The 72,089-nt window shown below is 36.6% G+C and overlaps 3 protein-coding genes across 5 annotated transcripts; 2 read left to right on the forward strand and 1 right to left on the reverse strand.

Moving 5' to 3' along the window:
- Positions 1 to 3,928: 3,928 nt before the first annotated feature.
- Positions 3,929 to 16,369, reverse strand: LOC115922612 (heparan sulfate glucosamine 3-O-sulfotransferase 3A1-like). 3 transcript variants are annotated; one of them, XM_030981775.1, is made up of 4 exons: positions 16,144 to 16,369; positions 6,623 to 6,682; positions 5,466 to 6,261; positions 3,929 to 4,655 (listed from the first exon to the last, which is right to left on the reverse strand). In XM_030981775.1, exons 3-4 carry the CDS (start codon positions 6,243 to 6,245, stop codon positions 4,416 to 4,418), a joined length of 1,020 nt encoding a protein of 339 aa, XP_030837635.1. In that variant the 5' UTR covers positions 6,246 to 6,261; positions 6,623 to 6,682; positions 16,144 to 16,369; the 3' UTR covers positions 3,929 to 4,415. The 3 variants fall into 3 exon arrangements, with proteins under 3 accessions (XP_030837635.1, XP_030837634.1, XP_030837633.1); XM_030981774.1 differs by having other exon boundaries at positions 6,596 to 6,682; XM_030981773.1 differs by having other exon boundaries at positions 5,466 to 6,682; positions 16,144 to 16,368.
- A 1,244-nt stretch (positions 16,370 to 17,613) lies between these two features.
- On the forward strand, positions 17,614 to 27,993 carry LOC115922614 (heparan sulfate glucosamine 3-O-sulfotransferase 5-like). The gene is made up of 3 exons (XM_030981779.1): positions 17,614 to 17,823; positions 25,374 to 26,601; positions 27,475 to 27,993. Exons 2-3 carry the CDS (start codon positions 25,717 to 25,719, stop codon positions 27,712 to 27,714), a joined length of 1,125 nt encoding a protein of 374 aa, XP_030837639.1. The 5' UTR covers positions 17,614 to 17,823; positions 25,374 to 25,716; the 3' UTR covers positions 27,715 to 27,993.
- Positions 27,994 to 38,399: 10,406 nt separating this feature from the next.
- LOC115922615 (heparan sulfate glucosamine 3-O-sulfotransferase 5-like) lies at positions 38,400 to 41,265 on the forward strand. Its single transcript, XM_030981780.1, has 2 exons — positions 38,400 to 39,627; positions 40,485 to 41,265. The coding sequence occupies exons 1-2, from the start codon at positions 38,743 to 38,745 to the stop codon at positions 40,722 to 40,724; spliced, it is 1,125 nt and encodes a 374-aa protein (XP_030837640.1). The 5' UTR covers positions 38,400 to 38,742; the 3' UTR covers positions 40,725 to 41,265.
- Positions 41,266 to 72,089: the final 30,824 nt, after the last annotated feature.

Raw genomic sequence — 72,089 nt, forward strand, 5'->3', positions numbered from 1 at the left:
AACGTCCTCCATATGGGCCCTGTTGCATGAAACTATACCATTGATGGCAACTTGCCGTCAATTATAACTACCATGGAAACCTCGATTTTGATTGGCTGTTGTATAAATCGATAGGACCTGCTCCATTAATCGACGTCCCTTAATCATTCTACATTCTAAAAAGACAACAAACGGTATAAAAGGGAAGAATATGGAGAAAAAAATAGACATTTGAAGAAAAATAATCGTACATGATCGTAATGTAATCGTAATGTGGCTTACCATATAATGATCATGTAGGATATTTTTTCAAGCGTCTATTTTTTTTTTTTATCTCATCGTTATTGGTTTTAATGTTTTCGACCTAGTAATTCAAGTGCTTTAATTTTCATTCTTTATTTCCCACCAATATGTTGCGTTAACTTTCATTCAATTAATTTCAAAGTAACTTTTCTCAAATTTTTGCCATGTTGAATAAAATAGTAATACAATGTTACTTAATCACGATAATGACATAAATAATTAGAAAGAGCATATTAACTCAAGTATAATAAAGAAGAAGGCGTGAATCAAAAATTAAAGATAAGCTTGTGTTTTGGTAGAAGATTCTTTATAATGACATTCTTTCGCAAGGTTACACTGTTCATTCCACTTCGAAGTGTCTTTTTGAAGAGGAATTTTGCCTATCGTTGGGGCATTTCCCCCAAATACTTATAAGTAGATTTATCGTTACAATACCAAAGAAAGAAAACAAAAGAACAAATAAATATAATACCCCGACGATAGACAATATTCCTCTTCAAAAAGACACTTAAAAACGGATTCGAAGTGGAATGAACAGTGCAATCGTGCGAAAGAATGTCTTTATAATAATGTTGTATTTATAAATATAAAAACCAGTTATAATACTACTACAAAAAAAATGATGTCTTTTTTGTCATATTTCTAATTCATAAAAAAGTTATATATTAAAGTAAAGCTTACACATTGTAGTTGTTGAATTTCTGTTTTTGTAATCGGTATACAATAGATGGTGAATTTGCGATGGGTTTCATTATTTTCAAATGTTATTGTTTATTTATGACAATTCCGCTTTCAATCGTGTATTTGGGGGTCTTTCACTTATCTTGGTCCTTGCAGTGATATACGTTTGCCTATCAACGTAGATGGCGTCAATCATGCTTTGCTAGATGCACGCTTTGGAGGTATCATTCCTCTTTTTAAAGTAGATATTCATTGATTTTAAATACAAACTTAATGTCATTATTGCAAAGTTAAAATTTTGATTCGACAAGGTTATCAAAATTCAATGCTTGGAAACATTCGAAGTAATGATTATTATAAATTACAAAACCCTTAAATACAGCAACGGCATAGCAGCTGGAGAGCTCTCCGAACGCTGCTGAGATGTGTGAGATCACAGTATGGACATGATTTGCACAAGCAGACGATGTCCGATGATATCTCACACATTTTCAGTGCCTGTGTTTTCATCTTCTCTTGAGTTCTTTCTCTTACTTTAATACCGTCAGGCTAAATGAATAATCTATTGCCTCACTCTTAACACCCTCTCTAGCAAAAATAATCTCGGTATTGCTTTCGTTTATCTAGACTAAACGAATAATATGTATTACATCCACTACAATTCGTTTTCAGATCTAGCTCACGCAAAAAAAAAATCGCAATTTATTGTTGTTGTTGTTCACGTGCCACCTCTTCACAACTACTACAAAGGATCCTGGATAAATCGATACCCCCTCCCTCCCCGGGCATACGACTGCTCTCGTCCGTGATTTTTCGACTAAGAAGGCATCTTCAAAGCCCCATTGCATCACTTATAGCTACTTGCGCCCTCTATATAACAAACAATGCCTAATCAATGACCATTGGTCCCCCATGATCCTCTTTATCTTATGTTTACTGAGAGATGATTTAATGAGACAACCACCTGTCCAGTCACTCCAGTGACCTTACAGGGTGGTCTAATCCCTCCTGTAAAATAGTACAGATAGGCTTTAAACGTAAAAACACAATTGCAAGATGTGATTTAAACATTGATAATGATGTAGATATATTATTCAATCAAACTCATACATTATGCACCAGGACTGCAAGATTGATGAATGCATAAAACATTTAATTTAAAAAACATACGCATAGTTAGTTGTCATCACAGCCACCCAATGTCTTATTTTAGTCCACAATTTAAAAGACCATAGCACAATAATTCACTCCAGGGCAATTTAATTGCCCTTTTCTGTATAACCCATAGAAATTATGTTCATATTACGTAATGCGTCACTATAATGTCCTCATTTTTTAACAAGTGACGGACAAGGCTACTGAAATTGCCTACAGCTGAGTTTTTTGAAAGTCTCTGCGATTGAGATTTATATAGTAGAGATTCGTATTAATGGCAGATTAGTTAAAGAATTTTGAAAACATCTTAAAAAACGTATGTATTTGATTCGGCCTAATTAAAATTAATCACTTTTCTCTTTCATGTGTGTATGTTCAATACTACTCCTGCTGTTGTTTTGTTTATAATGCAGATGTTATTTAAATACTAATATGGATATTTATATAGCGATAGTATCCGCCAGGCTCTGACGCTCATGGCGCTTTACACAAGTACCTGGGTTATTGGTTAAAAGTACACAGTTGTTCCATAACAGTAGTAATATAAAATACAATAATCATTTTCTGACAGTGAATCATTAATAGGCAAATATATATAACAATTGTTATTTAAAAAAAAAAAGTGATAAACTGTCATAAATACTAAATTTCATCAAACATTATACAATTATTTGTGGAAGAAGGATTGTGTACATCAACCATCAGGGAGTAGTTACTATGGAGAGAAAGGTGAATCCACAATTTTATCAGTGTAATGCAAATGAGACGTTGTCCCTTCATTTCTATCAAAGACAGACCCGTAACCGGGGGGGGGGGGGATCGCGGGGTTTGATCGAACCCCTTAAAATTTTCAAAGGTAAATAAAAAGGGGGAAGAAAAGAGAAAAAAGAGGAGGAAAAAAAAAAGAAAAAAGAGGGGAAGAAAAGAGAGAAAAGAGGAGAGAAAAGAGGAGAAGAGAGGAGAAGAGAAGAGAAGAGAGGAGAGGAGAAGAGAAGAGACGAGAAGTGCGAGATTACTCGTTCAAGTGAGAGCTGGTACCGGTAAGATAATTGTTCTCTGCGCCGCCAGTGCCTAAACCACGGGTGTACTTGTAGGCAGTGGCTAACCCGGGTTTTTAAAAAAAAAAAAAGGGGGGGGAATTTTATTTTAATTTTTTTAAAAAGTACCCTCAAAATTTTCGAAACCGAGACCAAGTTGTTTCAAAATTGAAATCCCCTCTAAGTGGGGGGGGGGGGGGGGGGGGGTTCGATCATTTTTGTTCGACTCCGAGACCAAGTACTTAGGGGGAGGGGGGTGGGAGTAAAAAAAAAAATCGGATTCTGTTCCAGTACATGCGCAGTTTTCAAACACTATTTTTTGCATGTATCTGATCTTCTGTGGAAGAGTGCAACCCAACGGGAACCCGATTGGTCTAGTGTTCATTCTATTTTTCAGATACCCCTGAAGAAAAAAATACGCAGTGCTCACATTAACCCCCCCCCCCCTCCCCTCCTCCTCCCCCTCCCCCACTACTTTCTACAATAGTTTAATGAAACGTTAATGCTTCCGCGCTTTGCGCGGGAGAGGGGAAACTGTCTTCGTCTTCGTCTTCTTTCTCTAATAATTTAATGAAACGTCAAATCTTCCGCGCTTTGCGCGGGAGGGGGAGAGGAACTAAATTTAGAGAAGGATTAAGAATCGAGAACGCTACAACGAGTCGTCTTCTTTCTTAATAATTTAATGAAACGTCAAAGCTTACGTGCTTCGCGCGGGAGGGGGAAAACTGATTTCAGACAAGGATTAAAAGTCGAGAACGGTACAACGAATCGTCTTCTTTCTCTAATAATTTAATGAAACGTCGAAGGGGGCTTCACCCCTAAAGTCCCGACGGAGCGTTGCTCCTGGACCCCTAGCCGTTTAAAAACGAACCCCCCAATTGAAAACTCTGGTTACGGGCCTGCAAGGAATTGCCAATTTGAGATTTACACAGATTTCGTATTAGATTTAATGATCATAACTGTCAAATAGTTATATATTTTGTTTTATATCATTGTTGATAAAGTGTGATAAAATATGATAATTTGACAATTTATCTGTTATTTTTCTAGAAATTAATTGTCAGAAAGTACTTTTTAGTGTTTTATGTCTGTGATGTTGCCGATTTTTAAAAATGTTATTATTAATATGAAATGCAGAATAATAAACTTAAAAATCAAATATATGAAAAAAATCAAATAGATCTTCGTTTAGCTTTCACCAACCCATCTCTACGATGTTCCTTCTTGCTTCTCAACTTGCTACCAAGGTTGGACTGCCCTCTAACTCCATGTGAAGCGCTTGCCCAACATATTTTCCAGTTGAATATTGTAGGGCCGGAAGTAACTTCTCAGTCTCCTGATGACGTCCTCGTCAACGTTTGGATGAGGTCTCCCTTTGTTATCTCCACGGCAGACGGTACCCGAACCGCGCCGTTTCGACATGCAGAAGAAGCCTTTCTGTTCGTCAAAGTAGATGATCTTTTCATTGAAGTAGTTAGGAATACCTAAGAAAGACTCGACCTGGAATCAATAAAAAATAATTATAATTAAACGGTTTTGTATAGCGCATAACAAATATGCAGAATTGCATGTCTCTATGCGCTTTACAGAACAGAATACATGCAGATGGAATGGAAAGGGTACGTGCACTGAGTTCATATTTTTTGAGATCTAAGATAGTGCTAAATAGATATGTTTTTCAAATTACTTCTTAAATTAAAAAGGGGAAGGGTGGAGGCAAGGGAGAAGAATGTTTCATTGATGGTGATCGTCTGTACAATAGAAAAGAAATAAAAGAGTTTATATTTTCTATCAATCATGATAATGATACCGATTATTTTCTTTTAAGAATGTTAGATAGGTTAAGGGCAGGTGCGTCGACTGATTGGGCAAAGGTCCTATCTTTAGATACACACCCCCTCCCCCTCCCCGTCCTTTGCGATCCAAAGATGGTGGACGTTTAACAATGCTCGGGTTGGGGCGGCCCCAAGGGGCACTTGGGAATGGCAAACTGCCACCTCCCCCAGAGACACACAGAAACACAATCGACGCCCCTGGTAAAAGAGGTTAATATGGAATGGACAAAATATTGTTAGTCTCATAATACTTTTAGAATATGACATGTAATGATGGCCTCTTTTTGTTTTCCTTTTCTATATTTGGTTGCTTCTTTAACTGAATGTGATTGTATGCCAAATAAACCTGGGGGAAACGGAGAGGCACTGTAGAAAACAGAAATAGAAAGGAGTGGACAGGGGTGGGGCAATGAGATAGAAACATAGAGATATGGAACTGAAAAACGGGGAGAAGGAGTATTTAAGAATGGCCTACCTGATGTAAGACTGGTAAAGGATTCTTAACAAATTCATCGCCGTCTATGGCGAGGAACTGATGTCGAGGAAAAAGCTCAATCCATTTCTTTAGATATAGCACGTATGCACTGTGCGAAAGGATAGAATTATCCGTGTTGACTTCACCATTCGGTTTAATGACGGATCCTTCAAAGGTTGCATTGAGGTAAACATCCGGTTCATTGCCTGGTTTAACTATCCGCGGTATAAAGAACCTCGGATGTGCGATTCTTTGTTGATGGAGGTAATCGGACACAGCTCGGACAATCGGATCCCGGATCATGACGATGAATTTGGTCTCGGGCATCAGCTCTTTGATCCTCGCCGGCGTGTCTTTCTCAAAGATGTACGACGGCGTTTTCTCCATTGTTACCTGGTGTTTGGAGGAGATTGGCATCTGGTCTCGGTACCACTCGAGGTTCTTCTCTTTATTCCTGTTCCAATAGTAAATCTCTTGGGGCACAGAATGGACGAGAGAAGGGTGGCTGGACAGGAAGGACGACAAGGCTCCAGTCCCGCACTTTGCCATCCCGATCCCGATGACGTGAGGAAGCCGCTTCTTACAGTCTAACTGGGCAAGGATGCTAGGATCTACCGCGGAGTCCTTCGTCGGACATTGCATCGTAGTCAGGTCTATATCAGGAAAGTTCGTCTCGACGCCTGCAGAATTAGAACCATTGCGCTCACTTTCAAGATGGCTGCCGTGCAGCGTGTCTTGCTCGATGATTTCCGCTGTGGCATGGGTTATTGAACACTCCATGAAAGGTGAGGCATAGCTGGAAATGCAATAACACATACCAATTACAAAACTTCCAAATATGATACCAGCTACAAAGGATCTTTGCGGCCTAATGTACGTTTTCATGGTTACTTTATCACTTCACCTAGTATAACGTTTGGATTAGAAGGAGTTGCTCTAAGCAGGAACCATGCACTTTACCGGTCACCGTATAATCCGGCTCATTTCAGACCTCCTTTCAAGATGGTAGATTCGAGGTTAACGGTGTGGGAATCATTCAGAAAACGTTTGGATAGTATTGACTTGATGCAACAAATTCATATTTCAAATATATTTGATTTTCCGGTTCTTGTACAATCCGGATTTCTCACATAAAGAAACCGTCGACTATCACAAACCGTCTCAGTTTTCAATAGTCATCCGCATGTACTGCACGAACATCCAACTTCCAGCGTTACCTAAAGAGAAAAAAAAAGAAAAAAAAGGGAGCTCTTAAATCATGCTCGAAAAAGGCTACTTACAAGCTTGCACATTTTTTTTTAACAAACTTAAAAAACAACAAACAAACAAACCGAAACTAAAACCAAAGCGGTAGTAGTAGATGTTATTGTTGTTGTAGTGATGATTATCATTATTAATATTGTTATAATTATTTAATATTATTGTTTTTTAATAATAATCATTATTGTTGTTCTAGTTTTTTTTTTTTTTTTGGTTGCTTTTGTTGCATTTTGTTTCAATTATTATTAGTAGTAGTATATGATTGGTATTGAATGGAATTAAATCGAGTTGAATTTATTTGATGCAATGTACAAATCAAATTACATTTCACTCATACAACATATCCAAAAAATTATAATGTTTGAAATTTGTACACAGTTTTATCATAATAAATCTGGACATTAAAACAGAATGCCACTGATAACACACTACCACTAATTATTTATTATGAAATGTGCAGAAGAAGGGCTATCACAGTAAGCGCTAGCCTTGCTTGATAGCGTGATAGCCCGAGATGGATGAAAGGGGGTGGATGACGGAGGAAAAAAATGATGCTGATGATAATGATGATGGTGGTCATGATGTTGATGAATATGATGTTACTGAAAATGAAGAAAAAAATATGCTGATGTACAGATAATGTCTGACACAAAAAACTAATATAAGTATACTGGAGTTACAAAATATAGAATTCTGGAAATAATATTTAATATCAATTCAGCACTGGGAAAAGATCAAACAACTGTACTTTGACAGAAATGTTTGCTTCGTATTCAATTTGAATAAAATTAAGGTTTTACATGATTTTATTGAGTCTAAAACTGCATTCCCTAAAATCTGGAGCATGATGTCTTATTGATTTATGCAGAATAAATCATTTTGGATTTTGTTCGTATTTGATTTGAATTTATTTAGGGTTTTACATGAATTGAGGTTTTATTATCCAAACGTTCAAATACAGTAATATATTAAACAATAATAACAATAATACCAATAATAAATGTATGTTTAACAAATATCTCGAGTGAATAATAGGGACCAGAAAAATAGCATAAAATGCTAATCATGTCTGGTACCTTTAACGTATAGTATCTTAACATTTAACAATTTGTGTATATATACCGTATATATTATTATTATTATTGTTATATGAATTATCGAATACTTGTACAACGTAAACTATACTTTTCTATGTATCTTACACAATACAAAGCCTAAACTTGTATAAATAGACATTCCGTATAAGATAATACAGTAAAGTATCATAACTGTCTACAAATATAGAGTACATGTTAATTGTCTAATAAAAGGCAAGAAGCTTGGTTTAATAAAAGGTGGCCATAGTTATTCTACCAGTTAAAGTACTACAAAAACAAGAAACGTATTAAGCTTTTTCCCGAGATAAAGGTAAATTATTCCAGAAGCATACGCATCTGTACGACACAGAAAATGAACCTTGGGTTATCCTTACTTTAGGCATACTTAGCTTTTAATTTTCTATTTGATTGAGTCTAAGAGTGTAGTCCATAAATCTGGAGTACTACTAAAACAAGAAACTGAAGCCTTTTCCCGTTGAGATAAAGGTAAATCATTCCAGAAGCATACGCATCTGTATGACACAGAAAATAAACATTGCGTCGTCCTTACTTTAGGCATACTTGGCTTTTTATTTTCTATTTGATTGAGTCTAGGAGTGTATTCCATAAATCTGGAGTTTCTGGACCATGGTGTTTTATTTATTTATGCATGATCAAAAATTTAGGATGCATCAGTTAAATGAATTCCGAGGAGGGTAAGATTGGACAGTGTTATGCAATAAAAAGAAATTCTTAGATGAATCAGGAAGCAAGGGAAAATAGTACTAAACATTAGGTCTATATTGTAACGACTGCAACTCAATGAAAATGGAATACATACAAGAAAATACCCTTCAGTGATATTACATGATAATGACAGTAATCAATTTCAATTAACCTTCAAAGTACATGTATAGCAGCAACTCGTCACGTTTATGCATGGTCCTGAAATTAGTTAACAATTGTCTTTTATTTTGTCGTAGACTGTTTCAACAAATCATCACATTTCATATAGCAGTATATACACAAAAGAAGTCTCTCTCTCTCTCTCTCTATATATATATAGAGAGAGAGAGAGGGGGGATCGATAGAGAGAGTGGTGAAGTGTGACGTCATCTTTTTACTTTCATGATGATACGAGATGAGCTCTGACCAAATATTCAACATGTCGTCATCAAGGAATACTATGTATAAAGTACCGAAGCTGTGACATCATAAAAATCTAATTTTTTTTTAGAATTTCTCCTTTTTTTCTTCTTCATTTTCCGAATGAGGATCAAAAATAATGTCCGAATGTCGAAAAAAACAAAAAAAAACAATTGAATATGTCAAGTATTGGCTGAGATATGACCATCTTAATAAATTTATGTCCTATGGGAACTCAGTGTTATATGCTCTGGCTCCTAACCATTACGAGCCAGCACTATAACACAGAGTTCCCATAGGACATACATTTATTCAGATGGTGATATCTCAGCCAATATACTTGACATATTCAATTGGCTTTCGACATTCGGACATTCTTTTTGATGCTCTTTTGGAAAATGAAGAAAAAATTGAGAAATTCTTAAAAAATAGATTTTTATGTCACAGCTTCGGTACTCTATACATAGTATTCCTTGATTTTTTTTTTTGTTTTCATAGGTTTTTATTCGTTTCTCTCAAAGAAAATTGTACATTTATAACATAATACATTGGATACAAAATAACAAAATAATTTAACATAGTTCTTTATAAATTTACCAATGATCTTTTACATTTACATACAAAAGTTACACCTCTTCATTTTCCTTTGGAGACAAAAAAAAAATTATATATATAAAAAAGGGAAAAAGCTACAAAACACCTACTACCCCCCCCCCCACCCCACACAACATTTAAACACATAACATGTACAACAGTATACAAAACACACGCTAACAAAGAACGAGCAAAAAAAAAAAAAAAAAAAAAAAAAAAAAAAAGAGAAGAGAGGGAGGGTCAGGAAGTTGTGTATTGAGAAAAAAAAAGAAAAAAAAATGAAAACATTTATTCTAAACTTTCCAAAGCTTCCCATTTCCTTAAATGAACTGAAAGTGTGTCTCTTTCCATTGAAAGTTTTTTCTCTTCATTTCTATTTTCCAACAATCTATATTCTATTTCTTTTGCTTTTGGAGGGTTTCCCTTCTCTCTACTGTGGAAAATCATATATTTAATCAAAATTAAAATGTGGTTCAATAATTGCTCTGTTTTAAATGTAGTGTCATCTATTCCTATATGAATTTCTTTCCAGGATAATTTCTTCAAAATTGGTAAATTAAGTCTATCTCCACATTTCCCCAGACTTCCTTTATTATATTACATTCAAAGAATATATGTTGATAAGTTTCTTCAAAATTTTTGCAAAATGAGCACAAACCATTTTCATGGAACCTGAATCTATGTAAATGATGATTTGTATATAAAATATTATGCAATAATTTGAACTGAAATTCTCGCAGTTTACTACTTAAGGTACACATCCTTGGTTGAACATATATCTTTTCTACTTCTTTTCTTGGAATATTGTAAAGTGTCATTAAATTGCCGCCTGCCGAGTTTGTTTCTACATTCTTTTTAATTTGACTCTTATATACCATTTTTGCAGTTAAATCTTCAAATGTAAACACTTTCTTTGAAAAAATAAATTCTAAACTAAAGCCAGTGTGAATTGCTTTTCTTAAAGGTTGAACATTCTGTTTCCATTCATAAGGGGCTACTTTATAAATTTGTTTTACTTTATCAATTTCCACTCTGCTCAAACCTAACATTATAAAATGAGCTTCAGGTTTCAATTCTCCATTTTCTTCACAAATGTGATGAATTCGATATATATTTTTCAAAAACAAAGTTTCCTCAAATAAGGTTTGACCTTCTAGTTGAATAAAATTATTATTATACAATATTTCATTCCCTTTGTATCTCTCTTCTGTTTTAACATATTCTTTCATATCTATCCATGCTTTCAGAAGATTCTGATAAAAGGAAGGTAACGTAAGTTTCACTGTATCTCTCCAATAATTGCAATAAAATATTAAATTACCTCCTATCGGTCTCATTAAATATTTAAAGTATTGTTTCCACTTGATATCATGAGTTCCTGTTACAAGCCTTTTTATCCACATTATTCTTTGTGCTTTTACAAACAACCTAAAATTCATCATTTTGAGCCCACCCTGCTGATAGTCTAACATCATTGTACTTCTTTTAATTTTATCTTTACCTCTCCACAAAAAATCAAAACATATTACTTCCATTTCTTTGTATACCCACTCTGGAACTGGCATTAGTGATGTTACATATGTCAATTTAGAGTATCCATATACTTTCATCAATTGAATTTTACCCATTAAAGTTAGGTCACGCTGTTTCCACCACGTCAGTAGTTTTTTAATTTTGCTCAATATTTCCTTATAATTCATTTTTTCCTTGATATCTACATGAACTGAAAAATAAACACCTAATATTTTAACAGCATCTACAAGTTTCCCAAACGGAAATGTGTTATTAGACACCTGTGGGCCCAGGGGCAGAATATATGTCTTATCCTTGTTTAACTTTAATCCTGATATTTTATAAAAACCTTCTAAAACGTGTTCTATTTCCTTAACTGAACTCATATCTTTGATGAAGAGTGTTATATCATCAGCATATAATACTTGCTTTATTTCTGTATTTCCAAAACAAATTCCTTTTACCAATTGATTGTTTCTAATCGTATGAGCTAAAATTTCAATGCATAAAATGAACAGGTATGGAGATAATGGGTCTCCTTGTCTAATTCCTCTTTCAACTTTAAAATAACCTGTTGATGCGTTTCCATTCATAACACAACTTTCAGTATTAGTATAAAGTATATTCACCCATTTACAAAACAATGGTCCAAAACCAAATGAATTTAAGACTTTGTATAGAAAACAATGAGAAACAGAGTCGAATGCCTTTTCAAAATCTAAGGCCATCAAAAAAGCATTTTCCTTATAAAAAGAAGTATGAAAAATCATGTCATCTATTATTCTTATGGCTTCTCCAATGTTTCTATTCTTAACATATCCAAGTTGATCAGAAGATACAATATCAGGTAAAATTTCTTGCAATCTCTTTGAAAGTATCTTTGTTAAAATTTTATAATCCACATTTAAAAGAGAAATCGGTCTGTAATTCTTAATAAAGTCTGAATCTTTATCTTTTTTATGTATCAAGGTAATAACTGCTTGTCTCTGGGAGGCCGATAGTTCTCCATGATTAAAGGCTTCATTAAAAGATGCAAGGATTAGATCTCCAATTACCGGCCAAAATTTAAGATAAAACTCTACACTTAAGCCATCATTTCCTGGTGATTTATTTAATTTCATATTTTTTAATATTTCTATACATTCCCTTTCTACTATCTTTTCTTCACCTAAACCCCTTAAGGTCTCGTTCAATTTTGGCATGTTACTAGGGAAAAATTCTAAACCTCCATCTAGTACAACTTCTATTTTTTTATACAACTGACTGTAAAACTGTTTTATTCCCTCGACAATTTCTTTTTCCTTAGTAACAATCTTTCCGTTTACGTTTAATTTCTGTATTACACTTTTCTTTCTATTTGCTTCCATGAGCTGTTTAAAAAATGCTGTATTCTTCTCTCCACATTCATACCAAGAGGCCCTTGATCGTATTTTTAAACCTTCATTAATATAGTCATAAAATACTCTTAGTTGTTGTTTCTTAATTTTCAGTTGTTCAAGGATATCTTTATAATGTACATTATTGATTGATAGTAGATTCTCTTCCAAGTCTTCAATTTCTTTTTCTAGCTTTTCTATTTTTTCCTTCCTTTCCCTTGCCCTTTCCTTTGAAAATTTAGTTGTAAACCTGCGTATTTCCATTTTGATATAGTCCCATAATACTCTCTTGTCTTTTATCTCAGATAACATTTTGTTCTTTAAAGTCTGTATTTCTTCCTTCATCTTTAAAACATAGTCTCTATCATTTACCAAGCTATTATTGAACTTCCAATAACCCCTTTTACCCTGAATTTGTCTAGACGTTCTATCATGCAGAACCAAATTAACAGCTGAATGGTCGGGTGCTAAGGAGGGAATAATGTCACATTTGGATGTTATCTGTTCTAAATTCTCTGATATAATGAAATAATCCAAACGGCTTTGCATAAATGGATTCCCTTGTCTATAAGTATATTGTTTTTTATCTTTATTTTTATTTCTCCATACATCTCTTAATTTAAATTCATCCATGAATTCTTCTAATTTGCTACTAAATTTTGATTGCTTCTTTGTAACTTGTCCAAAATAATCTAAGTTCTTGTCTCTAATAACATTAAAATCACCTCCAAGAACTACTGGGTTCCCTTCTGAATTGTTTCTATACAACAACTCCCTTAAATCCATTAAACATTTTATTTGCTCCCCTTCGTTATTTCCAGTAGGAAAATAAACATTTCCTAGCAACATCTTCTGACCTTGTATATTACATCTAATCAATAAATATCTTCCATTTATGTCTGCACAAGTGTCGCTAATTTCAATGTCTAACTTACTATTTATTAATACCAAAACTCCTCTACTGTGGCTTGTACCATGACTAAAGATACAATTCCCGCCCCACTCCAATTGCCATTTCTTTTCGATATCAGGTGTACTGTATGTTTCTTGTAAGTATATTATATCTATAGACTTTGTCCTAAACCAATTAAACATTTTTTCTCGTTTGCTTCTATCTCTAATTCCCCTCACGTTTAGTGTAAGATAGTTACATGAAAACAAGTTCCCTTTATTATCCATCTTTTTGTTGTTGAAATAAACCCTTATCTATATATGAGCTGGGACCCTCTATAAATTCCGACCTTGCAGATAAAGGGATCATCTCTTGGCAAATTAATATTTTTAATGAAACAACTTCACGACCCTCTTCCCTACCAGAAAGGAAACTAAGAAAGAAAAAGAATATGTATAAATACATGAGACTACTACAAATATTCGAGAACCCATATTTGAAAAAAAAAAAAAAAAGAAAAGGAAATAAAAGGAAAAGAACACAAGAAAACATAAGATGACAACATGAAACAGACAAATAACAGAGTTCGCGTGGCGAATCATACATAATGATTAACCAGACTGCCTTTGCAAACGTTGCATGGCAGTCCCCTCCCCCCTCTCCCCTCTCCCCTAATTTAACTTTCCTACTTATTTGTCATACAGCCTGCAATTGAAAATTATGCACTGTCTGACCTTTGTTTCTACATTTCCTTGTAAAAAAAAAAAATAATAAATAAAACTAATATCTTCCTACAAATCTACTCCATCATGGTCTTTTTCCATGTAAAGGTTAATCAAAAAAAAAAAAAAAAAAAAAGAAAAAAAAAAGGATAAACCACCCTGTGTTATCTCCATCTCAATTCAAAACTTTTCTATCCTGCCTTCATTGTATAACACTTACAATTCAAAGACTATGCCATATCTCCCCTTCTTTCTACCTTCAACAGTTCTCAAAACAAATACCTTACTACAGATCGACTGCATTGTAACTCATTAACATTTGGATTAAGGTAGTGTTCTGAAACTCCTGCTAGTAAAATTGCATTGAGAAACTACTTCTCTTTTAACATTTGCAGCAACACAGCAACAACAACAAAATAAATAAATAAATAAATAAAAAAAAAAAAAAAAAAAAAATCACTACATCAATAAATATTCCTTTCAAGTTGCTTCTACAGTGTAAATACATTTCCTCTGTGCTGTCTCCATCTCAATTCAACACTATTCTCTCTTGCCTTCATTGTACATACATCTTGCCATTTCAAACTACAGTAAGCCATATCTCCCTACTTGTACATTCCAGTTAATAAAACCAATGACTTCCTGCATATCAACTGCTATTACATCAATGGTCTTTTTCATATAGGAGTACAACAAAAAAATAAAACTAATATCTTCCTACAAATCTACTACATCATGGTCTTTTTCCATGTAAAGGTTAATCAACAACAAAAAAAACAAAAAAAAAAAACCAAAAAAAAAAAAAAAAAAAAGAAAAAAGATAGACCACCCTCTGTGCTATCTCCATCTCAATTCAAAACTTTTCTTTCTACCTTCAACAGTTCTCAAAACAAATACCTTACTACAGATCGACTGCATTGTAACTCATTAACATTTGGATTAAGGTAGTGTTCTGAAACTCCTGCTAGTAAAATTGCATTGAGAAACTACTTCTCTTTTAACCTTTGCAGCAACACAGCAAAAAAAAAAAAAAAAAAAAAAAAAAAAAAATCACTACATCAATAAATATTCCTTTCAAGTTGCTTCTACAGTGTAAATACATTTCCTCTGTGCTGTCTCCATCTCAATTCAACACTTTTCTCTCTTGCCTTCATTATACATACATCTTGCCATTTCAAACTACAGTAAGCCATATCTCCCTTCTTGTACATTCCAGTTAATAAAACCAATGACTTCCTGCATATCAACTGCGATTACATCAATGGTCTTTTTCATGTAGGAGTACAACAGTAGAAGGGTTAAAACCCCCATGTATAAATTATCATATGTCCAACCCAGCATCTTCCCTCCATTATTATGCCTTTTTATCTACTAACCAAAGTACATATTCCATCTTCCTTTCTGTCAATCTTCTGTCATTAATACTTGGATTAAGACTGTACTCTGAAACTAACCTAAACAAATTTGCATGAAGAAATCCCTTCTCTTTCATATTTGTAATAACATATAAAGAATTCATACTCTCTACCTTTCTTTTTCTGTGCAAGAAACATTTCCACTCTCAACTTTACAGAAGGAAATAATCTACATATAATATTTCTTCAAAATAGCTCCTCTATTACATTTCCTCTGTGCTATCTCAATCTCAATTCAAAACTTTTCTATCCTGCCTTCATTGTATACCGCTTGCAATTCAAGACTATGCCATATCTCACCCTTCTTTCTACATTCAACAGTTCACAAAAGGAATACCTTACTACAGATCGACTGCATTGTAACTCATTAACATTTGGATTTAGGCAGTGTTCTGAAACTGCTGTAAGTAAAATTGCTTCGAGAAACTGTTTCTCTTTTAACACTTGTAACAACACAGCAACAAAAAAAACAAAAAAAAAAAAAAACAAAAACAAAAAAAACAAAAAAAATTCAACAGTTCTCAAAACAAATACCTTACCTTGATGACGACATGTTGAATATTTGGTCAGAGCTTATCTCGTATCATCATAAATGTATAAAAGTATATACTGCGCAAACGTATATGAACGCCCTAATAAGCAATAGGTCTACTTTTTTACTTGTAGAGAAAGTGTCAGCACTTACCGAAATGCATCGATTGCAAAATCTGTGATAGAAATGAAAATCAAATTACATCCTTCTGAGATTTCCAGTGAATTGGCCACTTCTGAACTGCTCGAATATTAGATTTTAACCTATATAGACCATATGAGCGTAGTTGTTGCTTTCACTTGTATTCCCTTCATGCAGTCTGTACACATTCATTACTGGAAGCTATAGGCCTATATTACTCTGTAATACTTTTGTGTGCGTGTGTGTGTATATAGAGTTTGCGTGTGCTACAGTAGAACGTCGCGCAACAGTGCCCAACAAGCCACTGCAAAAGCGTCCCTTTATTTCGATGTATTTTTTCAGGGTTCAGAAACAATCTAAAAAAGACCCCGTTACGTAACTTTCCCTGAAAGTGTCAAAATGCACTGGTGAGCACTTGTATTGTTACGCAGTAATGATGTGACATTTTGAAAAGTGTGACTCACATAATATTTCAAACCATTAAAGGGATAGTTGAGTTCTGTTTTCAGACCGCAAATGCCTTAAAACTTTGGAGACGTCGGGCTTCTACAGAAGTCCAGATATATCCCTAATATTTTGACAAAGTTTTCCATCTAATCATTAGCTATTATGCACTAAAGTTCTTTGAAGTAATTTTTCGATATATAGTCATACATCACATATATTTAAAAAAAAAAAAAGATACGTGGAAAAAATCGAGAAAAGGTGATATCATTTCAAATTTACCCTAAGTTAGTGTTCGGATCGAAAAAAGGCCCTTGAAATACCCGTACAGCTGGAGACGGACGCGTACGTGCGCGTCCGTTCTATATTTTTGCCTTGATTCAAGGCTTTGGATTATAGGTTTTGTTGATGAAGATGATTACATGGCGATTTTCCATCGGTGATTGGATGATTTTCGCTGGGCAATATGAGAGGGCGTTGTTTTCCTCACATTTTCATAGATGTATTGTAGTTATTCATATTTTAATATTATTAGGCCTATATAAGAATAAAAGAATAAAATGGAAATGATATCACCTTTTCTCGATTTTTTCCAACTATATGGACCAATACTGCCCAAGCAGACGACATCCCATAAAGAATGAACATAACTGCAAAGCTATTATTTGTCAAATTATAATGAGTTTATTGTATATAAATGTAATGGCATGTCAAACCATTCAAAAGGGAATATGACCCGATTCTGAAAACTAACATCTTTTGCTTGTGAATACACAGGATAGGGGTTCATTAACAATCAAAGAAACCAGACTTTCAAATTGAAAACCCCCCTGAATGATATTAAGGGCGGCATTTGTTCCCTCTTGAAACGCCGAACATACCGGGGTGTTACGTAACGGGGTCTTTTCAGATTGTTCCTGAACCCTGAAAAAATACATCGAAATAAAGGGACGCTTTTGCAGTGGCTTGGTGGGCACTGTTGCGCGACGTTCTACTGTAGCACACGCAAACTCTATATACACACACACGCACACAAAAGTATTAAAGAGTAATATAGGCCTATAGCTTCCACAATGAATGCGTACAGACTGCATGAAGGGAATACAAGTGAAAGCAACAACTACGCTCATGGTCTTAGGTTAAAATCTAAAATTCGAGCAGTTCAGAAGTGACCAATTCACCGGAAATCTCAGAAGGATGTAATTTGATTTTCATTTCTATCACAGATTTTGCAATCGATGCATTTCGGTAAGTGCTGACACTTTCTCTACAAGTTAAAAGTAGACCTATTACTTATTAGGGCGTTCATATACATTTGCGCAGTATATACTTTTATATTTTTATGATGATACGAGATAAGCTCTGACCAAATATTCAACATGTCGTCATCAAGGAATACTATATATAGAGTACCGAAGCTGTGACATCATAAAAATCTTTAAAAAATATAGAATTTCTCAATTTTTTTCTTCATTTTCCAAAAAACCATCAAAAATAATTTCCGAATGTCGAAAGCCAATTGAATATGTCGAGTATTTGCTGAGATATGACCATCTGAATAAATGTATGTCCTATGGGAACTCTGTGTTATAGTGCTGGCTCGTAATGGTTAGGAGCCAGAGCATATAACAGTACACTGAGTTTCCATAGGACATAAATTTATTCAGATGGTCATATCTCAGCCAATACTTGACATATTCAATTGTTTTTTCGACATTCGGACATTATTTTTGATGCTTTTTCGGAAAATGAAGAAGAAAAAAGGAGAAATTCTAAAAAAAAAAAAAAATGTTTGATGACGTCTCACTTCACCACTCTCTCTACCCCCCCCCCCCTCTCTCTCTATATATATATATAGAGAGAGAGAGAGAGACTTCATTTGTGTACATACTGCTATACGAAATGTGATGATTTGTTGAAACAGTCTACGACAAATTTAAACTCCAGATTTATGGAATACACTCTTAGACTCAATCAAATAGAACATAAAAAGCCAAGTATGCCTAAAGTAAGGACAACGCAAGGTTCATTTTCTGTGTCATACAGATGCCTATGTTTCTGGAATGATTTACCTTTATCTCTCCGGGAAAAGCTTCAGTTTCTTGTTCTCGTAGTACTCCAGATTTATGGAATACACACTTAGGCTCAATCAAATTAATAGAAAATTAAAAGCTAAGCATGCCTAAAGTAAGGACAACGCAAGGTTCATTTATGTGTCATACAGATGCGTATGCTTCTAACATTCCAGGGGGCTCACCTTCCAGGGGCAGTGACGTAATGAGCAAAAACGTTTGGAAGGGGGGGGGCAGAAGAAAAATTCTGCATCACCACCACTCTTACACGTTACATGCAGGCCCCGCGGAACGTTTTTCAAAGTGGAGTATTAACAATCAGGTAGGACGTAAATTGGCTTGGGGTCCAGGGTCTGAGCCTCGGCAGGGGTCAAGGGCCTGAGCCCCCGGAAGCTCAGGGTTTTTAGGCATTAAATTACGGCCCGATAAGCATTTTTAGATACCTTATTTGTGACACTGGCAGGTCACTAATTGGCGGAGAGTCCAGGGAGGAGAGCCCCCGGAAGCTCAGGGGTTTTAGGTATTTAATTACGGTTATATGAGCATCCAGGGGCCCTCTTTAAGGCCATTGATGTGATCCAGGGGGCAGAGCCCCCGGAAGCTCAGAGGCTTTAATATTTAACTACGGTCAGATGAGCATCCACGGGCCGCCTTAGGGCCCTTTGTGTGGTCCAGGAGGCAGAGCTCCCGGAAGCTCAGGGGCGTTAGGTATTTAATTACGGTCAGATGAGCAGCCAGGGGCTGCCTCAGGGCCCTTGGTGGGGTCCAGGGGGCAGAGCCCCCGGAAGCTCGGGGGTTTTAGGCATTTAATTACGGTCAGATGAGCATATTTTGATACCTCATTTGTGACATTGGCAGGTCACTTATTTTTTCTCTCTCTCTTCCTTTCTTTTTCTCTGTAACATCTTTTTTCAAAAAGTGAGGGGCTCAGACCATAACATGACCAAGGCTTCTAAATAAGCATATTTTTCGCCCGACTGTAAATTTGGGAATTTCTAATTTTCCAACAAACGCATAAAAAGGTATGACTTACAACAAAATTGAGAACAAATACTGGAAAATCATGACATTTCAGCAACGTTTGTAAATCACTGGTATCGAATAAGAAATAACCCCCCCCCCCCCATCAGTACGCCACTGTTCAGGGGCTCATGTCTTCTCACGCCTATAAAAAAAAATAGACACGTTTCCCTTTCTTTCACAATATGCCCACGATATGCGCGTATCGTTATTATAAAAACCTCCATTGATAAATATAGGTGGCATGCGCAATGTTTAGGAAATTTAATTCCTGTTAACTTTCCTTTTCTTTGAATGAAATTGTATATGTGATTTAATTCAAGTCTTTATTATTGTTATGTTCTTTTTTTTTGGGGGGGGGGGGCAAAAATGCGTTTTGCCCCCCCCCCCCTGCCACCCCACTTCCGGCGCCTATGCTTCTGGAATGATTTACCTTTATCTCTACGGGAAAAAGCTTCAGTTTCTTGTTTTCGTAGTACTCCAGATTTATGGAATACACTCTTAGACTCAATTCAATTTCAATTTATTCAGCCAATCATTAAAAACAATTTACAATGACACTGGTATTGGAACAATAATTATATTTTGATGATAGGCTATGGACCCCTTAGAAGAAGAGCTTTTAAATGGGGTCCATTAACATAGAATTAAATACAAATATAATAAAAACATGCTATAACAAGCAAAACAAGAAAGAGATACATGTATATTCATACTTATTACAAAACAATTACAAATATCTTGCAAATACACTCAGCCATACTCACTCTTTCGCTCTCACACACACACGCACACACACACGCACACACACACACACACACACACACAATGCAATATACTTTAACGTATATTATAAAAGAGAGAGAGAGAGAGAGAGAAGAAGAAGAGAGTAGAATATTTAAAAGAAAAAGGAAGACGAGGAAACACATGAAAAATGCGAAATATGAGATTAAAACTTATAGTCCTACCCAGTTTTACAAATTAATAAATAGTTCCCTTGTGCACAAAACTTTAAACCTAGACAAAGTTGAACTTGATCTTATATCCTGGTTTAAATCATTCCATGTGCTTAGTCCCACATTTCTAAATGATTTCAGTGCATGGGTTGTACGAACAGGGGGTTTGTGTAATAACATTTTTTGTCTTGTGTTATGTGAATGAACGGATGAATTACCAATAAACATGTTTTGAAAAATGTGTGGAAGATTACCAGTGTGGAAATGATACATAAATATACAAGTATTAAGTGATATTAGTTCTTGGACAGGAAGAACCTTCATTCTGCTAAATAATAGTTTCGTATGAGAATTATACATTGAATATGTTAAAATTCGAATTGCCCTCTTTTGAAGTATTTTCATTTTGTCTAGATAAAATGAATATGAATTTTCCCCACATTATATTGCAGTAAGATAAATGGGGTAATACTATCGAGTTGTATAATAACATTAGAACGTTTTGGGGAACGGTAAATTTTAATTTTGATAATACTCCAATGCTTCTAGATACTTTCAAAGTTACATTTTTAATGTGGGTCCTCCAGTCCAGGGATTCGTCTATAGTAACACCAAGAAAGGATAGTGAATGTACACGTTGAAGGACTATGTTGTTAACAGAAATGTCATTAATGTCTCCGGGAACTCTCTTGTTCTTTGAATGAAATATGATGTAGTTTGTTTTCTCTTGATTGAGAAGTAAGTTATTACTCTGAAACCATACAAGCAATTTATTTAATTCTTCATTGACCAGCGCAATCAGTCTGTGTGCATTTCTATGGGATATGACAACTACGGTGTCATCTGCGAATAATGAAAACCGAAAGCCACTAGTACAACATCATTACCATACAGCAAGAACAGGAGATGTCCCAGTACAGACCCTTGCGGTACCCCACATGATAGTTCTTTGAAGTTGGACTCGACATCAACGACGACCACATATTGCTTTCTACCCATTAAATATGATTTGAAACAGTTTAAGGCTACTCCTCTTACGCCATAATAACATAATTTATCAAGAAGAATGTCGTGGTCGATGGTGTCGAATGCTTTTAAAAGATCCATAAATAGCCCTAAACAAAAATTACCATTATCTAATGCATTTATTACATAATCTGACATATTCAAGACACCATGAGCGGTCGAATGACCTTTCCTAAATCCAAATTTTTCATTAATTAATATCTCATATTTGGTAAGAAAACTATACAATCTATTATTCTCTCCAACAATTTGGAAAATATAGTTAAAATTGCAACCGGTCTATTATCAATTATCTATATTTTGTTTACAGTTTTTTTTATATAGCGGCACTACTTTTGCGATTTTAAAAGCATCTGGAAACACACCAGTGGTTAATGATTTGTTGAATATGTCACATAATGGTTCCACACAACAAAAGATTGCTTCTTTCACTACCCGAGGGGATATGTCATCACAACCACTTGCTTTAGATGGATTAAACGAAGCACAAATATTTGTTAATTCATAAACGGTAGTTGGCTTTAAAACATGAAGGCAATGTGTTGTGAACTGAGATATTTTTCATAATTCTTATGTAAACATGAAATGGAATTTGATACTTTCTTACCTATACTGGAAAAATATGAAATGAATTCCTCAACAATCTGTTCACGCGAAGAATACTTATTTTTACCAGAGAACATTTCACATGGTATAAAATTTTGCTTCTCATTACCAAGTATAATATTAATTTCATTCCAGGTCTTTTTTATATTTCCTTTAAATTTCTGAAAGATATCATGAAAATATCGTTTTTTAGTACTTCTAATAACAGATGTTAGTCTATTTTTAAACACAGTATATTTCATTAAGGAATTCTAATTTGGTTTGTGTTTGTAAAGACGATTCTTCTTTTTTACAGAATTAAATATACCGTTTGTAGTCCATGGTTTACGGAGTTTATACCTAGTTTTGTTTTCATTTACTAAAGGGAAACAATCATTATACAAAGTGGTAGATTTCTTTGCAAAGTAATCATAACTAGCATTTGCATCACAATTTTTTATAAATGCAGACCAATCGATCTGTAATCATTTTGTTTTGAATTTGTGCATTCTATCATCAGTTATCAATCTCCTTTTAACTTTAACATTGCTGTTTACTATGTGCTCTTGTTCTTTTGTCTCTATTTTAATCAAACAGTATATTGGGAAGTGATCCGATAAATCAGTATATAACAAAATAGATTCAATATTTTCATGAAAAGAATTCAGGAAGATATTGTCAATTAGAGTACAAGATCTTGAAGTAATTCGTGTGGGTTTGGAAATAATTGGATACATGTTCTACGTGAACATGGTTTCCAAAAACTCATTATGTGAATAAAAATTAAGCAAATTAATATTGTAATCACCCATCAGATATACTTTTTTTTTTTTCCTTTTTCAAATACATCCAAACTTGTCTTAAGTTTATCATTAAATAGAAAATAAAAAGCTAAGTATGCCTAAAGTAAGGACAACGCAAGGTTCATGTTCTGTGACATACAGATACGTATGCTTCTGGAATGATTTACCTTTATCTCTACGGGAAAACGCTTCAGTTTCTTGTTTTCGTTGTACTCCAGATTTATGGAATACACTCTTAGACTCAATCAAATAGAAAATTAAAAGCTAAGTATGCCTAATGTAAAGACATCGCAAGGTTCATTTTCTGTGTCATACAGAGGCGTATGCTTCTATTATATATCATATCTACATATTCTGAGATGTTCATGGTCGCAGCTACTATTGTACGGCTGTAGGCGCTATTTGAAATTTATCAAAATTTACCGGGAGCACCGATAAATTTTAATATTCAAATTTGTCTCGAAATCAGAAGTGTTTTAGAAGCTAAATTTTCTAGTGCTTATAACACATCCATAGGGGCATCCAAATATATCAAAATTGTAAAGAATCATTATCCACCCAATTTTCAAAACTTTGCATTACTTTTAAGTTTTACCTGTATTCAATAATTCATATATACGGTATATATACACAAATTGTTAAATGTTAAGATACTGCACATTAAAGGTACCAGACATGATTAGCATTTTATGCTATTTTCTGGTCCCTATCATTCATTCGAGATATTTGTTAAACATACATTTATTATTGTTCTTATTGTTATATTACTGTATTTGAACGTTTGGATAATAAAACCTCAATTCATGTAAAACCCTAAATAAATTCAAATCAAATACGAACAAAATCCAAAATGATTGATTCTGCATAAATCAATAAGACACCATGCTAGAGAATGCAGTTTTAGACTCAATAAAATCATGTAAAACCTTAATTTTATTCAAATTGAATACGAAGCAAACATTTATGTCAAAGTACATTGTTTGATCTTTTCCCAGTGCTGAATTGATATTAAATATTATTTCCAGAATTCAATATTTTGTAACTCCAGTATACTTATATTAGTTTTTTGTCTCAGACATTATCTATATATCAGCATATTTTTTCCTTCATTTTCATTAACGTCACATACATCAACATCATCACCACCATCATCATAACCACCAGCATCATTTTTTTCTTTACATCATCCACCCTCTTTCCCCCATCTCGGGCTATCACGACGCTATCAAGCAAGCGCTTACTGTGATAGCCCTTCTTCTGTGGTAGTGTGTTATCAGTGGCATTCTATTTTAAAGTGACTCGGTAACATTGTTGAAGGTTGATGAAAAAAATTGCTTAATTTTTGTATAAAATGTTACTTACTATATTCTTTCTACTATACTAACCCTCTGAGATGCTAAAAATCCTGAACAAATTCTCAAACCACAAAGATATCTATGGTTTTCTCTGAAGGCGTCGATGTGAGGCACCCTCTAACAGTGATTTACAGTAAATTCTCCCAACCATTTTTGAATTTTCCCAACCGTTTTTCCATGAGAAAAATACATAAAACAGGCTATAAAAATATGTCAACACTTAAATGTCTGGAATGGAATGTAGAGCCATTTTATTGCTTTGTGACGATTTACATTCACCTAAAATGTTATTAAATGGTCCTTGTCTTGATGCTGAACAGGCTTTGACAAGTAGCAGAATAGAAGTAGAATAATATAGTTGGGAGAATTAAGGAATCGATCAGATCAGTTTTTCCCAATTTGTACCATGAATAATGATCCGTTTTCACTCAATTTTTCAGATTATCTTTAATTGTACATCTAGCATTGAAGTCACTACCTGAGCACCACTATCTCTCATCTAAACAATGTTACAAAGTCCCTTTAATGTCCATATTTATTATAATCAACTGTGTACACGTTCAAAACAATGTTATGTTTTGGATCTATATCATTTGAAATGTAGTTTGATTTGTACATTGCATCAAATAAATTCAACTCGATTCAATTCCATTCAATACCAATCGTATACTACTAATGATAATTATTGAAACAAAAAGCAACAAAAGCAACAACAAAAAACTAAAAAAACTAAAACAAAAATAATGAATATAATGAAAAAACAATAATAATAATAATTATAACAATATCAAGAATGATACTCATAACTACAACGACAAAAACAACAACATCATCTACTACTACCACTACTACCACTTTGGTTTTAGTTTCGGTTTGTTTGTTTGTTTTACCTGAGTGCTAAGAAAGCATGTGCAAGCTTGTAAGTAGCCATATTCGAGCATGATTTTAGATCACCCTTGTATTTTCTCTTTTCCCCTTTAGGTAACGCTGGAAGTTGGATGTTCGTGCAATACATGCAGATGACTATTGAAAACTGAGACGGTTTGTGATAGTCGAAGGTTTCTATATGTGAGGAATCCGGATTGTGCAAGAACCGGAAATAATAAAATATATTTGAAATATGAATCTGTTGCATCAAGTCAATACTATCCAAACGTTTTCTGAATGATTCCCACACCGTTAACCTCGAATCTACTATCTTGTAAGGAGGTCTGAAATGAGCCGGATTATAACGTGACCGGTAAGGTGCATGGTTAGCATGGTTCCTGCTTAGAGCAACTCCTTCTAATGCAAACGTTATACTAGGTGAAGTGATAAAGTAACCATGGAAACGTACATTAGACCGAAAAGATCCTTTGTAGCTGGTACCATATTTGGAAGTTTTGTATTTGGTATGTGTTATTGCATTTCCAGCTATGCCTCACCTTTCATGGAGGGTTCAATAACCCATGCCACAGCGGAAATCATCGAGCAAGACACGCTGCACGGCAGCCATCTTGAAAGTGAGCGCGATGGTTCTAATTCTGCAGGCGTCGGGACGAACTTTCCTGATATAGACCTGACTACGATGCAATGTCCGACGAAGGACTCCGCGGTAGATCCTAGCATCCTTGCCCAGTTAGACTGTAAGAAGCGGCTTCCTCACGTCATCGGGATCGGGATGGAGAAGTGCGGGACCGGAGCCCTGTCGTTCTTTCTGACCAGCCACCCTTCTCTCGTCCATTCTGTTCCCCAAGAGATTTACTATTGGAACAGGAATAAAGAGAAGAGCCTCGAGTGGTACCGAGACCAGATGCCAATCTCCTCCAAACACCAGGTAACAATGGAGAAAACGCCGTCGTACATCTTTGAAAAAGACACGCCGGCGAGGATCAAAGCGCTGATGCCCGAGACCAAATTTATCGTCATGATCCGGGATCCGATTGTCCGAGCTGTTTCGAATTACCTCCATCAACAAAGTATCGCACTTCCGAGGTTCTTTATACCGCGGATAGTTAAACCAGGCAATAAACCGAAGACTTACCTCAATACAACCTTTGAAGGATCCGTCATTAAACCGAATGGTGAAGTCAATACGGATAATGCCATCCTTTCGCACAGTGCATACGTGTTATATCTTAAGAAATGGATTGAGCTTTTTCCTCGGCATCAGTTCCTCGTCATAGACGGCGATGAATTTGTTAAGAATCCTTTACCTGTCTTACAACAGGTAGGCCATTCTTAAATTCCCCTTTTCTCCAGTCTAGTCTTTATGTATCTATATCTTGCCTCCTCCCTCCCCCTCTATTTCCGTTTCTTCAATTTTCTACAGTGCCCCTCGGCAGGGCCGTATAGCCAGAGTTTGGTGTTTTTGTTTTTGTTTTTTGTTTTGTTTTTTTTTTTTTTTGGGGGGGGGGGGCACATACATGTAATATTATTGATCGACGACCTGGGGAGGGGTCTAAGAAGGTTCAACCGATCTTGGAATTTTTTTTAGGGGAGCACGTGCCCCCCCCCCCCCCCCGTGCCCCCCCCCCCCCCCCCCTGTGGCTACGTGCCTGCCCCTCGGGCCTCTCCCGCCGGTTTATTTGGAATCCAATTACCAAGCAGCTAAAAAAAAGGCAATCGTTACATGTCATATTCTAACACTGTATTATGAGACAAGCAATAGTTTATTCGCATTCCATATTAACTTATTTTACTAGGGGCGTCGATAGTGTGTGTGTGTGTGTGTGTGTGTGTGTGTTCGGGGGGAGGGGGGTTCCAATCCACAAGTGCCCCTAGGAGGCCGCCCTCAACTTGAGCTTTACAAATCGTCCACCATCTTTGGGTGACAAAAAAAAAGAGATTACGGTGTATCCAAGAGCGGATCCAGAACAGGGGGAGGAGGAGGGGGGCGTGTATCTATCGATAGGACCTTTGTCCCTTTCAATCGACGCCCCTGCCCTTAACTATTTTACATTCTACAGGAAATAATCGCTATAATTACCATGATTTAGTAACAACTCCTCACTCTATTTTGATATTCTAAAGGTAATGATCATCAATGAACATTCTTCTCCCTTGTCTCTCCACCACACATCACCCCACCCTTTAATTCCAGGTCGAGTCTTTCTTAGGTATTCCCAACTACTTCAACAAAAAGATCATCTACTTTGACGAGGAGAAAGGCTTCTTCTGCAAGTCGAAACAGCGCGGTGTGGTTACCGTCTGTGCGGGAGCTACAAAAGGGAGACCTCACCCAAACGTTGACGATGACGTCATCAGAAAACTGAGAAGTTACTTCCGGCCCTACAATACTCAACTGGAAGATATGTTGGGCATGCACTTCCCATGGAGTTAGAGAGCAGTCAAACCTTGGTAATAAGTTGAATTGTGTGCAAGTAGACACATTTTAGAAACGGATTGGTGAATGTGTAAAGGAAGATAAATAAGTACCAAAAAATGTTTAAAAAAACCAGCGCAGTAACAGTATTACTGGGATTGCAGTTAAGATATGTTATCAACTCGTCATCATGAATATGATCTACGCTTTCACAAATAGTTTCTTATTGTTTATTCCATTTCGTTCAAGCTTTCAATAGTTTCATTAAAACCTATTTCTCTAACTGTTCTGCTTCAATTAATTTGCTATCAAGTGTGGATTTCCCTTTAAGTCTGTCAAACGTAGACCTTCGGATTTGAGCTTGGAAAGATTTGAAGCTTATTTATTTCCATGTAATATACATCATTATGTTTATAACATTTTAGCATGTAAAATTGTACATAGAAAAATGGGAAAGTTGCGACTGTGCCCGGACGCTTCGGGGCGCGATGAATAGAACAGTCGCGTCCCAAGAGACGCATTGAGGCGCAAAGGGGCGCGAAGGGGCGCAATAGTCACCCTCACCTGATTCTTGCATATGAAAAGAAACCGTCTATTGTTAGTATAAACCCGCTCTATTCTTCTTGCGCCCTTTTGCGCCCCACCAGGCGATGGAAGATTATCTCTCCCGTCATTGTTCTCGCTCGTGATGCGCGGTACAGCTTAAACTTGATATACAGAAAGTATTTGTCGGCCAAAGCCTGACTTCCCCTCCTCCGGTTTTCGTTCTGATAAACTTTCCATTGTTTGTACAAAAATGATGTATTCTTCTCGCGTCGCGATCTATTCTTCTCGCGCCGTTTTGCGTCGTAACGGGCGGGGTATTACCTTTCCAATCTTTGTGGCGAAGCTTTGCGATGTACATTACTACAGCACAGCATGAACTTCTCTGGTGGGATCGTCTTTGTTTTTTTGGGGGGGGGGGGGGGGGCAATCAACACACTCGTTCATCTTGATCAGAATACATTATGATTTATTTTTGTTGGGTTTAATACACCTCCTTTTAATTTTTGTGGCGACTGTATGAAATGTGAAATAAAGATGACTATGTACGATTAATGGTTGTTTAATTGCGAGCTTAATTGTCCCCAACAACAAAAAATAAAAGACGAATGATGTGAATGACCACATGTATGCGGTTATAGTCGGCAAATTGATTACTGTTTGGGTCGCTTGTGTATGTTTGTAATTTGAATGATTATCAACATATTTGTATAATTCCCACATCGCGATATGATTCTAGCGTCGTATAATGGACAAAGGAATTATCTTTCTCTCCCGTCATTAATATTCACGCTACGCGTTGCACATCGCCACAGCCTGAGCTTGGAAGAATTTATATTTTGTCAGTCAAATCCTTTTTTTTTCTCCTCCCATGACTTGGTTCTAATAAATTAAAGGTTTGCCTATTAGGGATAAGAAGGATAACATCAAACAAACGATTTACTCAAGATGACGCTCTTTTCATTTCACCTCGCTGTTTGATAAAGTAGAGTTTTACGGAGCGAATACAAAAGAAAAGTTCGCTCTAAGGCCAAATAAAAAAATGATTTATTAGTGTCCTGTTTTTTCGAAAACTAGGAAGGAGGAGGCCCTCTCTTTTCTTTTTTTTTCTTTCAAACTGGCCGCTCGGTACATTTTCCCTGACAGTCGGGCTATTTTTCAAGATGGCCGCCGAAATCTTTTTAATTTTTAAAAAAATCAGTAATAGATCCATTTTAGTATTGTTTTTCATGTGTTTTTTTTTTATTTTTTTAAATTAAATTAAAAAAAAAATTAAAACAAATTTCCCCAAAAATAAAAAATAGGAGGCGGCCCCCAAAAAGGAAGCAGGCGGGGACGCTAAATATGTATATTTTGTTAAGTGGCCTCAGGGAAAAAAAACATAAAATGCCATGGCAGGATTTCACGCCCGAGATTTGCCTTCGAAAATTGCCCGTCCAAAAGGCGTTTTAAATCATAATAATTCCATAGCTCTTTTTAAAAGTGCAATAAATAGAAAAAAGAGTCCGGGAACTATATCGAGATTATAAAACACGTGTGTCATGAAGATGTAAACAAAAAAGCGTAGCCTGATGGTGATAAAGTTGAGCAGCAATTGGAAATGCAATATTTTGTCAACCCTCCTGTTTGATGTTCTCGATTAGTTACACCCAGCCTTACCTTATTCTACATATATTCTTTTGTCATGTGTAAATTTGCAATATTTGTTTGTTATATATTTGTAAAAATGCAAAAGAAAAAGAAAATCAAACAGAAATAAATAAATCAAAAATCAATCAAATCAAAATCAAAACATTAATCAGTTCATGATGATAATTAATCATTCGACACAAATGCAAACATTGATTTCTGCTCTAACATTCGAATCATTTATTCGTAGATTTGTATAATTAAGTGGCGAAAGTGAAATTTTGAAATCTTAATGCACAGATACAAAAAACATACCAAACATGTTTTGATTCTTATTCTAACAAAAAAAAACCGGCAAATTTTAAAAGATCTTTTTAAAAGGAGGGAGGCGCTATAGCCCAGTGGTAGAGCAGAGCAGCTCGTAACCGGGAGCTTCCTGGTTAGAAACCAAGTCGATATGCTATTGTAAGGCATAACTCAACATTACATTTCGTTCGGAGAGGATCTTAAACCCGCCGGTCCCCTGTTTGCCTAATTCAGAGCATACACATGCTTCATATAGCAGTCAGGAAAAAAAAGCGAACGGTACAGGAAGCTACCTTTTATGGATAGGCCTAAATTGAAGGTTTGGCTTAACTAGGGAGAAGAAGGATAACATCAAACAATAGATCTACTCATGATGACGCTCTTTTCATTTCACCTCGCTGTAAGATAAAGTAGAGTTCTATGGAGCGAATACAAAAGAAAAGTTCGCTCTAAAGGTAAAAACATAGAATGCCGTGGCAGGATTTCACGCGGCCGAGCAAGACTATTGTTTGATCGCTATAATTGTCCGACTTGCTATAGATTCTTGTTTAGCTACACATTAAGGTTGCTCGCTAGTTATAAGGACCGCTATTCATTGGACAACTATTCATGAAGACCGCTATTCGTAATTTGAGAACATGGTCATTATGTATAAGGGTCATGAATTCGTAATACGACATCCCCCTCCCCAAAACTAAATAAATAAATAGAAAACATGAATAGATTAATAAACTTAACTAATGATACAATAACAAATAATGCCCGGTAATTGGGAATAGCCGCCTATGAGCGCAACAACTATTACCTGCTCAAAGAGCTGTCTTTTGTCATTGCGTTGCAAAAACAAAGTGCTTTTAAAAGTTACATGTACTATAATATCCGTATGTTATATAACACCCAATGTGAACATGACGTGTTCAGGCCTTATAACTATATACAGTGCACGTTAAAACAAAAGACTTTACTAGCGCTAGCTAACAAATATGCAACGTCAAAACGTCACGAACATTGAAGATAACAAATTGTTAAAGGTGAAATTCAAAGAAAATCACAAATATGTCAACTAATGTATCACTAGAAACTGGTAAGCTAACAGATGGCCATCGTACAAGTTTGAGGTCAGCTACATATCGGGTGATTTATAAAAATAAAAATACAACCACCTCCATAGCAGCTGGGATATACGAGAGATTCGCCAGAAAAATAACGATGTTTTAATGACGTCACAACAGGGACCAATACTGCCCAAGCAGACGACATCCCATAAAGAATGAACATAATTGCAAAGCTATTATTTGTCAAATTATAATGAGTTTAGTGTATATAAATGTACTGGCACGTCAAACCGATCAAAAGGGGACATGACCCGATTCTGATAACTAAAATCTTTTGCTTGTAAATACACAGGATAGGGGTTAATTAACAATCAAAGAAACCAGACTTTCAAATTGAAAAGCCCCCGGATTGATATTAAGGGCGGCATTTGTTCCCTCTTAAAACGCCGAACATACCGCGGTGTCTGCAGCTGAATATACAATGGCGTCTTATTTTGTTTACAAGCGACAGATTCCTTTATTTTTGTATCGCTGCATTTGTCATCAAAATAAAACCATGCGCGGGGTTTAGAGTGAGGCAATAGATTACACATTTAGCCTGACGGTAGTGAAGTAAGAGAAAGAACTCAAGAGAAGATGAAAACACAGGCACTGAAAATGTGTGAGATGTCATGGGACATCGTCTGCTTGTGCAAATCATGTCCCTGCTGTGATCTCACACATCTCAGCAGCCTTCGGAGAGCTATTCAGGTGCTATGCCGGGGCTGTATTTAAGCGTTTTGTAATTTATAATAATCATTACTTCGAATGTTTCCAAGCATTGAATTTTGATAACCTTGTCGAATCAAAGTTTCAACTTGGCAATAAAGAAAATAATGCTAGATTTAAAATCAATGAATATCTACTTTAAGACAAATGACACCACCAATAAAGTTTCTTCGCGAAGAAATATTCGATCGAATTTCATGTTTGGAACAGATAGGCGATTTCGAATTGTTCCATCTACCGAAACGTTTTGATGATGCAGGCTCCCGACAATACGACTATCATTTTTGTAATATCTTTAATTTGCAGATGTTTGTTTGTTTTGTATGACATATTTATAAACGCCCTATAATCTTATTTCAAGCAGAATCTTTCAATCTCTTTGATTATAAGTATCATTTTTTAAATCACGGGTATTTAAATACAATAGCTGATTTTGCGAAGATTTAGAGAACCTACGTTTCTATTCTTTAAATCGATCTTGCATGAGAAAGAACAGAGTGATGATATAGATATATGACCTATTTTGATCGGATGACAGAACAAAATAAATGTAATATGAACCAAATAATGTGTCAAAACATACAGAAGGAATACAATTATACATATCGTTTTTGTTTTGTTCGTGAAGAAATTAATATAATACAAGTATTGAACACATTAATGAACAGAAATGAACAATCATAACAACGTCAACGCCTACACAACTTCGATGTTTGGGAGGAATATAACAATCAGAACAACAATCTAAATCAATGTCTTGTACGTAAAATAATAATAAAACATATCAGTAGCCAACGTGAAAATTTTAGAGTCAAATCTTTCAAGACGAGAGCGGACACACACGCGAGGATTACATGAATAACTAATGCGTAGGAATGGGCGCGAAAGCTTTTCAAATTCACAAATTCACAATTCACAAAAAGCGCTTCGCCTTTAAGCGCACCCCCCCCCCCCCCCACCCCGAATGAGTGTTATGTAGGGTACGCATATGCATTTTCCCTCCTTTTGAAAACAGTCCCCTAAGTCCGGTGTGTAAAGTCAATATGGGCCGGATTTGTGTGTACTAGACGAGCCGGACTTTGGTGCGTGAAAAGTACCCCTTTACCAGACAGTAACAATGAGTCTCCAAACAATAGCCAGATTTGATATTCATATTGTGAGCATGTGCTTAGTTATATCGGGATTCCCTGGTTATATTGAAGACGTGGGCTAATATCTGTTTGCCCAGTATTTCTCGCTGATTGTTTGACCAACATTAAATTGCTATTGTCCAGCTGACTTTTCTAAAGGCTTTTCTACCCTCGGCGCTAAAGGGATTGCGGAAAATTTCAACACTATTTGTGTTTCTTGATGACCCAGTAGAAGAAGAATAAGGGCTCCCTGCCCCCCCCCCCCCGAAAAAAAATGTCCCAAAACAACGCAATCATTATTAATTCCGTTTACTACTTGATACCAACACGTGCATGATGGATCCCCTGGATGGATCCTTATTTAGACGGTGAGACAGTTCTGTTACGAGAAGCAATTCAACGAATTGCCATGGCTTGTATTTGTTCTAGAACGCACTACGCTCTTTCGATAACACGTGGCCCCTATTCAGCACAATATATACGTATTTTAGTTATTCTTAACAATGACCTAGATCTAAAACTGGCCGCGGATGTAACCCCCCCCCCCCCCCCCCCCTTCGTCGCAAAGAAATATTCGATAAAATTCTTTGATACGGGCACAGTGTATTTAATTTTGTTCGTAACATTAGTGTTTTGCAAAGAAAGAACATTCTGAAAATGAGCGTCTTCCTTCTAACGAAACATATTGATGATGTTCCCGAAATACGGATATCATTTGCATTAAAAAAACATCGTAATACAGATAAAACGCTTTTTAAATCCAATTCATGGAGAAACTACGACATTCTGGATTAAGTATCATTTTCAACATCACGGATTTAAAAATACGTTCTCTAATTTTAAGAAGATTCAAAGGATCTATGAAATAACAGACTGATGATATAATTATATGATTTATAATGATCATACGACAGAACTGTTTACAAGATGCAACAAAAATTGTTTTAAAAAAAACAAGAAAATCGAAACATGCGATAACATCGCTATAAGGAAATATAAATTTACAATAAAAGTGTCAAAACATGCACGAGGAAAACAATGTCAGAGAGAGTGGGGTAAGTATAAAATAAATTTGTTTTTTTCGTGAACAAATCAATTTGTATTAAAATTGATACAGTATATTGAACACAATCATGAACAGAACAGGAGGAGATGAAAAAAATGAACAATCATGCCAACGTTAACGCGTACAGAACTCCGATTTTGAGAGGAAAATAAACAATCAGAACAAACATTGTAACCAATGTCATGTATGTAAAATAATATTAAAACAAATCAGTAGCCAAAGTAATGGTTTTCAGAGTCAAATCTCGCAAGACGAGAGCGACACACAAGCGGGCACTACATGAATAACTAATGCGCCGGACCGGGCGCGAAAGGGCGCGAAAGCTATTCAAAGTTTAAGCTCCCATTCACAAATGTCAAGTGCTTCACCGGGGCGCGCCCCGGCGGGGTAATTTCGTAACAATGAGACTCCAAACAATAGCCAGATTTTAATGAGCTGGCAACCAACTGAAGTCCTCTCCTATCCGACGCAAAAAGGCGCTAATGGGCGCATAAAGGCGCCTCCTTTGTTCTCATATCCTGATCTGCGCCCCGACGCGTCGCGGCACAGTCGCAACTTTGGAAGGCTCCCCTTAAAAGATCCATAAATAGCCCTAAACAAAAATTACCATTATCTAATGCATTTATTACATAATCTGACATATTCAAGACACCATGAGCGGTCGAATGACCTTTCCTAAATCCAAATTTTTCATTAATTAATATCTCATATTTGGTAAGAAAACTATACAATCTATTATTCTCTCCAACAATTTGGAAAATATAGTTAAAATTGCAACCGGTCTATTATCAATTATCTATATTTTGTTTACAGTTTTTTTTATATAGCGGCACTACTTTTGCTATTTTAAAAGCATCTGGAAACACACCAGTGGTTAATGATTTGTTGAATATGTCACATAATGGTTCCACACAACAAAAGATTGCTTCTTTCACTACCCGAGGGGATATGTCATCACAACCACTTGCTTTAGATGGATTAAACGAAGCACAAATATTTGTTAATTCATAAACGGTAGTTGGCTTTAAAACATGAAGGCAATGTGTTGTGAACTGAGATATTTTTCATAATTCTTATGTAAACATGAAATGGAATTTGATACTTTCTTACCTATACTGGAAAAATATGAAATGAATTCCTCAACAATCTGTTCACGCGAAGAATACTTATTTTTACCAGAGAACATTTCACATGGTATAAAATTTTGCTTCTCATTACCAAGTATAATATTAATTTCATTCCAGGTCTTTTTTATATTTCCTTTAAATTTCTGAAAGATATCATGAAAATATCGTTTTTTAGTACTTCTAATAACAGATGTTAGTCTATTTTTAAACACAGTATATTTCATTAAGGAATTCTAATTTGGTTTGTGTTTGTAAAGACGATTCTTCTTTTTTACAGAATTAAATATACCGTTTGTAGTCCATGGTTTACGGAGTTTATACCTAGTTTTGTTTTCATTTACTAAAGGGAAACAATCATTATACAAAGTGGTAGATTTCTTTGCAAAGTAATCATAACTAGCATTTGCATCACAATTTTTTATAAATGCAGACCAATCGATCTGTAATCATTTTGTTTTGAATTTGTGCATTCTATCATCAGTTATCAATCTCCTTTTAACTTTAACATTGCTGTTTACTATGTGCTCTTGTTCTTTTGTCTCTATTTTAATCAAACAGTATATTGGGAAGTGATCCGATAAATCAGTATATAACAAAATAGATTCAATATTTTCATGAAAAGAATTCAGGAAGATATTGTCAATTAGAGTACAAGATCTTGAAGTAATTCGTGTGGGTTTGGAAATAATTGGATACATGTTCTATGTGAACATGGTTTCCAAAAACTCATTATGTGAATAAAAATTAAGCAAATTAATATTGTAATCACCCATCAGATATACTTTTTTTTTTTTCCTTTTTCAAATACATCCAAACTTGTCTTAAGTTTATCATTAAATAGAAAATAAAAAGCTAAGTATGCCTAAAGTAAGGACAACGCAAGGTTCATGTTCTGTGACATACAGATACGTATGCTTCTGGAATGATTTACCTTTATCTCTACGGGAAAACGCTTCAGTTTCTTGTTTTCGTTGTACTCCAGATTTATGGAATACACTCTTAGACTCAATCAAATAGAAAATTAAAAGCTAAGTATGCCTAATGTAAAGACATCGCAAGGTTCATTTTCTGTGTCATACAGAGGCGTATGCTTCTATTATATATCATATCTACATATTCTGAGATGTTCATGGTCGCAGCTACTATTGTACGGCTGTAGGCGCTATTTGAAATTTATCAAAATTTACCGGGAGCACCGATAAATTTTAATATTCAAATTTGTCTCGAAATCAGAAGTGTTTTAGAAGCTAAATTTTCTAGTGCTTATAACACATCCATAGGGGCATCCAAATATATCAAAATTGTAAAGAATCATTATCCACCCAATTTTCAAAACTTTGCATTACTTTTAAGTTTTACCTGTATTCAATAATTCATATATACGGTATATATACACAAATTGTTAAATGTTAAGATACTGCACATTAAAGGTACCAGACATGATTAGCATTTTATGCTATTTTCTGGTCCCTATCATTCATTCGAGATATTTGTTAAACATACATTTATTATTGTTATTATTGTTATATTACTGTATTTGAACGTTTGGATAATAAAACCTCAATTCATGTAAAACCCTAAATAAATTCAAATCAAATACGAACAAAATCCAAAATGATTGATTCTGCATAAATCAATAAGACACCATGCTCCAGATTTAGAGAATGCAATTTTAGACTCCATAAAATCATGTAAAACCTTAATTTTATTCAAATTGAATACGAAGCAAACATTTATGTCAAAGTACATTGTTTGATCTTTTCCCAGTGCTGAATTGATATTAAATATTATTTCCAGAATTCAATATTTTGTAACTCCAGTATACTTATATTAGTTTTTTGTCTCAGACATTATCTATATATCAGCATATTTTTTCCTTCATTTTCATTAACGTCACATACATCAACATCATCACCACCATCATCATAACCACCAGCATCATTTTTTTCTTTACATCATCCACCCTCTTTCCCCCATCTCGGGCTATCACGACGCTATCAAGCAAGCGCTTACTGTGATAGCCCTTCTTCTGTGGTAGTGTGTTATCAGTGGCATTCTATTTTAAAGTGACTCGGTAACATTGTTGAAGGTTGATGAAAAAATTGCTTAATTTTTGTATAAAATGTTACTTACTATATTCTTTCTACTATACTAACCCTCTGAGATGCTAAAAATCCTGAACAAATTCTCAAACCACAAAGATATCTATGGTTTTCTCTGAAGGCGTCGATGTGAGGCACCCTCTAACAGTGATTTACAGTAAATTCTCCCAACCATTTTTGAATTTTCCCAACCGTTTTTCCATGAGAAAAATACATAAAACAGGCTATAAAAATATGTCAACACTTAAATGTCTGGAATGGAATGTAGAGCCATTTTATTGCTTTGTGACGATTTACATTCACCTAAAATGTTATTAAATGGTCCTTGTCTTGATGCTGAACAGGATAATATAGTTGGGAGAATTAAGGAATCGATCAGATCAGTTTTTCCCAATTTGTACCATGAATAATGATCCGTTTTCACTCAATTTTTCAGATTATCTTTAATTGTACATCTAGCATTGAAGTCACTACCTGAGCACCACTATCTTTCATCTAAACAATGTTACAAAGTCCCTTTAATGTCCATATTTATTATAATCAACTGTGTACACGTTCAAAACAATGTTATGTTTTGGATCTATATCAGTGGAAATGTAGTTTGATTTGTACATTGCATCAAATAAATTCAACTCGATTCAATTCCATTCAATACCAATCGTATACTACTAATGATAATTATTGAAACAAAAAGCAACAAAAGCAACAACAAAAAACTAAAAAAACTAAAACAAAAATAATGAATATAATGAAAAAACAATAATAATAATAATTATAACAATATCAAGAATGATACTCATAACTACAACAACAAAAACAACAACATCATCTACTACTACCACTACTACCACTTTGGTTTTAGTTTCGGTTTGTTTGTTTGTTTTACCTGAGTGCTAAGAAAGCATGTGCAAGCTTGTAAGTAGCCATATTCGAGCATGATTTTAGATCACCCTTGTATTTTCTCTTTTCCCCTTTAGGTAACGCTGGAAGTTGGATGTTCGTGCAATACATGCAGATGACTATTGAAAACTGAGACGGTTTGTGATAGTCGAAGGTGTCTATATGTGAGGAATCCGGATTGTGCAAGAACCGGAAATAATAAAATATATTTGAAATATGAATCTGTTGCATCAAGTCAATACTATCCAAACGTTTTCTGAATGATTCCCACACCGTTAACCTCGAATCTACTATCTTGTAAGGAGGTCTGAAATGAGCCGGATTATAACGTGACCGGTAAGGTGCATGGTTAGCATGGTTCCTGCTTAGAGCAACTCCTTCTAATGCAAACGTTATACTAGGTGAAGTGATAAAGTAACCATGGAAACGTACATTAGACCGAAAAGATCCTTTGTAGCTGGTACCATATTTGGAAGTTTTGTATTTGGTATGTGTTATTACATTTCCAGCTATGCCTCACCTTTCATGGAGGGTTCAATAACCCATGCCACAGCGGAAATCATCGAGCAAGACACGCTGCACGGCAGCCATCTTGAAAGTGAGCGCGATGGTTCTAATTCTGCAGGCGTCGGGACGAACTTTCCTGATATAGACCTGACTACGATGCAATGTCCGACGAAGGACTCCGCGGTAGATCCTAGCATCCTTGCCCAGTTAGACTGTAAGAAGCGGCTTCCTCACGTCATCGGGATCGGGATGGCAAAGTGCGGGACCGGAGCCCTGTCGTTCTTTCTGACCAGCCACCCTTCTCTCGTCCATTCTGTTCCCCAAGAGATTTACTATTGGAACAGGAATAAAGAGAAGAGCCTCGAGTGGTACCGAGACCAGATGCCAATCTCCTCCAAACACCAGGTAACAGTGGAGAAAACGCCGTCGTACATCTTTGAAAAAGACACGCCGGCGAGGATCAAAGCGCTGATGCCCGAGACCAAATTCATCGTCATGATCCGGGATCCGATTGTCCGAGCTGTGTCCGATTACCTCCATCAACAGCGTGTCGCACATCCGAGGTTCTTTATACCGCGGATAGTTAAACCAGGCAATGAACCGAAGACTTACCTCAATACAACCTTTGAAGGATCCGTCATTAAACCGAATGGTGAAGTCAATACGGATAATGCCATCCTTTCGCACAGTGCATACGTGTTATATCTTAAGAAATGGATTGAGCTTTTTCCTCGGCATCAGTTCCTCGTCATAGACGGCGATGAATTTGTTAAGAATCCTTTACCAGTCTTACAACAGGTAGGCCATTCTTAAATTCCCCTTCTCTCCAGTCTAGTCTTTATGTATCTATATCTTGCCTCCTCCCTCCCCCTCTATTTCCGTTTCTTCAATTTTCTACAGTGCCCCTCGGCAGGGCCGTATAGCCAGAGTTTGGTTGTTTGTTTGTTTTTTTTTTTTTTTTTTTTTGGGGGGGGGGGGGCACATACATGTAATATTATTGATCGACGACCTGGGGAGGGGTCTAAGAAGGTTCAACCGATCTTGGAATTTTTTTTAGGGGGGCACGTGCCCCCCGTGCCCCCCCCCCCCCCGTGGCTACGTGCCTGCCCCTCGGGCCTCTCCCGCCGGTTTATTTGGAATCCAATTACCAAGCAGCTAAAAAAAAGGCAATCGTTACATGTCATATTCTAACACTGTATTATGAGACAAGCAATAGTTTATTCGCATTCCATATTAACTTATTTTACTAGGGGCGTCGATAGTGTGTGTGTGTGTGTGTGTGTGTGTGTGTGTGTGTGTCGGGGGGAGGGGGGTTCCAATCCACAAGTGCCCCTAGGAGGCCGCCCTCAACTTGAGCTTTACAAAACGTCCACCATCTTTGGGTGACAAAAAAAAAGAGATTACGGTGTATCCAAGAGCGGATCCAGAACAGGGGGAGGAGGAGGGGGGCGTGTATCTATCGATAGGACCTTTGTCCCTTTCAATCGACGCCCCTGCCCTTAACTATTTTACATTCTACAGGAAATAATCGCTATAATTACCATGATTTAGTAACAACTCCTCACTCTATTTTGATATTCTAAAGGTAATGATCATCAATGAACATTCTTCTCCCTTGTCTCTCCACCACACATCACCCCACTTTTTAATTCCAGGTCGAGTCTTTCTTAGGTATTTCCAACTACTTCAACAAAAAGATCATCTACTTTGACGAGGAGAAAGGCTTCTTCTGCAAGTCGAAACAGCGCGGTGTGGGTACCGTCTGTGCGGGAGCTACAAAAGGGAGACCTCACCCAAACGTTGACGATGACGTCATCAGAAAACTGAGAAGTTACTTCCGGCCCTACAATACTCAACTGGAAGATATGTTGGGCATGCACTTCCCATGGAGTTAGAGAGCAGTCCAACCTTGGTAATAAGTTGAGTTGTGTGCAAGTAGACACATTTTAGAAACGGATTGGTGAATGTGTAAAGGAAGATAAATAAGTACCAAAAAATGTTTTAAAAAACCAGCGCAGTAACAGTATTACTGGGGTTGCAGTTAAGATATGTTATCAACTCGTCATCATGAATATGATTTACGCTTTCACAAATAGTTTCGTATTGTTTATTCCATTTCGTTCAAGCTTTCAATAGTTTCATTAAAACCTATTTCTCTAACTGTTCTGCTTCAATTAATTTGCTATCAAGTGTGGATTTCCCTTTAAGTCTGTCAAACGTAGACCTTCGGATTTGAGCTTGGAATGATTTGAAGCTTATTTATTTCCATGTAATATACATCATTATGTTTATAACATTTTAGCATGTAAAATTGTACATAGAAAAATGGGACGTCATAAGCACAATTTCAATTGACGTCCTCATCATACATAAACAGTTTGTACAGTAGAAATTTATGCAATTTATTATTATCATTATTAGGTCTTAGGCGTCACCTGGAGGAGGGAGAGAGGGAGGAAAAGAGGGAGTGGGAGGGAGGAGGGGGGAGGGAGTGGAAGGGGGAGTGGGAGGGAGAAGGGGAGAGGGAGGGGAAGAGGGAGTGGGAGGGAGAAGGGGAGAGGGAGTGGAAGAGGGAGTGGGAGGGAGAAGGGGAGAGGGAGGAGAAGAGGGAGTGGGAGGGAGAAGGGGAGAGGGAGTGGAAGAGGGAGTGGGAGGGAGGGGAGAGGGAGGGGAAGAGGGAGTGGGAGGGAGAGGGAGAGAGGGAGGGGAAGAGGGAGTGGGAGGGAGAAGGGGAGAGGGAGGGGAAGAGGGAGTGGGAGGGAGAAGGGGAGAGGGAGGGGAAGAGGGAGTGGGAGGGAGAAGGGGAGAGGGAGGGGAAGAGGGAGTGGGAGGGAGAGGGAGAGAGGGAGGTGAAGAGGGAGTGGGAGGGAGAAGGGGAGAGGGAGGGGAAGAGGGAGTGGGAGGGAGAAGGGGAGAGGGAGGGGAAGAGGGAGTGGGAGGGATAAGGGGAGAGGGAGGGGAAGAGGGAGTGGGAGGGAGAAGGGGAGAGGGAGGGGAAGAGGGAGTGGGAGGGAGAGGGAGAGAGGGAGGGGAAGAGGGAGTGGGAGGGAGAAGGGGAGAGGGAGGGGTAGAGGGAGTGGGAGGGAGAAGGGGAGAGGGAGGGGAAGAGGGAGTGGGAGGGAGAAGGGGAGAGGGAGGGGAAGAGGGAGTGGGAGGGAGAAGGGGAGAGGGAGGGGAAGAGGGAGTGGGAGGGAGAAGGGGAGAGGGAGGGGAAGAGGGAGTGGGAGGGAGAAGGGGAGAGGGAGGAGAAGAGGGAGTGGGAGGGAGAAGGGGAGAGGGAGGGGAGAGGGAGTGGGAGGGAGAAGGGGAGAGGGAGTGGAAGAGGGAGTGGGAGGGAGAAGGGGAGAGGGAGGAGAAGAGGGAGTGGGAGGGAGAAGGGGAGAGGGAGTGGAAGAGGGAGTGGGAGGGAGAAGGGGAGAGGGAGTGGAAGAGGGAGTGGGAGGGAGAAGGGGAGAGGGAGGGGAAGAGGGAGTGGGAGGGAGAAGGGGAGAGGGAGGAGAAGAGGGAGTGGGAGGGAGAAGGGGAGAGGGAGGGGAGAGGGAGTGGGAGGGAGAAGGGGAGAGGGAGTGGAAGAGGGAGTGGGAGTGAGAAGGGGAGAGAGAGGGGGAAGGAAGAGGGAGTGGGAGGGAGAAGGGGAGGGGAAGAGGGAGTGGGAGGGAGAAGGGGAGAGGGAGGGGAATAGGGAGAAGGGGAGAGGGAGTGGGAGGGGAAGAGGGAGTGGGAGGGAAGAGGGAGTGGAAGGGGAAGGAGGCGCTTTACATTTAAACCCTAAGCTGTATACCCCATGAGGGGGGGGGGGTGGGCAACATGTAAGTAAAAATGACATGATGTAATAAGAATATTGGTATAACCCTAAGCTGTATACCCCATGAGGGGGGGGGGGGGGGGTGGGCAACATGTAAGTAAAAATGACATGATGTAATAAGAATATTGGTATATACACCTAATTGGAAAGGAAATGATTTCAGGAGTTTGGGCTCGAATGTTATTCAAAATTTATAGTATCCAAAATATCCTAATGTCATACATTGTTTGTTTTACGTCTTTGATATACATGTTGATTTGTTTGTTTATGCATTTCAATATGTAATTTATATGTTCATATAATCATACACTGCAATCATATTGAAGCGCTTTCGTCGCCCTCTCTGTTTCTCTTTCTCTCTTTCTATACCTCTCTCTCTCTCTCATTATCTCCTAGAATTACTTTTACATAATTCTATACATGTATCTCTTTTTCTATCAACATAACTTAGGGCGTTATATTTGAGTGGTGACATAATGTAGAAGAGCTGCGCATTTATCAATACGAAATATTTGTAAATAACCCATACAATGTATATTAAGTATGATTTTATAACAATGATACTGATAAGGATGTCCCTTTGTGTACCTGAGGAACTGTATATTTTGTCCGCTTTCATTGTCTGTCATGTTCATAGTGAAACATGTTCCAGTGTTCTACTGTTTGTTTCATTTATGTTTATCTTTTCCGCTCTCTCTCCCTGTTCCGCTGTTTTTCTTTCTCTTGCCAATTTTTCTCTCACCTTTTCCATGTTTTATCCTGTTCTTCCTATGCCTATAATGCATATTTTTTAGTATACTCAACCGTTTTTGTTGTACATATTTATGTCCTTTTCTTTTGCACGTAGTAGGCTGCCTTTCTATGTCAATCATTGTCAATCATATTGCACTCTATACATGTATGAATCTTTAAATGATGATCACAAATGATGATGATATACGCAACTATTTTGAATCTAGCGCAGACTCGTTAGAGTATGATCTTGGTGAAGGCAATGACGCTGTCATGAGTCACTGTAGTTATTGTACAGAAAGCCAATTCTCTCAAAATATTGGTAATTCTGGTGATAACGAGCTTTCTTTTCTTCATTTTAATGTTCGTAGTATGCAAGCAAACTTTGATAGATTAAGTGTATTTTTGCGGAACATGTGCTACAGTTCTATGGTTATAGGAATCTCTGAAATTGGTTATCAAGTGAAATTGAAGGAAATGTATTTTCTCTTCCAGGAAGTAATATAATTATGAATAATCGACAAGATAGGAGGGGAGGAGGTGTCGCATTGTATGTCCCCACACAGTTGAATTACTGAGTTTTAAATGAAATTAATGTAATGATTGATTTAATGGAAAGTGTTTTTGTAGAATTGTTTTTTCCGGGCAGACGAAATGTTATAATTGGGGTCGTTTATAGACCAGCCCAAGGTAATATGAATTTGTTTATAAATGAAATGCAAACTGTGTTATCAAATTCAATATTTTTATATAAAACAGTCTTTATCATGGGTGATTATAATGTTAATCTTTTTCAGCACGATGTGAATGCATACGTTTGTGACTTTTTAAACATGTTTACATCTTTCTCCTTATTGCCCTTAATTACTAAACCTACCAGAGTTACAGACACTTCTTCTACTCTCATTGATAACATTTTTAGTAATGTACGACCTTTACCAGATGCGGGTATTATAATTTCTGATTTATCTGACCACTTTCCACTATATGCGAGGATGTCTTTTGGTAGGAATATCTGTAATATTTCTAGTAATAGATATGTTCGAAAAAGTAATCCTTCGAGTATTGCTAAATTTAGAGATGAGTTGTTAGCAAGTGATTGGAGAGAAGTATTACGTGATTATGATGTTGATAGCTCATAATGATGAATTCTTAAATACATTCTTTTTGCTGTATGATACAAATTTACCTTTACGTAAATGTAACAGTAGAAATCGTAGAACAACCCCTCGATTGCCATGGATTACTAATTCTATATTGATGTCTATAAACAGGAAAAATAAGTTGTACTATAAGTATAAGATAAGTAAATCTCAGTCTTCTCATAGGAAATATACTATTTATCGAAATACTCTTACTTCAATCCTACGTGCTGCTAAGAGGCTTTCATCGAAAGGGTGCGGTGCGGTGCGGAGCTCAACGCACCCATTCGATAAAAGAGGGGGGGGGGGGGGGCTTTTCTCGAAAGGGTGCGTTGAGAGCGGAGTACCGTTTTAACACACCCTTTCGATAAAAGCGGGGGGGGGGGGGCTTTTCTCGAAAGGGTGCGTCGACTAGTCTTTCGCATCAGTCGTTTAAAATGAGGATCTGGGACAGAAGGTAATAGTTGCCAATTTAAGTATATCGAAAATGTATTAAATAAAATGGAATGGTCTTGATTACAGAGTGGTCTCTTTCGTTATTACTATGTTGATGGGGGAGAGAGAGAGAGAAGGAAAAAAGGGAAAGGGAAAGGGAAGATAAAAGGAAAGAAAGAAGAATAAGAAGAAAAGAGGGAAACGGGGGGGCGCGAAGGGCTCTTGCCTCCTCCTCACCCCCCCCCCCCCCCTCCCCCCCCGCCAAAAAAATAAATAAGAGAGAGAGAGAGAGAGAGAATGGAAAGGGAAAGGGAAAGAAAATATAAAAGGAAAGAAAGAAGAGGAAGAAGGAAAGAGGGAAACGGGGGAAGGGCGAAAGGCTCTTACACCCCCCCCCCGCCAAAAAAATAAATAAGAGAGAGAGAGAAGGGAAAGGGAAAGAAAGAAGAGGAATAAGAAGGAAAGAGGGAAACGGGGGAAGGGCGAAGGGCTCTTGCCTCCTTCCCCCACCCCGCCAAAAATAAATAAGAGAGAGAGAGAGAGAGAAGGGAAAGGGAAAGAAAATATAAAAGGAAAGAAAGAAGAGGAATAATAAGGAAAGAGGGAAACGTGAGAAGGGCGAAGGGCTCTTGCCTCCTCCCTCCCCACCCCCCGCCAAAAAATAAATAAGAGATAGAGAGAGAAGGAAAAGGGAAAGGGAAAGAGAAGATAAAATGAAAGAAAGGAGAGGAAGAAGAAGAAAAGAGGGAAACGGGGGCAAAGGGCTCTTGCCCTCCCCTCCCCCCCCCCCCGCCAAAAATAAATAAGAGAGAGAGAGAGAGAAGGGAGAGGGAAAGAAAATATAAAAGGAAAGAAAGAAGAGGAAGAAGAAGAAAAGAGGGAAACGGGGAAAGGGCGGAGGACTCTTGCCTCCCCCTCCCCCCGCCAAAAAAAAAATCAGAGAGAGAGAGAGAAGGGAAAGGGAAAGAAAATATAAAAGGAAAGAAAGAAGAGGAATAAGAAGGAAAGAGGGAAACGTGGGAAGGGCGAAGGGCTCTTGCCTCCTCCCTCCCCACCCCCTCCCGCCAAAAAAATAAATAAGAGAGAGAGAGAGAGAGAGAAGGGAGAGGGAAAGAAAATTTAGACGGAAAGAAAGAAGAGGAAAAAGAATTTGTGTCCTGCCAGTGTCACAAATAGATATAAAAATATGCTCATCTGACGATAATTTGAATAAGAAAAGAGGGAAACGGGGGCGAAGGGCTCTTGCCTCCTCCCTCCCGCCCCCCCCCCCCACCAAAAAATAAATAAGAGAGAGAGAGAGAGAGAGAGAGAGAGAGAGAAAGAGAATGAAAGAGAAAGAGAAGATAAAAGGAAAGAAAGAAGAGGAAGAAGAATTTGTGTCCTGCCAGTGTCACAAATAGATATAAAAATATGCTCATCTGACGATAATTTGATGTATAAAACCCCTCACCTTCTTGGGGCTCCGCCCCTTGGATCCAACACCAATTTGTGTCCTGCCAGTGTCACAAATAGATATAAAAATATGCTCATCTGACCGTTATTTATTGCCCAAAACCCCTGAGCTTCCGGGGGCTCCACCCCCTTGACCCCACGCCAAGTCGTGACCCTTGTGTCACAAATAAGGTATAAAATAATAATAATTTAATGTACAAAACTCCTGAGCTTCTGGGGGCTCCGCCCCCTGGACCCAACACCAAATTGTGTCCTGCCACTGTCACAAATAAGGTATAAAATTATGCTCATCCGACATTAATTTTGATGTTTAATACCCCTGAGCTTCTGAGGGCTCCGCCCTATGAAAAAAACGTGTAAAAAAACACGTTAATTTTACCGTTTTTTGGGAGATAGGCCCCCCCCCCCTCCCTGGCGTTCGAGGGGGGGGGGGGGGGTACGATTTTTCAAATTTTCGAGGGCCCCCAAAAAAGATTAGTGCTCTCTTGTAATTTCGCGACTACTCCGGAACCGCGGCAGATATAAAGTTTTTCTTTCATGACTTTTTTCTTTCGAGTCTTACGCATCTTTTGAAACATTTTTTTGTTGAAAATTGGACGTATAGTTGCGGAGTCACGTGACCTTTTGTTTTTGCATGTCAGCCCTAAAATCGCTCATTTTTGTGATTTATGTACCAAACATATGGAAATACCATTTATTCTTTTAATAAAGAGAAAACATTGGTTATTTGGTCTTGTTTTCAACTTAATGTGTTTGTTTTGGGTCAAAATAGTTGAATTGTGGTTAGAAATGAAATAAAACAACAAAAACAATATAATACATAAATACAAATTATCAAAACAAGAGATAACATAGGGATAAACTGGCTCTTCCAACTTTGTTGTCGTATTATTATTCTAACGAATATATGTAGTGAAAAAGAACGCTTGAATATGAATTATATTATGATTTATGGGTAAAAATGTGAATTCTCTGACCTTGTTTGCATAAATTACCATAAATATGCAAATGAGTGAATTTTTCAAAAAATTGAAATTACCATAGTTTTTTATACACTTCACTTGACATGCATGCACATTTTCGCGGCGATCGGCTGTGAAACGGCCGAGATCTTAGGGGGGACCCCCCCCCCACCCTCAAGTCTACTCCAATCACATTGAAAAAATTATGACTTAAATCATCTCTCTCATCATTATACCGCTATAGTATTCATGTTTTTAATATTATTTATTATCCTTCCATTAAACAAGTTCATAGAGAAAATACTTATCTCTCTGCAACATTAAAAAAGAATCTTCATTAATATGTCTTAATTTGTATTAATAGCCTTGTGGTCGCCAACAGTGGCGTAGGTAGGGGCGTCTCCAAAGGGGGGTGTGGGGTGCGACACCCCCCCCCCCCCACATGTCAGGATATTGTCGGTAAAATTGCGCTGCCGTCGGGAAAAAAGAGAAAAGGGGGAGGGGAAAAAAGAGAGGGAAAGGAAAAAGAAAAAGAAAGAAAGAGAAAAACGAAAAAGAGGGAGAATAGGAAAGAAAGGAAAAGAAAGGGGGGGAGGTAAGAGCCTTTTGCCCTTCCCCCGTTTCCCTCTTTTCTTCTTCTTCCTCTTCTTTCTTTCCTTTTATCTTCTCTTTCCCTTTCCTTCTCTCTCTCTCTCTCTTATTTATTTTTTGGCGGGGGGGGGGGGGGGGGAGGAGGCAACAGCCCTTCGCCCCCGTTTCCCTCTTTTCTTATTCTTTTTCCTCTTCTTTCTTTCCTTTTATATTTTCTTTCCCTCTCCCTTCCCTCTCCCTCTCTTATTTATTTTTTGGCCGGAGGGGGGGGGGGGGGAGGTAAGAGCCTTTTGCCCTTCCCCCGTTTCCCTCTTTTCTTATTCTTTTTCCTCTTCTTTCTTTCCTTTTATATTTTCTTTCCCTCTCCCTTCCCTCTCCCTCTCTTATTTATTTTTTGGCGGGAGGGGGGGGGGGTAAGAGCCTTTTGCCTTTCCCCCGTTTCCCTCTTTCCTTCTTCCTCTTCTCTCTCTCTCTCTCTTATTTATTTTTTTGGCGGGGGGGGGGGGGTGAGGAGGAGGCAAGAGCCCTTCGCCCCCCCCCCCCCGTTTCCCTCTTTTCTTCTTACTCTTCTTTCTTTCCTTTTATCTTCCCTTTCCCTTTCCCCTTTTTCCCTCTCTCTGTCTCCCCCATCAACATAGTAATAACGAAAGAGACCACTCTGTAATCAAGACGGCGTAAATATTCATAATTGAACGACACACGCCCTTAAAACTAAAACAACAACAACAACCATTCCATTTTAGTTAATACATTTTCGATATACTTAAATTGGCAACTATTACCTTCTGTCCCAGATCCTCATTTTAAACGACTGATGCGAAAGACTAGTCGACGCACCCTTTCGAGAAAAGCCCCCCCCCCCCCCCGCTTTTATCGAAAGGGTGTGTTAAAACGGTACTCCGCTCTCAACGCACCCTTTTGAGAAAAGCCCCCCCCCCCCCTCTTTTATCGAATGGGTGCGTTGAGCACACCACACCGCGCCGCACCGCGCCGCACCCTTTCGATGAAAGCCCTGCTAAGAAGCAGTATTACTGTGCTCAATTTCAGGCGACTCATAACGATATAAAAGGGACATGGAAAGTGATTAAGAATGTTTTTAAGCCAAAGCAGAAAGCGTCTGATGTAAGTAAATTAAACATTGATGGGAATGTAGTTGATGATCCAGAAGTTATTGTAGATAAATTCAATGAATATTTTTGTAATATTGGCCAGAATTTGTCGCGTGTCATTCCAGAGTGTCAAAAAACATTTCGATCCTTTTTTAGAAAACCCTAATCATAATAGCTTATTTTTATTGCCAACGACTGTAGAAGAATTATGTGATATTGTACATTCTTTAAAGAATGAGAAAAGTCCAGGTTGTGACTATATAACAAATGAGTTGATAAAAAATGTAATTATTGGTATTGTAGAACCCCTCGTACATATATTTAATCTATCAATGACCACTGGTGTTGTACCCATGAAAATGAAGATTGAAAAGGTTGTGCCCATTTTTAAAAAGGGTGATGCCCTTATCTTGAATAATTATCGTCCTATTTCTTTGTTGAATTCCTTTTCTAAAATTCTTGAGAAGCTAATGTATACTCGGACGATAAAATTTCTGATGAATGCTAACATTTTGTCAAATTTTCAGTTTGGTTTCCGTGAAAAACACACTACAACTCATGCTATTCTACACTTGGTGGATAAGATATCCAGTGCCTTAGATGCACGCATGCATACAGTTGGTGTCTTCTTAGACTACTCTAAAGCGTTTGATACTGTAAATCTTTATATTTTAATAGATAAACTGAGCCATTGTGGTGTAAGGGGAATAGCATTAGATTGGTTTAGACGCTACTTAACAAATAGGAAACAGTTTGTTACTTTAAATGGAATTGATTCAGATATGCGGGACGTCACTTGTGGGGTCCCTCAGGGATCCCTTCTAGGCCCGCTTTTGTTTATTGTGTATATTAACGATTTTCAACTTTCCGCAAAGATGTTATCATTCATTTTATTTGCAGATGACTCAAGTGTATTTTTCTCTCACAGAAATCCACAAACTCTTTTGCAGACTGTAAACTCCGAGTTGACTAATGCGACTTTGTGGATTCATGCAAACAAGTTGTCTTTAAATCTAAAAAAAACTAATTATATGCTCTTTAGTAATTCCCTGAGTATATTGCCTGGCAATGTAATGTTTGATGGTGTTGAGATTGAAAGGGTATCTACATTTAAATTTCTTGGCTTGCATATTGATGAACATTTAAATTGGAAGTACCATATTAGTAAGCTTTGTAAATTATTGTCACGAAATACTGGTGTAATTTATAAATTGAAATCTGTGTTCCCGCTGAATATTTTACGTATGTTGTATGCAACTTTAATTTTGCCATATTTGCACTATGGTGTGCTAGCTTGGGGCAACTCATTCAAATCTCAAATGGATAAATTACTACTGGTACAGAAAAGAGTAATACGAATTGTTTGTAATACTCACTATCTTGCGCATACAGATGTTTTTTTTTTTTTTTATAATAGTGGTGTTTTGAAAGTTGAAGATATTTATCATTTACAACTATGAGCTCTAATGTATGAATTGAATGCAGGTCTACTGCCAGTAGAAAATAACCAAGTTCATAGTTATTCCACACGACAGGCGCAAGCATATCACTTACCTCTTGTTAGAACGCAATTTGCCCTTACTACTTTGGGGTCCACTGGACCTAGTTTTTGGAATTCCCTTGAACCAAGAATAGCGCAATCGGTCAGTATTTATGTATTTAAGCGCAAACTGAAGTTACTGTATTTGAGTCGATATCGTCTAGATTTATAGTTGTGATCAATATTTAAGAAAATTATTTGCTATATAGGTCAGCATAATTCTACTCCCGTTTCTAACATCCATTCATCTGTCTGTCTTGTTTAGTTTTTGTCTGTATTTCATTCCTGTTGCTCGTAGTATATTCCTGTTCCAGTTGTTTATAGCCATTATTTAGTACTCAGTAGATTTTATTGTACTTATTTATGTTTAATGTTTTATCAGTTGTTTAGTTAGTATTAGTTTTGTAAGCATTTAAACGTACACATTATTCTTATCTGACGAGTTTGTTCTTTTAGGACATACTCATGATCTACTCATGAGGGACCTTAAATCCACAAGCCTTGCTTTCAACCAAGGTCACCTCATCTTTCTAATTGTAACGCCATATTCTGTTCACTCTTTTATATTCATGTCATATTTGTAATGTGTGTTATGAAAGAAAGATAAATAAACTTGAAACTTGAAACATTCGTAGTTCTGTGTGATAGTTGAATTCTGTTCTACGCAGAAATGATGTTTTACGAACTAACTCAATTTAACTCGACTCCTTAATACCTCATTCGCACCACCGATACCGACCCCACCCGACACCAGACCGAACCAACATGAACATAACCCCGAATGGCCACAAATCAGCCGGTTTAAAGGTAGTATAGCATGGTAAACACTGGTTAACGCCATCTACGTCTTCTTTTGGACAACTGCACGTAAACGAATGGACTTGATTAACGGTAGTCAGTGACTTAATCTCTACTTGGTCAGCGCGCGTTAGCGTTCGCGAAACATACCGAAGTTCTCCTCATGCTTCGGTTTCACGTATGTTGCACGCTCGCACGCGAATGCTGCGGTCGCGTCGTCCGTAGTCGTACTATACCCGATTGGCCCCGAGTAGGGCCATGGGAAAGACACACAGTCTCGTCATGCTACACTCCCTTTAACTTTGGAGTCGATCTTGAGCCGTTTTGGCGGTGTGAGTGAGGTATATAAATCACAATCTCAAAGACTTTCGAAAAATCAACTGTAGGCAATTTCAATGGTGCGAACATTACAATGATGCATTACGTAACCCGTACATGAGTTCTATGGGATATACAGAAAAGGTTATTGAAATTGCTCTGGAGTGGATTTCTCGAAAGTCTGCGCGATCGTGTTTTAAAATGATGGACAAAAATAGGACAGTGGTGGTTGTGATAACAATCATGATGACAATCAACTCTGTGTAAGTTTTTTTATTAAATTGTTTGAGCATTCATCATATTTTGCCGTCCCAACGCATTTTGTACGAATGAGATTGAATTAATATTTAGTGTTTTATTCTTTTTTTTCATTAAGTTTTTTTTATATCTGGGGATCTACATAATTATCAATGTTATAAATCACACCTTACGATTTTTTTTCTTCACGTTTTTAAGGTGCCTTCTGAGTCCCAAATCTCTGACGATGTATGTGTGTATGTGCGGGGGGGGGGGGGGGGGTCTCCCGTTATGCAGGTGTCTTTATAGTAGTTGTAGAGAGAGGGGCACATGAACACAACATTTTGCAATTTTTTTTTTCTTTTTTCGTACCTGAGCTGGATCTGGAAATGATTTATAGTGGATGTAATACATGTAATTTGATCAGTCTAGATCAACGGAACTGCAATACCGTAATCACTTTTGCTGGAGTGCTTTTTTGTAGCGACAGTGAAACAAATTTATTATTATTGATACTACATTTAATGGGCTATAAGAATCTGACATTTTCCGAGTGCTACACTCAGCTTGAAATGAAATGGTCCAGATTCAAAGGTAAGTAAATCTATACAATAGGGACTTTTAGATTCGCAAAAAGATAATGGGGATTGCTACGATCGACGTCCTTTTAATGCACTGCCTTGAATGGACGTCACACGTATCAGTCCACGCAAATCTAAAAGTCCCTATCAAAGGTAAAGACCAGTATTGGAAACGCCCCAATTTCAAAAAAATGAAATGGAAGCTCTCATTACCAATCATGTGTATCATCTTTCTGTGTATAGTGCTTGTAACTTTACGAAGAATGGGCCAAATTTCTTATCATTTTGATGACTCCAGAACCTTGCAGATGCTAGATGCTAGATGATCAACCTTTTTCTGATCGATTCCACAACGTTTCTTTCACAATGCAATCGCATGACCATAACTGGTCTTTACCTTTAACGGATGCTAGCTTCAAAGTACGCATCTGTCAAAGCATGATTGCCGCCATCTACGTTTACTTGATAGGCAAACGTTATTATGTCACCGCAAGGAGCATGCTATAAAGTGAAAGACCCCAAACTATTGAGAGCTTCATTATACGGAGAGAGGCTTTAAACTAACGTCCTAACGTAATAAACTGATCGCAACTAATATTCAACCACTTCATCCTTTCCTTCCTAATGAATTCTTAAAAATAACAAGCCGAATAACAATACAGAAAATAACTACTAACAATTTACTGACATCGTTAATTGCACAACACAACGCCACTAGGCTATCGTCGATCCAACAGTAAAAGTATTAAGAGAGGATCAGTAACTACGCCCTCTCACATTGCCTGGCGCAAATCATCGAAAGACGATGGAAACGCCATTAATCGCAACAACAACAACAACTATTGAGAGCGAAATGGTCACTTAAAACACATCTCTTCTGGTTTGTATTATAATTCTACGAGATATAATACACCATTTATAATCTTGTTGTGTTAGAATTAAAACTCAACAATGGAACATACGAGTAATTGATCACAAATATTTTAAACATAAATAGAGCACTCTCGCGAAGCTGCGTCATTGAATGAATATTATTCAGCTTACGTACATGTAGTTTGCATGAAATGGAACACATATTCGTGGTTCCGTAAATTGTATTCGGAACTTAATTTCAAGTGCTGAACATTTTGAACTATAAACTTCGAGGAAAACATGGCAAAATGAGTAATTCTAATTTGCTTATCATGCAGAACGAAAGGCATATTATAGAGAAGCGTTTTCAACCTTTTTTCAGTCACTGCAACCTTTTCAGAAATAAGAGCTTCGCGTCACCCTAATCCCAAATTCATCACGGAATATTAATTGTGTATCACTCAGAAACTCTTCAAGTGCCGTGTACATGATGCACATATGTTCTCAATAAAAGAAACAAAATATCTTCGGGCACCTCGCTGTCAAATAGAAAGATATTCGGGCACTTCGTTGCCAAACTATGGAAGTAATCAGACATTCCGCCGCCTGAAATCAACTTTTGTATAAATAATGTAACAAAGCGAAGTGATCGAGGAAGAAATACATTTTGTTAGACTTAAAATGGTATTTCCTCATGAAATAACGTACTCTGATGGTTTCTAATGTTTGGTATTTCACAAAATAGACATTATTCCATTTTGTTTCAAAGTACCTAAATTTCTCCCGTGGCACCCCAAAAGATGTCTTGCCACACACCAGGGTACCGCTACACATCGGTTGAAAAATTATGGCTTGCCTCCTACCTAGCAACAATGTAATCTGTGCAATTAGCATTTCTGAGTATTGAAATATAATTATTTGTAAGAGGTGAATGAAATAACTTGTAACATGGCACTTAACAAAAATTTATGCATTGACTTAGATTACATTATACAAAAATGGTCTATTGAAAGTGATTATAAGAAAAAAGCGGATATGAACAAATTTGGAAATACAAACATCAAAAGAAACAATAATTTTAAACTCAAATAACTCATGTGGAAATTTTCCCACGCTTTTCTTCTTGCTTCCTTGTTTTACTTGACTCTGAATAACTATTTGACAACTTGCTAAGTGATAAGAATATAGATTATAATACAATTTCTCATTTAATCATCACCATCATCCTCTTCTTCTTCTTCTTGTTCTTATTCTTGTTTTTATTCTTGTCTTGTTCTTGTTCTTCTTGTTCTTCTTGTTCTTCTTGTTCTTCTTGTTCTTCTTCTTGTTCTTCTTGTTCTTCTTGTTCTTCTTCTTGTTCTTGATCTTCTTCTTCTTCTTCTTGTTCTTGTTCTTGTTCTTGTTCTTGATCTTCTTCTTCTTCTTCTTCTTCTTCTTCTTCTTCTTCTTCTTCTTGTTGTTCTTGTTCTTGATCTTCTTCTTCTTCTTGTTCTTCTTGTTGTTGTTGTTGTTGCTGTTGTTCTTCTTGTTGTTGTTGTTCTTCTTCTTCTTCTTCTTCTTCTTCTTCTTCTTCTTCTTCTTGTTCTTGTTTTTTCTTCTCATTTCTTCTTCTTCCCCTTTCTTCCTTTCCTCTTTCTCCCATCTACTTCTCCTGTGTTGTACTTGCTTCAGTGCTTGCGCGTCGTCTCTTATTTGATCTTAGTTTTGTTCCTTAGATTTACACACTCCATTTTCTTTTCTCCTATTTCTCCTTCATTCTTTCTCTATCTGTCCTTTTTTTCCATCCGTTTTGAGATTGCGTATGTTCCAAAGCTTTGATCATAAGGAATATATTTAAATGACCAGTTCTTTCAAGCTGATTTAAAAAACGGAAATATCAAATGATATTGATGAAACTTGGCCATCTTTAACATTTAAGAACATGTTTCTTGTTTTGTGTTTTTACATTAATGTTCCTAGTCCTTGGAAAGATGTGTGTCTCCGCATGAAACAAACAATCTTTTTTTTGCCAGCATCTCTTTTCTAAAGTAAAGTTTTACCTAAAGACCTAAAGTCTGTCAATGGTAATTCCAGATAAGCCAAACAGAAGGAATGAAATTTTATTCCATTTTTTTGCACCGACACTTGAAAACAAAAAAGATGCACGATAAAGATATTTTATTAATACATTTCCTGCCGTATATCTTTCTTTATCAGCCCAGTCCGTGTATATCTATTTAATATAATAGTCCCGCATAATTATATACAAAACACGCAAAAAGGGAGACGGACGATTCACAAAGAAGTACAAGAAGTTCTGGAAGATACGTGAGGAATTCTACATCATGGCTATAATTTAGAACTGGCTGGAGACCAATTTATTTTGGTTTGTGTCCTCCCCTATCTGCCGGAGTGCCCTTTCCACGCCCTCCCTTTGCACTTTCTCCAGTGGCTCTCGAGTCACCTGTACTTTCTCAGGCCTTCGCTGGTCCTTCCGGTCATGTCCTTGTAACGAGGGCATCGGTGCCCACGACGTTGGTGAGATTTAAAGAGTGGGCAGCAGCGAAACGGTCTTGGTATTTACTGTTTAAGGGTGATGGGAAATCAGGAAATACAGAGAGAGAGTTAGGATGTGAAACTGTGAAAGTTCAATGTTTTCTAGGCGATTTCAAACGAACTAACGACTATTCTTGCTGTTAAACAAACATAAATAAACACGAATGAACGAAAACAAATTAACAAACATAAACAAACAAACAAAAGTGACAAACGAACGAGCAAAACGGAAGAACCAACCAACCAACAAACAAACAAACTCTAAATGTTAGACGATTTCAACCAATGCCACTATTCGACCAGGATTTTGTCAAAATGACCATGTGAATGACAACTGAATTATTTTCGTCATTCATTGTCAATATTTAACCTATGACTTTTTTGAGGGGGTGGAGGTAATATTTTGGTGAATTTGGTCGGGAAAGGTGTCTAACCAAAATCTTGGTCAACTATCAGTTAAAATCAAAACAAAATGTCGAGTTAAATCATTGTAAGCTTGTTCATTTCTAAGAAACAATAATGTTGGTAATTTTGACGACGGGACTATACTGCAGTATGAAAAGTTAAAGCAAGAACAACAAAAATGCCTAGTAACCTTCTACGGCCTAAAGAAAAAGAGATAGGATTTTGAACATTTTCCTTTAACTTTATCATGCCTATAATAAATTGTTAACGACCTACAAAATATCAAGACATTTTTTTTTTTTTTTTTTTTTTATCTTCATAGACGGACGGGGACAACCAAAAAATATGACAAAATGAGAGAAAGAGAAAAAGAAATAACGAGAGAGGAAGAGAGAGGGATAGAAAGAAAAAATACCAAACGAGAAAGAGGGAGAGAGACAGAAGGGAGAAAATAGATAGGGAAAGCTTGTGTATGAGTGTGGGTGGGTGTGTGTGTGTGAGAGAGAGAGAGAGAGAGAGAGAGAGAGTGAGAGAGAGGAAACAAATAAGGAAGGAATGACAAAGAAGGTCAAAATAATATTCTTCGACCGTGAAACGAAAATAACGGAAGAATAAAATGTAACTTCGGGAGACGGCCGTTTCCTGCAATTTTTCTACAATTTTACGAGAGACGACGGCCTGATAATGGGTACAAGCGAAATAACTTCCGGTCATTTTGTGACCATTCCGGTCTATACACGCGTGTCAATATCGTTGCAAAATGCACTAAAATGAGTGATTTAAGATACAATGAGAGGAGAAAAACGGACACACGTGCAGAGGAGTGATTTTCTCGCTTGAGGCTTTTAGCAAGTTTTCCGAAGATGTCTACAATCAATCTTGTTTCCTCTATCTTTCCTCTTCGATTTGAGAGAATGAGAAGAAAAGAGGTGTCGGTCAAAAAAGACATCTCCTGGTGCGGATTGATGCTCGCAGCACGAATCAAAGTTCTTAGCGGGTTGCTGCTAAGCGATTCGTCCATCACGGCAGGGCTGGTCGTTTGATAATAATTGGCCTACTGACAGCCGCCGGCGGTATGCAATCTTTTAGCCGTCATCACGATCATTTTTACAATATATTCTGGTGATAATGTGTGAGATTTATGTTTGGAAACAAAGATATAAAAATGTAGGTTTGAAAGCCAGAATCACACTGGTTAGTGGTTCAAAGCATACTAACGATGAAAAGGTATAGTACACATGCACATAACAATGACTTTTGCTGGACTGCTTTTTATTGAGAGGGGGGGGGGGGGGTGGCCCATCAAACCCCCAAACCCCTGGTTTGATTTTTGAGACTTTTATTTTCTCTTAGCCACTTTCACCCAAAGATGTTGATCGCTAAAATATCTATTTTTAACTTCACAAAATCTTCAGCATCATTCATTTTGTTTTAAATTTTGTAAGTAATTTCATTCATTATCATTATCATGCGTAATATAACCAACACGAAAATGCCAATAAAAAAGCCAACATCGGCATTGGCTGAAATACTTCGTAAAAGGCGCTATTTCGTTTTTTCAACAGCTTTTTCAAATTATCTAATGTTTGTGGTGGTACACAAGTATTAGAAATTGTTATATTTATGGATATTGCAGCCGCCTCTGAACCGATTTTGATCAAACAAAGATGATTTTGTCATTTAAATTATATGTTCTTTAAAATCTGACACTCAGTTTTTCATTATCTCACACAAAAAATTATTAAGTAGCGCCCTCTACAACAGAACTCAACTATCCCTTTAACATTGAAAATAAGTGTGATGGTTGTCGACGCATATTGTAAAAAAGTATTTTCTGAAGTGTAGATGTAATGGTGGAAGCAACAAAACGTATCGATGATAAAACGACAAAATCAATAATTTACATAAAGTACGTATCTATTATGATATGAGTTGGATCAAATTACGAAATAGAAACAATTTAGTGATTTGAAAAATAAATTTATTTTTAATAAAGTTATTATCAAATTTGGTAAAAGTATGAATTTGATTGATAGGCACTCCACTTTCCAACCGTAAATATGTATAGGCATATAGTTTTTGCTACCATCGTTATATAAAATGTAATTTTCATAATAATATCTATAATGTTCTCTCGGTAACTGTGTTAACTTATTATGGGCGTTCCCAACTCAAGCTATGCTTTCCGGGTTTTCGCCTCCTTCCGTATCTGAATTATTTACTGTATACTCTATGTTGAAATAATTGTTACATATATAATTCATATATACATTGTGTTACATATTGTACTGTTGAGAAGGAAATAAATGTTAATAAATACAAATACGAAATACAATACAATCTATAATCGATCCTCGCCTTTATAGTATCTACAGCAAATAGAACCACAACAATATAATATGAAATATGGGAGCCAAGGACCTTCAACAATATACCTCAGAGTTTCAATGTTTCGAATTCATTCTCTCTTCAAATCTTTATCCTTTCCAAATGTCTCTCATCTGGTCGTCTGTTCTATCAATCTACCATACCACTTCTTATCACGCTCCATTTTTAAAGATAAACCTGAGTTCCGGTAAAAAAAAAAAAAAAAAAAAAAAAAAATGAATTCTCACAGAATCAAACGAAACTTACACTGAATGTTCATGAGTAAAAATAAATGTCATTTGCAAAAAAATGAAGGTAGAAAATGTATACTGGCTGAGTAATGAGCATAGAAAGATAAGGAAATCAAGGTTAGTAGCCCCGACACCACTTGTGTAGTCCCATATACATCTTTCTGTGTACAGTGCTTGTTACTTTACCAAGACTGGGTCAAATTTATTATGATTTTGATGACTGCAGAACCTTGCAGTACACATCAATACTTATATGCTAGAGGATCAACCTTTTGATCGATTCCACAACGTTTTTTTCACAATGCAATCGCATGACCATAACTGGTCCACCGCGATACGATTTCAATGAAATGACAATTTTATAAGATATAGACATTAGTCAAACACAACCTTCCGTAGCGAGTTTCAGAATAATGACATATAGAAATTTAGTGCTTTGAGAAGCCTTCTAGATGAAGAAAATGTCAAATCGGCTTGAAATCGAAGACTATCGCACGACTGCTTTAACGTCACTACGATTCGCAGCAGATTTGGCCTTTACTCCGACAACTAAACTGGTTGAATGTTTCTATCGAATGTTATAGCAAATTCTTCCAGAATCAGATCGCAGTCGGATTGTATAGTGTGCGGTGGGCTTAAAGATAAAGTTGAGTTCTGGCCATGCGATTGCATTGTGAAAGAAACAGTGTGGAGTCGACCAGAAAAGGTTGATCATCTAGCATATAAATATTCATGTCAATCGTGTGTATTGCAAGGTTCTGGAATCATCAAAATGATAAGAAATTTGGCCAAGTCTTGGTAAAGTTACTAGCACTGTGCACAGATAGATGTATATGGGACTAAACGAACATGTGGGATAAAAATCCGTCCCGATGTTTTTGTTGTTACATGCCATATTTAGAATAAGAAGGCATTTGAAGCGCCATGCTTTTCAGGGAGCAAGTTTTATCTGATGTTCTTCCACACTTGCATAATAACAATGATAACGCTCACAAATTATTTTTCACCTCTTCCCAGAACTCAACCTTCTCTTTAAGACATAGAACTGCATCCTACGATCATCTCTAGCTCCATCTCCCTTCTCTCCTCCCATTGTTTTGTTGACTGCAAGATCACCATGGCAACCCCTCTTTATTTCTTCCTAGCCCTTAATCTGTAATTTTATTTAACATTGTATCGAAAAGTTTAGAAGTGTTATAAAAATATTATGATAATAATTATTACCGAATCAACAATGTCGTTGGTATTAATGATAAGATTAGATTGATAAAATCATCAGTAAATAAACAGGAATGTGATTTCAATGCATACGATTTTATTTTTTTGAGGCTATGATACAGTGGATAAGGACAGAGGATATATGAACTGTGGGGGCAGTGGCATCATGGTGGGGGGGGGGGGTAGGGGAGCGTCGTACCACCCTTTCCAGCCCCCTTCCCCCCCCCCCCCCCCCCCCCATCTCCTCACCCCTCTTTCCCTCCCCCGTTTCTCTCTCTATCTCTCTGTCTCTTGCTGTGTGTTTTCTTTGGGGTTGGGGGAGGAGGGGGGGAGGGGGGATCTCTTTTTAGCATGAGATTGGGGTGTGCATGTAGCTATACCACTTGTAAATTCTTCTTGTTTGTTCTCCTCCTCCTTCCTCTTCTTGTTCTTCTTTTCCTCTTCCTCCTCCTCCTCCTTTTGCTTCAAACCTTCTTCTTCTCCTTCTTCATCTTCTTCTTTATTCACCATTTTCATAACAGGTAAGCCATTCCGACAAAGTATGAGGATAGGTTACTACGATCATCGCATAATACATTCCATTTGATAACTTTGAAAGCATTTTCTTTCGTTTTAAACATGTCTAAAAAAAATCGCTTTGATGAGTCAATTTTGTTCCGATATAAAATATAAAAGTCTTGCTCGGATTCTGATTGTCGTCACACTAAGTGCTCTTATAGCAAAAGAAACAGAATAGGCCCACACTTAAGAAGAACAAAAAAATGAAGAGAACCATAAGAAAGGGAAAAAATTGAGATAACCAGAAGACTTCATGAAGAGAAAATGAGTTTTATTTCTCCTCCATCTATCTGTCAGAATCACAGCGGTCTAGATGCAATTAAGACGTTTTTATCTCTCCTCAAATTAGCCGGTTGTCCAGAGCCGAGGGCATAGCCAGAACGTCAGTTGGCTAAGGGGCGAGGAATGTTCATGAATGATATGGTATAGCGAGGGTATAGAAACTTAATAATATAGGATACATCCTGATTATTCCCCTAATTGCCTTCATGAGGGAGAGAGAAAACAAGGAGGGAGACGAGGAGAGAAAGAAAGAGATGGAAAAGTACATGTAGATGTTGAAGTCGAAAGCTCCTTGAGAAACTCGGTTGGGTCTCGTCTACCATTTCGTCATTAAGCGGCACAAAATCGGCGAAATCTCGCCAGGAAACTTGGGGTTAGTGTGAGAAAAGAGCGACCGAACAGCCAGGCGCACTGCAGCGCTACCCGCAGCAATTAGAGGCTAGACGCCGGGAGCCCGGCCGGTCGCAGTCGGGCACTCTCCACTATCCCTTGCGCTCCACGCTGCGACTCTAGGTCCAAACGAATGCATGCAGCGAGAATGAAGAATAAAAGTAACCCAAAAGAGATTCGTACATGCCAAACTTTGTCATTCATACATATCGCTTGCATAGAGTCCACTTCGGAATATATACAGGATTTTATACATAGTGTGGTCGAAAAGATAATCTTTATCGAAATTCACTACCTGAATAAGTTATAATAGCAGCCGGTTAAAATCTTGAAATATCCAAGATGGCGCCCTTCATCACCGTGACGTCAAAGTTTCAGGTACAGTATTCCAACTCTTGTATAACTCTAACTTTGCCTGAATAGCTCAGCATTTACTTAGTAACCTAAGCGTCACTTCTTTTCCTAAACTCATGTCAACAAATATAAAATCTTCGGAACATAATGGCAAGTTCATCAAGAGGGAAAGCAGTTTCAATTTGAGAGAAAATATCTGCCCCTGGACGGACCTAGGGAGAGGAGGGATGTTAGAGAGATGCCCTATCTCACTTTACCACATTGCTGCCTGAGCAGGTTATACATTGAAACCCCTGGCTTGATTAGATTTAGCAATTGTTGGCATATTAAACTGAGACCTCATTTGTCCTCATATTTCGTGCATGTCATGCGCTGGCACCGTAATCGCAGGTGACAAGCGCTATCATCGTGATTGGAGTCGAAAGCCGACTTCTAAAATGCGATATACCATGTATACACCTTGTGCAATACCACTTTTGCGCCACATACATAATATAGTGTATACGCCTTTTGTATACGCTACGCGCACTCCTCTGTAGTGGAAGTACCTCAAGGCGGCGATTTGCACCGTTCTAATTCATATGCTTAGCCAACGTATCCATATACAGTAACTATATAACTTGTACTATTTGTTTCTTCTTGTCTTGTTTACAATATTTTGCAGAAGCATCTCACTTGCAGTTGTACCTAAATAGATCAACTGTATTTTTCCAAAAAAGAACGAAAAAGCACGCAGATTTGCAGAGCCGGCGAAATTAAAATAATTCGAGAGGGATCAGGGGAAAGAATGAATGGCAAAACATCTATTTTTCAACCAATATTGCGTAAAAAGTTTTCTAACAAACATGCATGTTCCTGTATGCTAAAAAGCCAATATTGGGTAATTTTTGAAGTGTTATTACCGAATAATTTTGAAGAGAGTTCTATGTTAGGCTTTCGATGCACTCGGCCCATATCGCCAAAATTTTTGTTTTTGCATTATGGTGCATGAATGAAATAAAAACGACCATCACGCTAGTTTCAACACCATTTATAGTACCCGATGCGAATTATTGATGCCGTTGACGATATCGTGAACGAGTTAGGACGAACTCGCGGTCAGCTGTGATGATCTCCCGTAACTTAATTCAACAAAGGTTAGAATCTGATGACGTAGCGAGGTCATTATAGCAACTGGCATGCCAGGTTTCCCTTCTAAAAGTACACCACCTTCGTGGTGTCTGCTTCTTCTTCGACCTCAAAATCATTTTCAGGGTTGAGTCTTACATATTTTTCAAAGGTTAACAATTTAAGTTACACCTGTCACGGCAGAATAGGGTTGCAAATTGTCTTATGACTGAGGCAACTCATAGAAGTAAACAATATTCAATTGCAGGTATGAAGAACGTTGATTAAAGTTGAAGGGATTCAGTTGATGCACTTTTTGTGATACACCTGTGGGCATGATGCGGGGATAGATCATTCTCCTAAAACGTCTGCTTCTTTTTATATCCTCCTCCCTCTTCTCTTTCTTCCATTCCTCCTGTTTCTTGTTCTTATAAGATAAGATAAGATATTTATTCGTCTTTCTTTCAAATGTCACATAGAGCATAATGTTAGATCATTACACATTTACATTCATTCTTTTTCTTGTCCTTCTTTCTCATCCTCCCCCTCCCCCTCCTCTTTCTCCTCCTCCTCTTTCCTTTCTTCTTCTTCCTTTTCGCCTTCGTCTTCCGTTAAGTGTTCCGTCAAGTATGTGTGTTATTCTCCTTAATTTTTTGATAATCACTTTTGTTCAAGGTCAATGTTGCAGGCTTTTACCCCAAACCGATTTAATGTTTGTTCGAGCAGATTCGCTTACAAATTATTGTGAATATTTCACCACAATTTCCTAGGGTTCTAAGAAGACTATATTGTTCGTAACGAAAAGTGCAATTTTAAATATCATATTTGATAACCAACCACGATCAGTTTTCTTTAAGAACTTAACATTTAATAGATGTGACACAATATTTTGCAACTTTCTGGACAAAAACAACGACAACACGCTAATAAAATTGAACTTAACTAACCAACATCTCATGATATGACCTTCTAACATTGTTTCAAAATCATTAAGACGGAGACATTTGATTCATCACAAAAAAAATGATAATTTGAATTTGATTTTATATTTAAAAACATTACTTATAGTAAAGTAAGCCAAAACATAGTAGACCGGTGCAAAGTTCTGTGAAGTGTAAACAAAATTAAGACCTGAATCATTTAGCTGATCGAGGCTATAAATTCATGAACATTTTTTCCTTATTTCCTAATGAATCGGCGCTACCAAAATCATTTCGTGCAATTCCTCTGAGAAGAAAAAAAATCATTATTTAATTTAAATCAGCATTCCGCCTAATAAAGATTCACACTTTTGTAATGGTCACTAGGTAAAAATTGATATGATATGATGTGAATTTTTTTCTTAAAAATGCTTTTACTTTGTATATTCCATGAAATTCAGCCATCAGGCTATCAAGTCTATTCCAATAACTCATTTAACATGAAGTACCGTTGGCCATCTTATGAACATTTAAATTAATATGAAACAATGCATATCTGCATACCTATTCAGTTATTTCTATTGTTTCCATGTATCTTTATGTCATTTTCCCTTTTTAAAAAAATCTTGGTTACACTTATATTTATGTTTATTATGGAGTTTTACCTAATAAGTAAAAATAAAAATTCAAAGACAAATACAAATACAAATACAAATACAAATACAAATACAAATACAAATACAAATACAAATACAAATACAAATACAAATACAAATACGAATACAGATTCCAAAACAAATATTAATATAATAAAGTTATCTGAGTCGATTTCTCGCATTGTCAATAGGGATTGTAATTACTTAAACTGGCCTTTAATTCTTTTTTTTGTGGCTGTAGACTTGTCCCTTCCACAATCGGTTTCTCATTAAGGCTTCTCGGCGTAGACCTATGGCCCTGAACCGTTCATGGACTATTTTTTTCTCTCTCTCGACGGAATGACATTTGACATCGTCCCCGCGGGATGCAAAAAATACTCTAATTAACTCGAACTTCCGCCTCAAAATGAACATTTATTAAAAAATTCATATAGGAAGGGAGGCAAAAATGAAGGTATTTGACCACTATACATACAAAGCTATCAAAGGAAGGGCGTGCCACTAATTTGAGGCAGACAATGACAAACTTTGGCATAGATCTGCAAACGTCGATGAGTAGAGATTGCAGTGGTGAATCTTAATGGTTTATTTTGGCAACCATCTTTAAATGACGTCATTGCAAAGTTCAAGAAGTGTGACGTTTCAACCGCGAAAAAGGTGGATAAGTAAAGTATGTCATTCAGAAACGATGCAAGGATTATACAAAATAAAAACGCAGGGATCTATCCTACTCTTTAACATGCGCGGTTAAGGAAGCCTTTTTTTGGGGGGGGGGGGGTGGTGGAGTGGGGGTGGGATGGGGCTTGTGATGCATCTATTTTCTACAAGTACATCGCTTAATTTCCTAAATTCATTAATAATTAAGAGGAAAAACATCTTTGGGGTTGGAGGAGGCGGGCTTGTATGGCCACAGAAACGTGAACATGGAACTGTGACGCCACAATGTGCAGAAGACTGATGAATATCATGTTACAAATTTAGAGTACAAAAAGAGACCTCCTGAAATTCATAACGGAAAAAAATAATTTTACCACATGCAGAAATGATGGAAACATATAAATGTGAATAGATAACCTTGTTACGATACACTTCCGTATTGTGCTCATCAATTCATCTCCATCATCTCCAGAACCTTAAAGGGAAAGGGGTTTCCTCTCTCATCTAGCTGTGATGATTTAATTAGATTAGAATATATTAATTTGATTATCGCGTTTTTGTTGTAACGTGTATTACTATTATTTCTATTTCAGGCGTGTGAAACAATGCTGTGAACAGCAGGTCTACATAGCGTGATACGAAAATCATGGAAAGCTTCCATAATGATACTAAATTGTTTTATTCCGGCTTAGGACTATAACTGATAGTAATTATATTACTTGCGCTATATATCTCTTTTATGTTTTCGTTGGTTTCCAAAATTAACTAAGTTCTTGTTTAACTCTGAGATGCTTAAAGCCAAAATGGGGACGATTTGATTCGAATTGTAAAGATCACTGGTCGCTGGAATCTAAGTCCTTCATTTCCATTTATTCGTTTTGTTGTATATTCATATTCATCAGAACTTTGCAACTTTATTGCATCAGGCTACATCATTTAAACTATCATTTATGAGCTATTGAGTAATTTTGAAATGCATTTTTTAGTGTCCCTGATGGACATAGATAGAAAACAAGTAAATTGAAAGCATACAAGTTACAAGGATTTTGTCTTACACTAAAATCCAAATTGTGTATACCAAATCACATCGAAAAATATAAATCTTAATTAAATGTCACTGGTTTTACGTTTGACATATCAGATTGCTAATTATCTAATTAGAAATGTTACAAATTCACGTTGAATCAAATTGAATTGAATTATTCTATTCTGCAACATACAAATTAAACTACATTCTAGCAATATCTATATATATTTATATATATATATATATATATATATATATATATATATATACACATAAATAAATAACAAGTTGTTAGATGTTACATTCATGTTTAAAAACAATTTCTTTTTCTGTTGAAATGATAAGATCTAAAACAAGAAGAAAAAACAAAACAAAAAGAGTGAAAACCCATCAAAGATGCACAAATGGTATAGGCTATATAGGAATAGTTTCAACATGAACCTCTTACATTGTACGTCATGGTGAATGCTTATCTTTGGTAAATATTAGTTGTTTAATATATATACAGATATATTCAAAGTTCAAGACATTTGAAAGAATTAAAGCATTATCAATAATCATGACCTTACACGTATTACCAGTATACGATATCATTTCTTCCATCATCCTTTACATAATGTGGCATTGAAAATTGAATACTCTTGATCTGTCAACTTGACACTGATTGACCCTTGCATGACCCTTGCTGACCCTAGTGACCTCATGGTTTCTTGAGACATCCTGATACTCCAGTGCATTCGATTTCCATCATTATTATCCATCTTAAAACAAAACATTTGTCCAGTTCGCCGGTCTTTGACGAGTGCCAGTGGTCAAGTTTTGTCGGATAACCTCAGGCGTTGGTGTCCGGGAAATTACCGTTCGCGTCACCTTGGTAGCTGCCGGATGGCCAGATGGTTCAAATTAAGAGTTATAACTAGTTCATGTTTGAAGAAAACAATAGCAAATAATCATGCTTAATATTTAGCGAGATTTTCCCGTTTTAATGAAGAAATTTAACAATGGAGGTACTTTAACAATTTCTACTACTGTACAGTCAAATATATGACAAATAAAACCATGGCGGAAATGGCAACATACATACTTAAAGATAAACTTGAGTTCTGGTAATGCGATTGTATTGTGAAAGAAAAGGTGTGGAATAGATCAGAAAAGTTGATCATATAGCATGTACGTAATAGTGTGTAATGCAAGGTTCTGGAGTCATCAAAATCATCATAAATTTGGAAGAGCCTTGGTAAAGTAATAATCACTTACACAGAAAGATGTATATGGGACAACACACATGGTGTCGGGGCTAGTACTACCCTGATTTCCTTATCTTTCTATGCTCATTACTCAGCCAGTATACATTTTCTTCCAAAATTGTTTGGCACATGACATTTATTTGTAATCTTGAACATTCAGTGTAAGTTTCGTTAGATTCTGTGAGAATTCATTTTCTTTTTTTTACCAGAACTCAAGTTTATCTTTAAAGGCATGCAAGCAAACAAATAAACAATCAACAACAACAAAATAGAAAAACCGAACATAAATCAAATGCAATGTTATTCAGCATAGAACTTAACGAGAAACATGACTAAAACTTGTGTTTTTCAAAATATAATTTTATTCAAGAAATAATCCTAAACAATTTTGTCTCTTAACTAGCAAGATTTTTTGTTCTTTTAATTTTCTTTACTATTTTTTTCTTCCTGTATATCAACTTGCCTTTATGCCATGATAGATATTGTCATAAACGCGTAGGTCGTTGTCAGATAACGGATTGAATTGAATTGAATTGGAATTTATTTTCTTCTGCAGCATATAAATCAAAATACATTTCAGCTATATAACATATACAAATATAACAATTTTTTTGAATGTGTGTACAATTAAATAATAATAAATGATGAAATTGAAACAAAATTTAATTTAAGAATTATTAAAAAAAGTTATAGAAGAAGAAGGGCTATTAGTGATTGCTTGACAGCGTGATAGCCCGGGGAAAAGGGTGGGGGGGGGGGGCTGAGGATAACAAAAATGATAACAAGAAAACTGATGATAGTGATAATGTTGATGATAATGATGATGGTGAAAAATGAAAATGAAAATATGCAGATTTAAATATGTCTGACACAGAAAAATTATGGTATGTATAAATATTATATAAGGATGTCAGTGCTAAACTTTCTCTCATCGCATTTGAAGCTATTCTAGATGAGTTTTCGAGATCAGAGTCAATATGAAAGTTCAAGACTTTAGAATACAATAATAAGTATCTTCTTCAACTGTATGTCACAAATCCATCTGCTTCCAGAAACATTATCCATCTATAATGATTAAAATGCTTCGATTTATTCTACTTAAGCCTTGGCTACTATTGTACAGTAATTAGTTTGACTACGTTCTCCTTTTTCTTCTTCTCGTTATCATACCAATATTCTCTCTGTGTTCCACTTCTCTGCCCCGCAATCTCATATCCTCCTCTTCCTTTTCAAGTTTTCTATTACTTTGTCTTTTTAATGACTTAGCATCTTCATTCCTTTTGTCGTTATCGAAATACAATTGTATTTCCTCCTTGAACCCATACTCTGTCTTTTTACATTCATTATGACCATGACTATTTTTCTTAAATCATAATCTTGTTCTCTCCTAACAAACCATTTCCCGACATTTTTCGTATTCTCTCTCTCTTTTTATCTATCTATATTTGGTTTTGTTTTGTTTTATTTTATTTTCCGTATAAAAAACATATATACATACATAATTTTGTATATACAAAAGAAATGTTGATAATCACTTAAAATAATACGGATGAATCGCTGTATAAAAATATATTGATTCATTCATACATGTATACCTTAATATTTTTGATACATTTTCTCGTTTTCATCTTTTTGAAATACTTGTTGCAAATTTATTCCCCGCTCCTCCCCTTTAAGTCTCGTTTTCTTCTCTTTCTATCTCTCTCTCCCTCCCTATATCTACCAATGGACCTACTAAGATCTACTACCACATCTTGCTCTCTTCATCTTCGACATCTCTAAATGTCGGGAGGCATCTCATTCGGCTTGCCTGGCCCGGCAGGGCCCCGGGCTATCAGTCTGTTTGTTCGGCTGGGCGATGTAGACCTGCATCACCGCGGGGCCGCACTCAATATACAACTCCATTTTGTTTTCACACGCGATGTTTTGATAGCGTTTAGATATTGCTTAAGGAGAGTGGAAGAGGAAGAGGGCGGGGAGAGAGGGAGAGCAAAATAGAGAAAATAGAAAATGATAGCAGAGTGAAAGAGATAGATACAGATATATGGAGGAGTTTAGGTAGAGATAGGAGTATAAAAAGAATTAATGAAATTAATTCGAGATGTATATTCATGAAATTAAATACACACATTGACATATGAAGTAAGAGATGAAAAGAGAAAGAGAGACGTTGATTAATTACAATGGAGTATGAGTAGTATTAATATTAGTATTATGATACTAGGAGATTGGAAGGATGCGAGATAAAAAAAAAATATATGCTCTCATCAGCGGATGACATAAGTTTCTGGACTTTAGGACAGCAGAAATATCATTCGTTTTTATTTTGATTATTAAACACACCTATATTTATATTTTTGAAATTACATCAGTGTGAGACATGAACTAACTCTAGAAATGTATTAAACTGAAAACACAGTCCATATCTTAGAAAGCCCGGGGGGGGGGGGGATGCTTTCCTAAAATTCTTTGGGATTTCCTAACCAAAGTTAAAAGAAATTTAGTGAAACCGAAGAAATTAAACTTAACTGAAATTTAACGAAAAAGTGTTTTTACCATAAATACTACTACATGGATTTTTTTTTCATAATGAGGATTTTAATTTTATATATGTATTTAGGCCTATGTAATTATATACATATAATTAGGGGGGACGGAGAAGGGGGCGAAAACAGAGAAGGGGGAGTATTCCATCTATTGGTTTGCCATGAAAATTATGGTAGAGTGATATTTTTGTGTTTTGGTCTAAACCCCGAAATATTGTTATCTAAACCGGATAATGGTTGATGAAAAGGTCCACTCATTTATTTTGTTGATGAAAAATATTGACATATCATTTGAAGTTGTCGTCGGTTCAAAGGTGCGTTTCCTCAAAACAATTTTCATTAAGAATTGACCTTCAATTTTGGTCGGTACACGGACAATTTCTATTATTTCACCAAAACAGTTATATCCATAGCCCTTTAACCAAGCACGGCTTGTTTATTCTTTCTACAGTGTGGTACCACTCGTATATGCCGTAACCTCCGGCGTCTGTTTCATTCCCGACTCGCTGTCTCTAACTTCAGGGCTTCTCGTGCATGACTGATAAAAAGCATTATTATTTCTCTACATAAATAATGCCAAAGCTATCGTCTGGGAGCTGCATCGACAAGAAACACAAATGGATATGTAAACGAACTTTTTCGCTTCAAGCCTTCGTGTGTGTCATTAAATATGACATAATTCAGAAGTTTGAAATAATACTTCATTAGAAATAGTCGTTCCCCGTAAAATTGACCTCTTCCGTCAAAACAACAATGCCATTTTGTCTCCAAACATATTTGTGTAATCACAAATCTCCTTTTCAAGATGACCCAGTTTCATTTTTTGGTTTAATTGTTGACCAAATTTATTTTTTGGTTAATATCTAGCTGAATTTTTTGTTTTAGAAAAAGAGAAATAAATATAATTGTGTGGTGTGTTTCGGCTCTCAGTGCAGGGCGAGCTTGTGAGATGACGGGGGTTGCAATAATAAACTGCCAAACATAATTTACCACGTTAACAAAATAATATTCGACTCCAATAACATTTGAGATGCCCATTCCCGCAGAAGCAGTCTAATTTAAGAAAGCGCAGTATATAATGCTCTTGTGAAAAGAATGAAACACGAGCAAGTAATACGGGTCACTGAAAGAAAGAAATTATGACTTCTAAAAATGATTAATAATGATAAAACGGAAAACATATGCAGTAGATTTAATGTTTTGTATTTAATGTATTTCACAGTGAACACGTAAACATGCAATTATTTAAAAAGAAAAAATATTAAAATATAATTTCTATTATGCAAATTATGATGTATAATACTAATCCATGCTTATACCATAAAGTTTGAAGACATTTTATGTTCTACGCTATCGGCAGATATATTTGAGAAGGGCACTGCTTTATGCGCCCAATTGAAAGCTTTTCACAAGAGCCTGTTGGCAATGACCGAATTAAAAGAGAGGCAAAAACAGAAGATTAAATTTTAAAGAATAACGAAAATTTTGTTAAAAAAACACCAAATGCATATACAAAATTTTTATAACGTACAATTCTAATCCTGTCATTGGAGCCTATAGCTACACGTTAAATGTATTCAAGTCAAGCTGCAAACAGATCATAGTGTATTACAAATCATTTTGTATCTCAATACAAATTTCAGTTGAAATTACAAATATATTTACAATGGTTTACCTAATATATTGCTGTTTAAATTTGTTTCGTTACCGTTATCATATTTTCTCCACAGGAATACCACCGAGTTTAAAATCATAGGAAAAGTGGAATTATAACAAAACAGATAAAATGTGAATAAGTAAATGCAAAAATAGACACACGTATTTCTTATTTGTTATTGAACGGAGTTAATAGATTATGAGCAGCAGCAGAAAAAAAAAACGATGCTATTAAAGAAAACAAAATTGTCTGCAGTTCACTTGTACTTTTTGTGTAAGACTTCAAGCAACCTCCAAAGTTGTGGTTCATCTCTCTCTCTCTCTCTCTCTCTCTCTCTTTCTCTTTCTCTCTCTACCTCACTCACTCTCTGTACTTTCGACACCTAATTTCCGGTAGATGTCTTCGAAGAATCAAGTTTAGATCTACTGGGTCAACTTATCTTTTTCCCCACCCCTCAGATTTGATGAGTAAGAACAGAGGAGTTCGGGAGGAGATTAAAGACGCACCATTCCTATCGTTGCGTATGTGT

This window comes from Strongylocentrotus purpuratus, unplaced genomic scaffold (genome assembly GCF_000002235.5).
Source record: "Strongylocentrotus purpuratus isolate Spur 01 unplaced genomic scaffold, Spur_5.0 spur5_scaffold_12, whole genome shotgun sequence".
Classification (NCBI taxonomy): domain Eukaryota; kingdom Metazoa; phylum Echinodermata; class Echinoidea; order Camarodonta; family Strongylocentrotidae; genus Strongylocentrotus; species Strongylocentrotus purpuratus.

Coding starts and splice junctions, on each gene's coding strand:
- LOC115922615 (XM_030981780.1), top strand. CDS start 38,743: ATGGAAACGTACATTAGACCGAAAAGATCCTTTGTAGCTGGTACCATA. Junction 39,628..40,484: donor CTTTACCAGTCTTACAACAG/GTAGGCCATTCT, acceptor TTTTAATTCCAG/GTCGAGTCTTTCTTAGGTAT.
- LOC115922612 (XM_030981773.1), bottom strand. CDS start 6,350: ATGAAAACGTACATTAGGCCGCAAAGATCCTTTGTAGCTGGTATCATA. Junction 4,656..5,465: donor CTTTACCAGTCTTACATCAG/GTAGGCCATTCT, acceptor TATTGATTCCAG/GTCGAGTCTTTCTTAGGTAT.
- LOC115922614 (XM_030981779.1), top strand. CDS start 25,717: ATGGAAACGTACATTAGACCGAAAAGATCCTTTGTAGCTGGTACCATA. Junction 26,602..27,474: donor CTTTACCTGTCTTACAACAG/GTAGGCCATTCT, acceptor CTTTAATTCCAG/GTCGAGTCTTTCTTAGGTAT.